Below are 72,089 nucleotides of genomic sequence, written 5' to 3' on the forward strand. Positions count from 1 at the left end.
GCTGCATTTCTTGTGTATCTGCTTAAATTTTCGGTTTACATTATTATATGTTGTTCCACTGTTATTTTATCACTTCTGGGTTATTATATCATTTTCACATATTTGGTTCGAGTTTTTACTGGGGTTTGAGGAATATTGTAGGTTAGTAATGTTACGGTGGTATCAGAGCATAAATCTGGCTTAGCCTGTGGAGCTAGCAATCTATGACACTGGGGGAAAACCTTATATCTGTTACAGAGGTCAGAGATACAGAGACACTGGGCATAGGTTGGAGAATATCTACGAAGAGGGAGATTGTGTTCCTATGGCAGACGTAGAACAAGAGGAACCTGTGGTAGACGCAGAACAGAGAGATCCAGTAGTGGACGCAGAGCAGATGGTAGATGAGGACAGGAAGAGATTTGCGGATATGCTACTCAAATCAGTGCAGGATCTGTCAAGGCACATTGAGGTGATGGGGTAGAGATTCACGATAGTAGAGGCCAGATAGTGGGAGAGCCCACGAGTTTTTTATATCGGTGAGGGATCAGGTGCATCCCATCACTTGCCAGAGCAGTGTGATACTGCGCAGCAGGGGGCCTCACATGCCCCTACACGCTCTACCATGCCCACCTTCTTAAGAGTAGACATGGGGGCCGCAGCCCAGCAGCAAGCAGAGCCCAGGCATATGGGCGATTATTTTGTAGAGTACTAGGCCTATGGGCGAGAGTTTAGGGAAGCCCTCTCATTCAGAGATTTTTTTTAGCTCCAGTGGGATAACAGACCCCGCGATCATCACAGAGGGTAGCGGCATTACCATGATGGTGACACCCACCATGTAGCAAATAGATTCCACTTGCCTATGTTTGATGGCTCATCAAACAGTTCGACAAAGTCTTGGGTGGAGAAGCTAGACATTTATTTCCAGCTTAACCAGATGTCAGAGGCAAAGGCCATCAAGGTGGCAATGTTGCATTTGGATGGCGAGGCCCAGGATTGGTGGTTTCATGGGATGGTTACATTGGGGCACTCCACAAGGACGTCATATGCCGAGTTTACCAGGAGACTGATGGAGCGATTTGATTAGAGGGATCCAGAGCAACATTTCGTTGAGCTAGCGAGGCTCAAATAGACAGGGAGCTCAGAGACCTACACTGCAGATTTCTTGAGGGTCTTCGTGATGGTTCCAGACCTCTCCACGGCACGGAGGGTCTATATGTATGTTGAGGGGCTAACAGAGCCACTTCGGGGTCTAGTCCGATCCACTAGACCAGCTACGCTCCGGGATGCTATCAGTAGGACCCGGGTCTTACAAGATGTCTTACCCAAGACCCGAACACCTTACCCCCAGAGATAGACTTTCCAGTCTAAGGGGAAGGATGTGAGGATTCCACCTCAAAAGGGGAATCCACGACGAGTACAGCTTGACGATGATGCCAGGATGGAGCTGAAGAAGAAGCGGTTGTGCTTCACTTGTCAAGAGCCATGGGCACTAGGACATAGATGTACTGCGAGTAAAGCACATTTTATTGAGGTCTTCTCCGAGAGCAGTGGAGAAGAGGATGGCGAGGAGGATGTGGAGGCAGGAGATAGCCATGCCATACAAGGACCTTTTCCACCTCCACCACCAGCAGCAGGTGGTGCATCTTTTGCACCCACCGGAGGGGCCCTTGCAATGTTGCAGGTAGTTCCCAATTATCTGACGCTACGCGTATGAGGGACAGTATGTGGCCAGCGCGTAACAATTTTGGTTGATAGTGGGGCAACCCACAACTTCATCGATGCCCAGATGGTTGATCGGAGAGGTATACAGACAAAGAGCTTCGATGGGTTTTTAGTCTTGGTCCCAGGAGATCAGACCATGACATGTGCTCGTTATGTTCGAGAGCTTTCAATGACACCTACATATTGACTGACTACTTTTTCGTGGTCGATATTCTGGACACCAACATGATACTGGGTGTTTAGTGGCTTATCAATCTAGGGAAGTCCATGACAGATTGGAAGACCCTGGAGATGGAGTGAGATGATGAGAAGAGATGGAGGCATGCGAAGATATGGGGACAACACACATATCTGCCTCAGACTATCTTGGCTCATTGGATGGAGGCAGTCTTCCGAAAGGGAGACATAGAGCGGGCTATCCAGGAGTTGCTTGCATTGTCAGATTTCACGCAACCATTTGTTTTGGAGTGTGATGCAGAGGGAGAGAGGATCGATGCAGTATTGATGTAGGGAGGTCACCCTATAGCATTTGAGAGCCGGAAGCTCCTTCCGCACGACAGGTTGTATTCCATATACGACAAGGAGATGCTAGTCATCATGCATGCATTGGCTAAGTACTCACAGTATTTGCTAGGCAACAGGTTCAGGGTGAGGACTAATCACAACAGCCTCAAGTTCTTTTTGGAGCAGAAGCAGCTACAGGAGAGGCAACAGAAGTGGATCAGTAAGATCCAAGCATATGACTTTGACATTGAGTATGTCCAAGGTAAGAAGAACGTGGTAGCAGATGCCCTTTCATGTAGACCAGCCACGTTGTCTCTTAGTAGAGTACTCCAAGGACAGATTTGTATGTGAGGTTCTGGATGGGTAGGTGGCAGATGACAGGTACAGGGTGGTCGATGAGATCATCTACTACAGGGACCGGATCTTCTTGACTGAGGGGTCTCAGCTCAAGAAGAAGATACTCCAGGCATCACATGATTCCCCATTGGCAGGACATCAGGGTTTTACCAAAACCTACAGGGCCATTAGGGAGAGGTTCTCATGGAAGGGCCTCAAGGAGGATGTACTCCAACACATCCGGGAGTGCGATGTTTTCCAGAGGAACAAGGGAGAGATGAGCCATCCCGCAGGATTATTGCAGCCTCTTCCCATTCTGGAGGGGAAATGGGAGAGTATTTCGATGGATTTCATCACAGGGTTGCCCATGGTACAGGGCAAGGATTGCATCTTTGTCGTCGTTGATCGACTGCTGAAGTACACACATTTCTTTGCCATATCCGCACACTATAAAATAGCACAGGTGGGCGAGATATTCTTCAGGGAGATCTTCAGGCTACATGGTCTTCTTAAGACCATCGTTAGTGACAGGGACAACCGTTTCATGGGTGGATTTTGGCAGGAGATTTTCTGATTGGTGGGGACGGAGTTGACACTGAGTACTAGCTATCACCCATAGACGGACAGACAAATGGAGATAGTTAACAAGTGGCAGGAGGGCTACTTGCGTAACTATGTCAGTGGGCAGCAGCGAGCATGGTTGAAGTGGCTACGTCTGGGGGAGTACTGCTACAATACTTCACATCACATGTCCATTGGTATGTCACCATTCTATGCCTTATATGGGTATCATCCTTTATCTTTTGCTGACGTGATGTTTCGTGATAGGAAGGGTCCTAGAGCCAAGATTTGGATCCAAGAGAGTCAGGATATCCTCCGAGCTCTCAAGGATAACATGGCTACATCGCAGAACCAACAGAAGTTGTATGCCAACAGGGGTCGGGTGGAGAGAAAGTTTGAGGTAGGGGACATGGTCTACCTACGAATACAACCATACCGACAGTCATTGCTAAAGCAGAAGAGGCCTGAGAAGCTCAAGCCCTGCTTTTATGGGCCATATAGGGTGATACACAGGATTGGACAGGTTGCATATGAGTTGGAGCTACCCCAAGGCAGCAAGATTCATAACATTTTTCATGTATCATGCCTAAAGAAGGCATTGGGGCAGCAGGTGACCGTCACGGATGAGCTACCACCCATGGATGATGAGGGGCATTTGGTATTGCAGCCGAAGGCTATCATTGACTCTAGGGAGAGACAGTTATGGAGCAGGACGGTCCGGGAATTCTTGGTGAGGTGGAAGAATTTGCCGGATGAGGATGCCACTTGGGAGAGTGAGGAGATCTTACATCATCCATCACTTCAGTTGCTTGAGGACAGGCAACATTTTGCTGGGGGAGACTGCAATATTCCTAATTAGCTATGGCTAATTGGAATATTCGATTTTGTTCGATTTTTTCCTTCTATAGTTATTTGTAAATAAAAAGTGAGGAAGGGGGAAAATAACTGACTTTAGAATAAAAAGTAACTTCCTAGGTAGCACAACATTATGACTTAAGGGGGAACCAAGGGGGCCAAAGGGGGACGCAGAAATGGGGCCCACGCAGACACATGGATGGACTGCGCAGGAGGGAGGGAACACATGGCAAGAAGGGGATCACGCAAGAGAAAGTGAGCCAAGGGATTGTGAGAGACAGAGGCTATAAAATAGAGAGGAACCCCCTCATTTGGGGATCATTCTGGTTATGAGCATTTGTGATAGTCATTTCGACTTAGAGCATGTTGGCTGTTTAGCTAGTTTGCAGCATTGTTTAGTGCATTGAGTGTCTCCGTTCGGAGATCACACCCTTAACCCTGGGGACTTTGAGTGCCTGCTCGGGCAAGATATTCCATTTGCATTCTAGCAGTGGATTCATCAGCATTTCAGCAACAGTTTCATCAACATTTCAACAGCAGTTTCATCAGCGTCTTTAAGGAACTGCACAGAACCCCAAGGGGGTGATTTTCGGGGGTCGTCCATTTCAGAAAATATTCCTGGGTTTTTCTGGGTTTTTTGAGTAGAGTCCAATTCCAGAGTTTCAGGATTTTCTAAGGAGGGGATCAGCCCCAAATCCTCATTCGATTTCCAGTAGCAACAATAGCACGACAGTTTCCCAACAGCTAGGACGCAGATCAGTGTAAAGCCATTCTAGGAAAGCTTTCTGGGTTTTTCTTGGTTTCTTGAGTAGAGCCTGGATCCAGAGTTTCAGCTTTTTTCGAGGAGGGGAGTAGCCCAAAATCATCATTTGTTTTCTAGCAGCAGTAATAGCACAACAATAACATCCACGCAGAGAGGCCGTTCTTGTCATTTTGAGAGTATTTCTTCACTTGCCTTATGTAAGTCAAGGTGCCATCTGTCTAATCACCTCTTGTACTCATGTATTTCTTAGTATAATAAAATGGTTTAGCATTTCTCACTGCATTTCTTGTGTATCTGCTTATATTTCCGGTTTACATTATTATATGTTGTTCCACTATTATTTTATCACTTCTGGGTTATTATATCATTTTCACATATTTGGTTGGATTTTTTGCTAGGGTTTCAGGAATATTCTGGGTTAGGAATATTACATCATGAAGTATAAGAAATAAACATAATCATCAGATCCATAGGTCTAAACAAAAGTAAGAGGCATCATAAGTCACGAAATAATTCTCTTCAATGAGAGGTGATCCTCTCCCTTTTGAACCAAACTTCAAGAGCCATGAATGTCCAAGGTCCATATAACAATGATGGCTTAAGTTATTAAACCAAATCTACTAGGAATTATCCCATATAGGGCTTCATCTCCCACAAGTGCTTGATCCTCTTCACATTGACGAACTAGGTTCCATATCTCGTATTGTTTCCATAAACTAGGGTTTTCTTTCCAACCCTATCCTCATAGAATCCATCAAACCCTAATAATCAAATTTCCCAATGTTTTCTTCAAAACTTAGAATAATTTTAGGTATTTACCATCCTCTTCTTTCTTCAATCAAAGCTATCATCACCAGGGTGATATCCATGGATTTTCTTCAGCCCAACTCTGATACCATGTAAATTTTTCAGAGGGAAACATGTTCTTTTCATTGATAGTTGTGTTTCTTCATTAATACATTAAGTTCACCCCATATCATCATTACATTATTTAGATCTACACCATTATTCATCAACATATGAAATTATATAGAAATAACATCATCATCATCATCAATGTAGCGGAACATAAACGAACAATAGAAGAAAATCATGCACACATAGAGACACCAAGATTACTCCAAGAACAGGGAAAAAACCACTATGGGGAAAATCCTTGCAAATATTCTTCTTCTTATACCATCATCAAATGATTCAGAAAAATAGAGTACAATAATCCCTAACTTAATCTATGCAACAAAAAAACTAGGATATCCTTAAAATAGATCTAATCATGCTTATAATCAAAACCTTCATTCTGATGGTTGCAATGTTCTATCGCAAACTGAAGTAAACTACTAGATATTGTTGTGATGATTTGAACACTATTGAACGTTGTTGTCACTGAGCGGAATATTTGGTATATAGAAATCTCATCCATGAGTCCTAGACGTAGGCAAGAGGAGTTGTGTGAGCATCTATAGTAGATCTAGATGCTCTTTGTGAATTGAATGTCAGAATCTATGGAAGCATGGATGCTCCTAGACCATTATGTACATGTGTATGGGGTCAAAATCACCAGATCTACTTCAAAACCATCATAAACTCTCTTCTAGTTACTATGCATGCTCTGTGATGGCTTGGACTCTCTTAGGACCACGTTTTGTGAGCGTTCGCAGATCGATACCTTCATAACTACCTCTAAAACCCTTGACGCTCTCACAAGCTTATGTGTAAGTGTCTATAGGTCTCTAGACACTCTCATAAGATTCTGTGATAGCATCTATGGGTCTCTAGATGCTCTCCTTGTGTACCAACGTCTAGGGACTAAAATACCTAGATATGTGCCAACGTCCGAGACACCGAAAACACTAGATCTGTGTGAGCTTCGCCCCTGCGATTTCAGACCCTTGTGCAAACTTTTCCCTGACAGAATTGTGTGAACCAATATAATAAGAGAAAAGAATATGGCTAATTCAATGTTTCCAAATGAGCTTGAGGTCTCTTATATTTATTTCCTTTCTTGAGGGTCGACTTGGGGTTGCGGATGACCTGAGAAGTTAAACACGTGGTTAGAGCCAACCCATTCTGTAATACATGTATGAATAAAATAATTCAAAACTCAACTTCCACTTGACCAAATAAGGTGATCTTTAGGTCGATTTTGGTCCTCTTGAGAAGAGAAATATAATGAAATCATTATCTCAGTCATTTGAGTTGTCCAAGGTGGAATTTGACTGCAGTTACAAAAATTAACATCAAGTCCTCAAGATGAGTGATGTATCATCTCAGGGGGAGTAATACATGTTTTGTCTTGATGATGATTCCCATTATTGTTTTAATATTCATGTTTCTTATATTACTGACAGTGCATATGGTATAGTAATAGTGAACATGTACAAACATAATAGGCTCATGCAGAGTTGTGGTTACGAAATTTCAAAATTTTACTTTCTGTATGTGGATCTTGTGAATACAAGTCACATATAGTAGGAGTTCTAATACAGACAATCGCGTATGTTTTCTTATGATGAAGAAATAGTGGGAAAGACCCAGAAAAAGGATATGATATGCTTTAGACAATTATTAATTAGTTTTCTTGTTTTGATGATTGATGGTTATAGTCTATTGATGTTATTTAGAAGTGGTTTTGGATTTTTATAAGTTGTTTATTCCTTGATGGATAACTGATTGATGAAGATACTTTGATGTCCTTACTGATATATGAGATGATATGATCAGATCTGACAATGAACAGTTGGCATAAGTTGAGGGGGGGAATTTTCTAAAATGCATTGTTGGCATTATGTTTACTTGAGAATTTCTTGTTACATAATGGTGATTATATTAATGATGCTCATGTTGTTGAAGTTTTTTAATGATGCATCATGCTTTGTTGGAGTTATGGGTTGTCTTCATGAATGATTACTTAAGTTGCATATTGATGAAGTGGTGTTGGTGTGATAATTCTTCTTTCATGAAGAAAATTGGCCAAGAGAATGATGTTACTACAGGTTTTATGAATACATATGCTAAATGATACTTGGAGACATGGAATCCTTAGTCACATATTGATGATGTTAAGGAATGTTGCTACTTTTCCCTATATTGCTTTATGATGATATACTTGGTTCTCACATATGTTGATTGATGAACTAACAAATATGTGGATATGCTTTAATGAACATGGATTGAGGCTCTTCCTACTAAGGGAAAGAGAAAGATGAACTTGATGAGTTCAAGAGGATGAGTTGGTAACAGATCTATATGGAAAATCTTATGATGCATGCTTGGTCGCAAGATTGATGATATATCTTGCAAATTGATGAATCTAAAAATGTGCATGTTGTTGTTCATGTTGTTGCTGATAGATTTTTATGGTGTAGATCCTACATAGTATATGATGGTTGTTTAAGACTATATTGATCTTGTTCCCTTAGTATACAGGTCGTTGGTCATGGTTATAAATGTCATATATGTCTCTTGATGTAAAGGTCATGTAAATACCTATGATGCAATTGTAATATTCAGTCATGGTTGAACTATTGAGGCTAAATCAATTATGAATGTAATCCCATTTTTGGGTGGTTGATGTAATAATGAAGGTAAATATGTAACCCCACTATGATCGGGTGAATGATAGGAAGATTCATATTCAGTTGATTCATAGAGTTATGTACTTCTTTGTATATCTTCAGAGGTTTCATCATGTGCTTAGGGGGAGCATGGTATACAACGCTCATGTCAATAAAGGGAGAGAATTTTTCATTCAGCATTGGTCAACCCTTTTCCATTGATGTCAAAGGGGGAGAATAAATTGGTGTTTGAAAATATTGGTGCTTATCTTGATGTGCTTTATAGGTATTTACAATTTGTGGAGGTTGTGGTGAGAAAACACCAAAGCAGTTGCCATCAAGTCCAAAGAAGGAGATTGCTGGAGGTATGACTAATGTGTTGTCCTTGATGGAAACCTACTCGGTGAGTTGTCTTTTGATGGCAACCTACTTGATGAAGATGTCAACATGATGTGTCTACATGTGATAGACATTTTGGTCAAAGGTATAGCAATTCAGAGGAATGATAAAGATGAATTTTGAAGAAGTATATGCAGCTTATATGAAGCAAAGTCGAGTACATACACATGTTTGGTTAAGAAAAGTTGTGTATACACAGGTTCTATGAAGAAAATCCACGTACACATGCTGGTATGAAGAATAAAAAGAACATACAGTTTCCGCACCATGGTATTCTAAATACCAAGGGTCTTTACCATAGTATTGACCCATGGTATTGAGCCCAACAATGGATATTTGATCCCATTAAAGAATACCATCGACATTAGTGTGGTTTTGAACTGCGGTATTGGATAAGGGCTATGTGATGTAAGGAGATGAAGATCAAAGTATTTGGTGTGAAAGTGATGAATATTTCATGAATAGTTAGATCTAAAGCAAGTGTGCATATAATGGGCTATTAATGATCTGTTTGATTTGAAACTAAGTATGCACCGGTGAATTTGATGATGGATCATATCCAATAGAACTAAAATGACTATGTTGATAGTGGATTGATTAGATATGTAATATTGACACATGTTTGGTTATGTATGCTAACAGATGGGTTTATTATGAATATATAATGTGCAACGAAGCTATAAGTCATAAATTGCAGATCTGTATGCAGATTTGCTAACCTGAAATGCAAGTACATACGTGAGTTTAATGTTGGTAAGTCATGTATCTATTTAGATATATACGCAGGTTTGATTCCTGAAAAACTTGTATACATGCGGAAGTGTTTTGAGTAAAGCACGTATAAAAGCTAAGGTTTTTCTGAATAAGATGTTTGATCAGTCTAATCAGTCTTACTATGTTTATGTTCTTTGTCAATGAAGTCTTACTTGATGATCTAGGATTAATAGTGATGTTTGAAGAAGAATTGATTTAGAATTGGTATGTTGATGCTACTAGTTGTATGTGACTGAAGATCAGTGATGGTTCTGTGATTATTTAGAATTATTTAGTGGTTGTGTGTACGACTCAATGTTTATTTTAGTATGACAGTGATTCAATTTCAAGGTTCAGTGTTTTGAGATCTGTATGTGAGTATGCTTCATGGAAAGCGCGTATATACATGGATATTATTAAGAATAATAATGTATATATTTTGATATATGGTTAATTAGGGTTTGTAGTTGTTAAGTTATTGTATGTTCTATGCTTATAACAATTTACTTCTTTTCCTTATTATATTCCACAGATTAGCAATCACATGTACATAAAGTAAAGTGCAGATAGAACATACCATAACTTAACATGGTATCAGAGCTGGGGTGAAGACAAAGCCCGAGCAAGAGCAAGAGCAATCACCGAAGAGAAGATTGGCAAGGCTATCCTAGAAGAACGATGGGGTCCTCAACACTCTTTCCTGCTGAAGACAAGCTCCGTGAGAAATTTGACTATCACGGATGGAAGATGTCTATCGATCTAACCCTTGAGGATCAAGGAGTGTTGGATCATGTGAGAGGCAATATTATTGAGCCTCCATCAAATGCACCTCCTGCTGCAAGGAACAAATGGAAGAACGGAGAAGTTAAAGTAAAGAATATCATCCAAGTCTCTATCAACAAGCACTTGGTGGCCTACATCTCTGAACTGGACACCTCCAAGGAAATCTATGATAGAATGGTAAGTTTATTTAAAGTTAATGATGCAAATCAAGTTTTGTTTCTTAGAAATAAGTTGAGAGAAATCAAGAAGGGTAAACATGAGAGTATGCAAGCATACTTCTTAAGAATCACCGAGATCAAGAACGATCTCCTATCTATTAGAGACTATTACTGATAGGGAAATGGCACTCACGACTCTTGGAGGATTACCATCCGAATGGTACGTGTTCAGGACTACTCTTTTGAACAATAATATAATTCCCGGTTTAAAGGAATTAATGGCTAGATGCATTCAAGAAGAAACAAGGGTAGAAGAGCAAGAAATGTCCATGCCTAAAGGTCCTCCTACTGCCTTTTCTTCTCATGCTAAGAAAAGAAATAATTCCGAGACTAAATCAAAAGGAAAGGCTGGACATAAGGGTGGAAGAAAAGGACGATGTTACATCTACGATTAAGCAGGTCACTATGCTAGGGAGTGCCCTGATAGAAAGGACTCGCACTGGGACGATGATCAAAATCCCTCTGATGGCAATCAAAGGAATGACAAATTCAATAGCAAAGGTAAGAGGAGAGCTGGGAATCAAGGAAGAGGACAAGCATTCAAGAAGGCTAGAAATTCCAGGATGTATTAAATGCACTTGACCTCTGAAAGAACCTGGTGTCCATCTCGGCAATGAAAGACAAAGGCTACAAGGTAATCTTCAGCGATGGCAAGGTACGTGTATCGAAAAATAATGTTAGAGATGCCTTTACTCTTGGGTTTCGTGTTGATTCATTATATCAGGTCGATGGAAGTCTGCTAGGTGTCATGTCTTATGACACATCTCTTCAGTCCAAAATTTGGCATCAGAGGTTTTCCCCCCTTCATTATAAAGCTCTACTCGGTGTAAGGCAAATGGTGATAGGGATGCCCAAATTCCAAGTAAAGAAAGAAGGTGTATGTCCAGGATGTGCCGAAGGAAAGCTCAAAAGGGGACCATTCCCCTCAAGTCAAAGCAAGACCTCTGATATATTACAACTAGTTCACTTAGACATATCTGGTATGATGCCTATGAACTCCTTGGTAGTATATTCATATTATCTTACTTTTACAAATGACTATTCTCGAAAGACCTGGATATACTTCTTGAAAGAGAAGGATGAAGTGTTGTCCTGGTTTCGACTCCTCAAAGCCCTGATCGAGAGTCAAACCGAAAAGAAGATCAAGATCTTAAGAACTGATAATGGGATTGAATATGAATCTAATGAGTTCCATGATTTTTTTAAAGAAGTTGGCATCAAGAGGGAGACTACTACACCATATACTCCTGAACGGAATGGTGTGGCAGAAAGTAAGAACCACATGATTATGGAAGTTGTCCGGGCCATGCTACATGATCAAAGACTTCCGAAGTTTCTATGGGCTGAAGCTGCAAACACTACCGTATATGTACAAAATCAATGCCCTCATCAAGCATTGGGTTCCAAGACTCCTGAAGAAAAGTTCACCGTCGGTCAAAGGGAAGTCATGACTAGTCATGATGTCACATTTTAAGAAGGTATGGCTCTCAGCAAGGTGGATAATCTTCCAACTTTGAGGAGCTCTCAAGAAGCCGACACCAGGGAACCGAAAGAAAAGGATGATGAATCAATGCCTGATGTAGAAGAACCCATGGATCTGATTGATCCTCCTCCACATGAGCCTTCCTCTTCTAGGAAGAGGCCTTCATGGCTTAGGGGGCTACTTGATGATGCTGAAGGACATTCTACACCCTGAGGAACCTTTTGTGAAAGTAAGAAACCTAATAGGTATCAGGGATACCTGACCATCATGAGCACGTTCATACAAAATGAGCCTTCATCATTCTCAGATGTCGTCAAGCATCAAGTAAGGAAGGATGCTATGACTGAATAATATGAGTCTATTATGAAGAATGATGTCTAGGAAGTAGGTCCTAGACCCCAGGACAAGACAGTTGTTACTTCCAAATGGCTTTACAAGATAAAGCATGCAGCAGATGGAAGTACGGAAAAGTATAAGGCTCATTTTTTTGCTCATGGTTTCTCCCAGAAGGAAGGTATAGACTATGATGAGATATTTGCACCTGTTGCCAGATATAGTACCATCCACTCGATCATAGCCCTTGCCACTTCACAAGGATGGAACCTACATCAGATGGATGTCAAGACCACGTTCTTGCACGGCTTGATCAAAGAAGAGGTCTACGTGGAGCAACCTGAAGGATTTGTGATTTATGATTGAAAATCTCATTTATGCAGGTTGAAGAAGACTCTCTATGGGCTGAAGCAGGCACCCCGAGTGTTATCACTTAAGAATTTTAATGCCAAAATTTCTCATACTAGCTTGATGGTAAAGATTCGGTGCTAGTCTAAGTTTGAGTTTTTGTTTGCCGTAGAGTCTGAGTCTTAGGAGTCCACTAAGAATTCTCATTCACCACTGGTCTCATAATTCACACAATTTCCATGTGTCAGCTCTGTTCAAAGGTTATTATGTGCTACAAAGCTCTTTAGGTGATTTCGTAGTGCATAAGTCAGTTTTAGGTGTTTTCGCAGCGCAACTGTCTAGGTGATTTCGTAGACCCGGTCTAGGTGATTTCGTCCTGATCCATAGAAAATCTCACCCAGCTGTCATATTTATCAGAATCCTCATCATTAGGTCATTAGCTGTCTTGGTATGCACAGGTTGCAAGTTTCAAAAAGAAGCAAAGAAAAGAAATGCATTTATGAACTCCAAGGTTTTACTATGAAAAGGTAGTCAACTTCCAGGAGGTCTCTAAAGCAACGGAAAGCCTATTTTTGGAAATGGAAAGAGGCTTTTATTCCTAACAGACTGAAATAGAAAAACCTCCTTCAGTTTCCTCAAACCCATTACGATCTGAGAGAAATTAGTGACCAAAGTTGCGCTACGAAACTGCTGTAGGTGCAGTTTTTCATCTCCTGTTTTACACCTGTTTTTCAAAGACACATTCTGGGCGGTAGAGAAGGTGTTTCAAAAAACCAAGATAGGTTTTTGTTCAGCATGGATTGGTACACAAACGCCTCCTTCAGTTTTTCCAAATACGTTTTTTGTGAGAAGTTATGAGCTCTGTCCCAAGCCCTATTTTTCAGCCAGAATAGAAGCTTATATCTCATGTCATCTTCACTTACCATTATATTGGCAATGCAAGAAAAAGGAAGCAAGGCATCATGATTTAGTTCCAGAAAGGGGTTGGGAAATCAATCTAGATCAACTTCATACAATTGTAGACAGCAACACAGTGGCAATGGTTGTTATCAATCCAAGCAACCCATGTGGCACCACTTTTACCCATGATCATTTGGCTAAGGTTGCAGAGACAGCTAAAAGGTTAGGTTTGTTAATAATCTCATATGAAGTATATGCTCATATTGTCTTTGGTAAGAAGCCATTCATTCCAATGGGATTCTTTGCATCAACTATACCAGTAATTACTCTTGGGAGCATATCGAAGAAATGGATGGTTCCTGGTTGGCAGATTGGTTGGTTTGTGACATGTGATCCAGATGGTATTCTGAGGAAATCTTAGATAACTGAAGGCATTATTGCAACCCATTTAATTGACTAGGCACTAGATAGGTTTGTTGCTGCAGCTGTCCAGAATCCTATGTGTAATCTCTCATTAATGGTTGGCACAACAGATGATTGGTGTTATGTGGAGGCATATGGAAAGAATGGGGTCCATATATATATTCAGTTTGAAAAGCTCCAAGGCACATGAAAAGAGACATTTCAACATAGCAAAGGGCTCAAAATGGAAAAAATTTGGTCGAAACTGTGTCTTTTGGAATAACACAGCAGTTTCGTAGCGCGCTACGAAACTGCTCTAGGAGCATATTATGAATTAGTGGACCAAGTTTAAGAGACAAATGGAAATATTTTCAAAGGGGAATCTCTGCAAAAGATCAACTACAAAGTGTCAACATTCAGCAAGGGCAAAACAAGTAGAAGGAGGACATTTTTGTTGAATTCTAAACTACATGTTATAAAAGTGGAAATTGTTTCATAGCTAGATGATGCTTCAGGAAACATTAAAGGAGCTATTTGTCTTAATTCAAGTGTGAGATCAGATTTCATGGTTGATTTAATGCATTTCATATGATTAAAGAGACAGCATGGTCAGCAGAAGGATTCGAAGATGAGCATAAGAATGAAACTCTAAAAAGGAGGAGTTTTGTTTCCCTGTTTTTACTAGTCAACTTCTAGAAGCGTTTATGAGAATTTGAAAGCTTATCTCTAAAACGTGAAAGAGGTTTTCATTCATAAGATACTGAAATACAAAAACCTCTTCCACTTTCTTCAAATCCATTATTATTTGAGATAAATGAATGATCAAACTTGCGCTACGAAACTGCTGTAGGTGCAAGTTTTCCACAGGCATATTTCTCTGTTTTACACCTGGTTTTCAAAGAAATATTCTGGATGGTAGGAAAGGTGTTTCAAAAAACCAAGAGAGTTTTTTGTTAAGCATGGATTGGTTCACAAAAACCTCCTTCAATTTTTCTAAATACATTGTTTATGAGAAGTTATGAGCTCTGTCCCAAGACCTATTTTTCAGCCACAACAGAGCAAGGGACAGTTTCCTAGTTTCTAGGAATAACAAAAGGATGAGTCATCAAGGGCCAGCTGGAAGGTTATGGGCTTCTTCAAATTCGACTTCATGGAGTTTTATGTGTCAAAAGGAGTGTTTAATGCTTAGATAAGGTTGTTGTAATCATGATAAGGAGTTACACTCCTAGTTGTATTAGGTCTCTAGGACTGCTGGTTAGGTGTCATTTGAATTTTATAGTTAGTTTTGAGTGTCATTAGGTGTCAGGTCAGGTAGAATTCGAATTTTCCTCTTCCTAGAAGAGGAATCTAAGCATGTAAAGAGCTCTATAAATAGCAGAACATCTGATGTACAATGGGTTGGAAATTTTATGGAAAAGCTGGTATTTGGCCTATGTAAGACTCATTTTCAGTAATACATGCTTGACTTTACTTCTCAGGATTCATGAAGGATTTTTTATGTTCAGAATATGTGATATTGTCATTTTCTTAATTCTTACAGTGGTATGAATGTATAATCACTCAGAATTCACTGAATGTGCTCTGACTTCCTGTATACATTTATAAACTGTGGTCCCATATGAGTTTATGTTCTGAATGTTTAAATGCTGAATGCCCTGACTTCCATGTAAGGTTGAGTTCATTGTTATATTGAGGTGTTGTTGACTCCATAAGCCCAATGGATATTTTTGTTTAATGTGTTTCCACCATTCATACTTTTCACAGTTGTTCTATAAGAGTTAACCATCTTATCTTTAATCAAAATCATTAATCCATCAAGAGAGAGCCCTCTCAGGTTGAGGAGGCTAAGCCTCAGCCTAAAGTAGGTTGAAATAGTTACTTAGAGTCAACCTAACCAGCAGCCTATCAGGATCTGATTTTGAGATAACATTTTGGTGCGTCTGCCGGGAGCCTGAAGTCTATTCATTCCCGAAATTAAGAGGTTGAACTTCTGAAGGTAGCAGGAGCTCAGACATCTATTTGAGGCTGTAAAACTACCTTGGCGACTCCACAAATCGAATAAGAAATTGGAAGGTCACTCAACTGCTAGAAGATCAGTAGCTTGATGAAGTTTCAAGATGAATTCCACTGCAAGAATTAATGCCAGGTATGCTCCTATGAATCGGTCTCATATCCCTGGTTTTCCAAATCCTATGCCAAAGGTTGATTGGTTAGAGGATCTTCCGATATTCAAAGATGAAAAGAAAGACAATGCTGCTCTTCATTTGGTTAGGTTTCATATGCATGTACGCAGTCTTAAGGTTCATTTCCCTGAAGATTGGCTCATGAGGATGTTTATGACCACTTTAGAAGGAAAAGCATGGTCTTGGTATAAAAGTTTGGAAAATGGTTCATTATATTCTCTTGATGATTTCCATGATGTGTTCTATGACATGTATAAAGAGTGTCATCCCTCCTTATTGCTGGTCAAAGATTGTTGTAAACATTCTACGAGTTTTATTCGATATTTGGAGGATTGTTATGATGATGATGAATTTATGGATGAAGAAATTTTAGAGGCTCTTCATAACAATGCATTTCAACACCAAGAAGAAAGTATAACATCTCATGAAACGCAGCATGAAGATCAGCAGGGGTTTATTTGTGAAAACCATGTTTCATCCTTTGATATGAATGAAAAGATGCAACAAATTTGTCAGTCTTTTGATCATAAAGAATATGAAATTGATTGCAAACAACAACAAGAAATACTGGAAGAAATTTTTTATAATCCTCAGGCAGAAGAAAAGGTTGTTCATTTTTGTGATTCCTTGCAACAGCTTACATCAAAGAATGATCACAATAGTGAGGAAAATTACATTGTCTATGGGAATCATGCAGAAAGGCAGTTGGATAGCACATCAAAGGAATTTTGTGTGGCTAAGGATCAGTTGTCTAAAGAGATAGAATGTTATGATGATTATCAAAATAACCATGTTTTCTTTGACCCTATAAATGAATACATGGCAAAGTTTTGCACATCAGTGTTTCAATTTCATTTGCATTATGAAGATCATATACATTATAAGTTGATTTGGTCATCTCACTACCATGGTTATTTTGAGGTTGAATGCAGTCAAGAGCCTCCAATATCAGAGAAGACAAATGATTGGCTACATTGGAAATTTCACATTGATTGAGCTGAAAGAAGTTTGAATTGATAGGGTAGGTAGGTAGGAAAATGCAAATAAGCTCAAGGTCAACTGAGCATTTTTCAGTAGATGTAGATTTCTTTCTCCTACAGTCATCATCAAGCTTAAGCCCGAGGTGAAGGCCCAAGAAGCTTGAAGGGGATGTTTGTCAAACAAATCTATGTTTTTCATAAAATGGACAAAGCACTGGACCTGCGAGTTCTTAGTGTACTACAGGAGCACACTATCCCAAGTGGAGCCACTGTTATCACTTAAGAATTTTAATGCCAAAATTTCTCATACTAGCTTGATGGTAAAGATTCGGTGCTAGTCTAAGTTTGAGTTTTTGTTTGCCTTAGAGTCTGAGTCTTAGGAGTCCACTATGCATTCTCATTCACCACTGGTCTCATAATTCACACAATTTCCATGTGTCAGCTCTGTTCAAAGGTTATTATGTGCTACAAAGCTCTTTAGGTGATTTCGTAGTGCATAAGTCAGTTTTAGGTATTTTCGCAATGCAACTGTCTAGGTGATTTCGTAGACCCGGTCTAGGTGATTTCATGTTGATCCATAGAAAATCTCACCCAGCTGTCATATTTATCAGAATCCTCATCATTAGGTCATTAGCTGTCTTGGTATGCACAGGTTGCAAGTTTCAAAAAGAAGCAAAGAAAAGAAATACATTTATGAACTCCAAAGTTTTATTATGAAAAGGTAGTCAACTTCCAGGAGGTCTCTAAAGCAACTGAAAGACTATTTTGGGAAATGGAAAGAGGTTTCTATTCCTAACAGACTGAACTAGAAACACCTCCTTCAGTTTCCTCAAACCCATTACGATCTGAGAGAAATTAATGACCAAAGTTGCGCTACGAAACTGCTGTAGGTGTAGTTTTTCATCTCCTGTTTTACACCTGTTTTTCAAAGACACATTCTGGGCGGTAGGGAAGGTGTTTCAAAGAACCAAGATAGGTTTTTGTTCAGAATGGATTGTTTCACAAAAGCCTCCTTCCGTTTTTCCAAATACGTTTTTTGTGAGAAGTTATGAGCTCTGTCCCAAGCCCTATTTTTCAGCCAGAATAGAAGCTTATATCTCATGTCATCTTCACTTACCATTATATTGGCAATGCAAGAAAAAGGAAGCAAGGCATCATGATTTAGTTCTAGAAAGGGGTTGGGAAATCAATCTAGATCAACTTCATACAATTGCAGACAGCAACACAGTGGCAATGGTTGTTATCAATCCAAGCAACCCATGTGGCACCACTTTTACCCATGATCATTTGGCTAAGGTTGTAGAGACAGCTAAAAGGTTAGGTTTGTTAATAATCTCAGATGATGTATATGCTCATATTGTCTTTGGTAAGAAGCCATTCATTCCAATGGGATTCTTTGCATCAACTATACCAGTAATTACTCTTGGGAGCATATCGAAGAAATGGATGGTTCCTGGTTGGCAGATTGGTTGGTTTGTGACATGTGATCCAGATGGTATTTTGAGGAAATCTCAGATAACTGAAGGCATTATTGCAACCCATTTAATTGACTAGGCACTAGATAGGTTTGTTGCTGCAGCTGTCCAGAATCCTATGTGTAATCTCTCATTAATGGTTGGCACAACAGATGATTGGTGTTATGTGGAGGCATATGGAAAGAATGGGGTCCATATATATATTCAGTTTGAAAAGCTCCAAGGCACATGAAAAGAGACATTTCAACATAGCAAAGGGCTCAAAATGGAAAAATTTTGGTCGAAACTGTGTCTTTTGGAATAACACAGCAGTTTCGTAGCGCGCTACGAAACTGCTGTAGGAGCATATTATGAATTAGTGGACCAATTTTGAGAGACAAAGGGAAATATTTTCAAAGGGGAATCTCTGCAAAAGATCAGCTACAAAGTGTCAACATTCAGCAAGGGCAAAACAAGTAGAAGGAGGACATTTTTGTTGAATTCTAACCTACATGTTATAAAAGTGGAAATTGTTTCATAGCTAGATGATGCTTCAGGCAGCATTAAAGGAGCTATTTGTCTTAATTCAAGTGTGGGATCAGATTTCATGGTTGATTTAATGCATTTCATATGATTAAAGAGACAGCATGGTCAGCAGAAGGATTCGAAGATGAGCATAAGAATGAAACTCTAAAAAGGAGGAGTTTTGTTTCCCTGTTTTTACTAGTCAACTTCTAGAAGCGTTTCTGAGCATTTGAAAGCTTATCTCTAAAACTTGAAAGATGTTTTCATTCATAAGATACTGAAATACAAAAACCTCTTCCACTTTCTTCAAATCCATTATGATTTGAGAGAAATGAATGATCAAACTTGCGCTACGAAACTGCTGTAGGTGCAAGTTTTCCACAGGCATATTTCTCTGTTTGACACCTGTTTTTCAAAGAAATATTCGAGAAGGTAGGAAAGGTGTTTCAACAAACCAAGAGAGGTTTTTGTTAAGAATCGATTGGTTCACAAAAACCTCCTTCCGTTTTTCTAAATACATTGTTTATGAGAAGTTATGAGCTCTGTCCCAAGACCTATTTTTCAGCCAGAACAGAGCAAGGGACAGTTTCCTAGTTTCTAGGAATAACAAAAGCATGAGTCATCAAGGGCCAGCTGGAAGGTTATGGGCTTCATCAAGTTCGAATTCATGGAGTTTTATGTGTCAAAAGGAGTGTTTAATGCTTAGATAAGGTTGTTGTAATCATGATAAGGAGTTACACTCCTAGTTGTATTAGGTCTCTAGGACTGCTAGTTAGGTGTCATTTGAATTTAATAGTTAGTTTTGAGTGTCATTAGGTGTCAGGTCAGGTAGAATTCGAATTTTCCTCTTCCTAGAAGAGGAATATAAGCATGTAAAGAGCTCTATAAATAGCAGAACATCTGATGTACAAAGGGTTGGAAATTTTATGGAAAAACTGGTATTTGGCCTATGTAAGACTCATTTTCAGTAATACATGCTTGACTTTACTTCTCAGGATTCATGAAGGATTTTTTATGTTCAGAATATGTGATATTGTCCTTTTCTTAATTATTACAGTGGTATGAATGTATAATCACTCAGAATTCACTGAATGTGCTCTGACTTCCTGTATACATTTATAAACTGTGGTCCCATATGAGTTTATGTTCTGAATGTTTAAATGCTGAATGCCCTGACTTCCATGTAAGGTTGAGTTCATTGTTATATTGAGGTGTTGTTGACTCCATAAGCCCAATGGATACTTTTGTTTAATGTGTTTCCACCATTCATACTTTTCACAGTTTTTCTATAAGAGTTAGCCATCTTATCTTTAATCAAAATCATTAATCCATCAAGAGAGAGCCCTCTCAGGTTGAGGAGGCTAAGCCTCAGCCTAAAGTAGGTTGAAATAGTTACTTAGAGTCAACCTGACCAGTAGCCTATCAGGATCTGATTTTGAGATAACACCGAGCATGGTATGAGAGGATCAACAGCTACTTGATGAAGCTGGGATTCACTAGGAGTGAAGTTGATCCTAACCTTTACTTTAAGGTTGAAGATGATAAACCTCTCATACTGGTGTTATATGTGGATGACCTCTTTCTAACAGGTGTAGACCCTCTCATTCTCAAATGTAAGAGGGAGTTGGCTTCTGAATTTGAAATGAAGGACCTAGGACTGATGCACTATTTCCTAGGACTTGAAGTGTGGCAGAAGCCACGGGAAACTTTCCTATCTCAAGGAAAATATGTGGTGCGGATATTGGAAAGATTTGGTATGGTGGAATGCAAGCTTGTAACTACCCCGATGGAGCTTGACTTCAAGAAGTTAAGTAGTAGTGTTGTTGGAACTGTTTTACGAAATGCTACCAAGTATCGACAACTCTTCAGAGCATTAATGTTCTTAGTGAACTCCTGTCTAGATATATGCTTTACAGTCAACATGTTGAGTCAACATATGGTTGAACCCCACCACATACATTGGATTGGTGCCAAGAATCTATTGAGATATCTTCGTGGCACTATCACTTATGGGTTAAGATACACTACCGAAGATGTGAGAGTATTTGGATACATAGATGCTGATTGGGCAGGAAATGTGGAGGACCGTAAGAGAAATTCCAGGTGTTGTTTCTCCTTGGGATCTACTTCGATATCTTGGATGAGTAGGAAGAAGAATTCGGTGGCCTTGAGCACCGCTAAAGCAGAGTGTATTGCTGCTAGCATGGCCTCTCATGAGGCATTCTAGTTGCGAAAGCTCTTTAGTGAGTTGTTTGGATTTACATTGGATATCACCGTGATCCTATGTGACAACTAGAGGTGGGATTCGATTATTCAGGAATCTCATATTCGTCAATTGCTCCAGCAGATAGACATCATCTGAGATATGGTAAGTTGATGAGCAAGGAGGCTCCATCGCATTAAGATGATGTATAGGTCGATACACCTTGTCAAAACCCCGAGGAAAGATCTAATCTGTGATTTTCCCAAACGACTTGGAGTCGTCAAGAAACCCTTGTACAAGGGTCCTGTATATTGCATACATTGAGCTCTGGGAGATATGAGGGCTTGCAGTTCTTACTGGAGCAACATACGACCACAGGGTGACTCACCCTCCCGTGGTGGTGCGTACTGGAACAAGATGATTCACTCTCTTATGGGACAAGATGATTCGATCTCTTTTGGAACATGATGATTCACTCTCCTATGTAGCAGGATGATTAGTTCTCCTGTGAGGCCTGGATTGATGTGTTCTCCATGGCGATTGTAGCAGGATTGATGTGTTCTCCTATGAGGCTTGGATTGATGTGTTCTCCATGGCGATTGTAGCAGGATTGATGTGTTCTCCATGGCAACTGTAGTAGGATTGATGTGTTCTCTTGTGAGGCCTGGATTGATGTGTTCTCCATGGCACCCTGGATTGATGTGTTCTCCATGGCGATTGCATTAGGATTGGTGTGTTCTCCTATGAGGATAGGATTGATTAGTTCTCCTATCGAGGCATCCTACCCATGCAATTTGGGACTCATGGAAAGTACCTCTCATCTGATCAATGAGTAGGGAAATGAAGTTAGGGACCATAGTAGTACTGATGGAAACATCATTGTATCTACCGTACTCCCTACACTAGGATGACCTCCATTGATCTGGGATCAATGATACTGTTCTGGGACCAGTGGTAGGAGTTGTACCATACTATGACACTGACTTCGGGTTGGTTGAGATTGGTCTAGGACCAATGGTACATACTCTGAGACTAACTTCGTGTCAGTATAGTATTGGTCTGAGACTAGTGAGAGTGGTACATACTATGAAACTGACTATGGGTCGGTTGAGATTGGTCTGGGAACAGTGGTACGCACTCTGAGACTGACTTTGAGTCAGTGGAGGATGATACTGGTCTGGGACCAGTGGAGTTGTACTCACTTTGACGCTGACTTCGGGATGGTTGAGATTGGTCTTGGACTAGTGGTAGATACTCTGAGACTGACTTTGAGTCAGTATGATACATCCTTGATCATTTCTTCTTCTTCGTAATTCGGACAAAAGTAGATCAGAACAGAACAAAGCAGAGCAGCGCATAACAGAGCAGAGTCGTACAGATCAGTATAGGCAGAACAAGACAAAGAAGAATAGGCAGAATAGAGTAGAGCAGGGCAAGGGTTAGGCTATACAGGGCAGTGCATTTGATGGATGAATAGTAACGACCGATAAACAAATTGCAATTGAAGTTCTCCCTAGTTGAGAGGGAGTGTTAAAATTGGCAACTAGGGAAAAACTTCATGTGGGTCATCTTATTCATGGCTGATAATATGTTCATTAGATTCCTCTCGTCTAGAAGTGTAGGATTGATATAAAGATCATCCGATTCCAATAAGTATTCATGGAGATATGAATTTATTTTGATTATGGGATTATTATCAAGCCAACCTACAACTCATGTAGGCTCAGAAACCCATCAGTCGCATCTATTCAAACACCAACGTTGTGTATAAATATAGGAGGAATTTTCCTCATTTGGACTCACTCATGTCATCACATTTCTCTCTCTCTCTACTGCGCAGAAAAGAGTCTCTTGTCTACTGCACAGAAAAGGGTCTCTCCCTCACACATGTGAAGCCGGAAGCTGCTGAAACTAAAGCTGCAACTGCAAAAGTAAAATTTGACCTACGTGGACTAAAATATCTCCTCATTTGAACTACACTGTAGGTTCATCTGAACCTCCTCTGAAAGCCACAACTTTTGGTGGTGGAATCAAGTCAATCCGACGGACGGTTTGCAAGATATCGACTGCCCTAGTTTGAATCCGGAAGCTGCCGAAATTGAAGCTGCAATTGCAGAAGTAAAGTTTGACATTCGTGGACTATAATATCTCCTCATCTAAACTGTGATGTAGGTTTATCTGAGCCTCCTCTCAAAGCCGCAACTTTTGGTTGTGGAATCAAGCTGATCCGATGGTCAGTTTGTGAGATATCATCTGCCCTAGTTTGATGATGAAGTCGCTAATGTTGATGTTGTTGATCTAGGGTTTCCTATTGTTGATATAAATCAGATTTATTGTATTATTTATCTCTGCTGAATTATTGAAGATAAAAGAATATTTGATCAAAGGGTTTCCCCACACATTGTGGGGTTTGTCCCTGGCTAGCCACCACATCTTGTGTCTCTTGTGTTGGCTTGTTTTCTGTCGATTGTTTAATGTTATATCTGCACTTTACTTTATGTACATGTGATTGCTAATCTGTTGAATATAATAAGGAAAAGAAGTAAACTATTATAAGCATAGAACATACCAAAACGTAACAGTAGTGATAGAGTCTGATTTTTGTAATGAACAATATGTTGATTGGTATTCTAGTTACAATGATCTAATTGCTTTGGTTGTTTGAGAATAAGTTGATTGATTTGGGTCTCAGTTCAGTGATTGTTTGATTCGGTTGGTTCAATGATCGAGTGACTTTTTGCAGCGATGAGTTTCAATTTTGATATTTGGTATTAAGCTTAAATGATGGTAGTGGGTCCAGTCTTAAAATTTGATGAAAATTGATCTAGTGTGAAAAATTATGAAATGTGGTTGACAAAGGTGTTGAGGGTTGGAGCCTTCAGTAAGGGATTCGAAGCTTCCTTCCAATGGTAGCTAGTAAATCATATTAGAGAGTAGGAACTCCCTTCTGGTGGGTGTCGTTAAATGAGATCAGGGGGTTGGAGCTCACTTCCAGTGGGTGTTGGAAAATGAGAGAAGGTCGTAGGCTTCTGCACGTGGGTGCCTGCATGCTGGTATGAGTCTGTGCTAGTACAAGATTGTAAGAAGTTTCCATTATAATAAAATATAAAGAGAAAGATGACAACATCGGTGGTTTTTTCCCACATTAGGTTTCCACCTAAAAATCTCGGTGTTCATGTGTGTTGATGTTTTGCTTATGTGTGATGGTTTATTCTATTCTTATTAATCTTGGTTACTATTTAATTAATGGCTATTGAAGTACTGATACACTGGTTTAAGTTAAATAGATGGTGCATTAACTAAAACGAAAGCTAACTGAATATACACGAGTTATCTGCATAACAATCACGTACATATGCATGTTTCTTTTAGTAAAGTCACATACATAAATATGGATAAGAAAAGAAAAATTTTAGTTAATTTTAAAATACTAATTCACCCCCCTCCTCTCAGTATTTTTCCCAACAAATATCACATAATAGCCATGGTCTTCCAACACCGCAACAGAAACTAGGTTCTTCTTCAAACCCGGTACAAACATCACATCCGTGAGCATGAGAGGGTAGCCCGACTCCCTCTGAAGTAACTGTACCAATACCGGTTTCACTATACCTTCCATAATCTCCCATCTTGATGTGCATCTGGAGATATTTTTCCTCAAAATCATTGAAAAATTATTTTCTCCCTATCAAGTGGAACGAGGCACCACTATCCAGATACCACATACTACCCATCATAATTCTTGCCATGCACGAAATGAAGGTGAATTCCAACTTGAATTGTGAAGAAAACGCTTCACCTGTCGCTCTTCCTAAGGGATTATTTCCTACTTTATTTTATGGACACATCGTGGCATAGTGTCCCAGTTCATGATAGTGAAAGCACTTGATTTTGGAAAAGTCTCTCTTCTTGATCCTTTCACCATATTTTGCTTTGGATTGGGATTTATTCCCTTTCGCTTTATTTTCCTTTCCAACCAAGGCACAATTCTCCTCATCTAGATCAACTTCATACAATTGCAGACAGCAACACAGTGGCAATGGTTGTTATCAATCCAAGCAACCCATGTGGCACCACTTTTACCCATGATCATTTGGCTAAGGTTGTAGAGACAGCTAAAAGGTTAGGTTTGTTAATAATCTCAGATGAAGTATATGCTCATATTGTCTTTGGTAAGAAGCCACTCATTCCAATGGGATTCTTTGCATCAACTATACCAGTAATTACTCTTGGGAGCATATCGAAGAAATGGATGGTTCCTGGTTGGCAGATTGGTTGGTTTGTGACATGTGATCCAGATGGTATTCTGAGGAAATCTCAGATAGCTGAAGGCATTATTGCAACCCATTTAAATGACTAGGCACTAGATAGGTTTGTTGCTGCAGCTGTCCAGAATCCTATGTGTAATCTCCCATTAATGGTTGGCACAACAGATGATTGGTGTTATGTGGAGGCATATGGAAAGAATGGGGTCCATATATATATTCAGTTTGAAAAGCTCCAAGGCACATGAAAAGAGACATTTCAACATAGCAAAGGGCTCAAAATGGAAAAATTTTGGTCGAAACTGTGTCTTTTGGAATAACACAGCAGTTTCGTAGCGCGCTACGAAACTGCTGTAGGAGCATATTATGAATTAGTGGACCAATTTTGAGAGACAAAGGGAAATATTTTCAAAGGGGAATCTCTGCAAAAGATCAACTACAAAGTGTCAACATTCAGCAAGAGCAAAACAAGTAGAAGGAGGACATTTTTGTTGAATTCTAAACTACATGTTATAAAAGTGGAAATTGTTTCATAGCTAGATGATGCTTCAGGCAGCATTAAAGGAGCTATTTGTCTTAATTCAAGTGTGGGATCAGATTTCATGGTTGATTTAATGCATTTCATATGATTAAAGAGACAACATGGTCAGCAGAAGGATTCGAAGATGAGCATAAGAATGAAACTCTAAAAAGGAGGAGTTTTGTTTCCCTGTTTTTACTAGTCAACTTCTAGAAGCGTTTCTGAGCATTTGAAAGCTTATCTCTAAAACTTGAAAGATTTTTTCATTCATAAGATACTGAAATACAAAAACCTCTTCCACTTTCTTCAAATCCATTATTATTTCAAAGAAATGAATGATCAAACTTGCGCTACGAAACTGTTGTAGGTGCAAGTTTTCCACAGGCATATTTCTCTGTTTGACACCTGTTTTTCAAAGAAATATTCTGGAACGTAGGAAAGGTGTTTCAAACAACCAAGAGAGGTTTTTGTTAAGAATGGATTGGTTCACAAAACCCTCCTTCCGTTTTTCTAAATACATTGTTTATGAGAAGTTATGAGCTCTGTCCCAAGACCTATTTTTCAGCCAGAACAGAGCAAGGGACAATTTCCTAGTTTCTAGGAATAACAAAAGCATGAGTCATCAAGGGCCAGATGGAAGGTTATGGGCTTCATCAAGTTCGACTTCATGGAGTTTTATGTGTCAAAAGGATTTTTTAATGCTTAGATAAGGTTGTTGTAATCATGATAAGGAGTTACACTCCTAGTTGTATTAGGTCTCTAGGACTGCTAGTTAGGTGTCATTTGAATTTAATAGTTAGTTTTGAGTGTCATTAGGTGTCAGGTCAGGTAGAATTCAAATTTTCCTCTTCCTAGAAGAGGAATATAAGCATGTAAAGAGCTCTATAAATAGCAGAACATCTGATGTACAAAGGGTTGGAAATTTTATGGAAAAGCTGGTATTTGGCCTATGTAAGACTCATTTTCAGTAATACATGCTTGACTTTACTTCTCAGGATTCATGAAGGATTTTTTTATGTTCAGAATATGTGATATTTTCCTTTTCTTAATTATTACAGTGGTATGAATGTATAATCACTCAGAATTCACTGAATGTGCTCTGACTTCCTGTATACATTTATAAACTGTGGTCCCATATGAGTTTATGTTCTGAATGTTTAAATGCTGAATGCCCTGACTTCCATGTAAGGTTGAGTTCATTGTTATATTGAGGTGTTGTTGACTCCATAAGCCCAATGGATACTTTTGTTTAATGTGTTTCCACCATTCATACTTTTCACAGTTTTTCTATAAGAGTTAGCCATCTTATCTTTAATCAAAATCATTAATCCATCAAGAGAGAGCCCTCTCAGGTTGAGGAGGCTAAGCCTCAGCCTAAAGTAGGTTGAAATAGTTACTTAGAGTCAACCTGACCAGCAGCCTATCAGGATCTGATTTTGAGATAACACCGAGCATGGTATGAGAGGATCAACAGCTACTTGATGAAGCTGGGATTCACTAGGAGTGAAGTTGATCCTAACCTTTACTTTAAGGTTGAAGATGATAAACCTCTCATACTGGTGTTATATGTGGATGACCTCTTTCTAACAGGTGTAGACCCTCTCATTCTCAAATGTAAGAGGGAGTTGGCTTCTGAATTTGAAATGAAGGACTTAGGACTGATGCACTATTTCCTAGGACTTGAAGTGTGGCAGAAGCCACGGGAAACTTTCCTATCTCAAGGAAAATATGTGGTGCGGGTATTGGAAAGGTTTGGTATGGTGGAATGCAAGCTTGTAACTACCCCGATGGAGCTTGACTTCAAGAAGTTAAGTAGTAGTGTTGTTGGAACTGTTTTACGAAATGCTACCAAGTATCGACAACTCTTCGGAGCATTAATGTTCTTAGTGAACTCCTGTCTAGATATATTCTTTACAGTCAACATGTTGAGTCAACATATGGTTGAACCCCACCACATACATTAGATTGGTGCCAAGAATCTGTTGAGATATCTTCGTGGCACTATCACTTATGGGTTAAGATACACTACCGAAGATGTGAGAGTATTTGGATACATAGATGCTGATTGGGCAGGAAATGTGGAGGACCGTAAGAGAAATTCCAGGTGTTGTTTCTCCTTGGGATCTGCTTCGATATCTTGGATGAGTAGGAAGAAGAATTCGGTGGCCTTGAGCACCGCTAAAGCAGAGTGTACTGCTGCTAGCATGGCCTCTCATGAGGCATTCTAGTTGCAAAAGCTCTTTAGTGAGCTGTTTGGATTTACATTGGATATCACCGTGATCCTATGTGACAACTAGAGGTGGGATTCGATTATTGAGGAATCTCGTATTCGTCAATTGCTCCAGCAGATAGACATCATCTGGGATATGGTAAGTTGATGAGCAAGGAGGCTCCATCGCATTAAGATGATGTATAGGTCGATACACCTTGTCAAAACCCCGAGGAAAGATCTAATCTGTGATTTTCCCAAACGACTTGGAGTCGTCAAGAAACCCTTGTACAAGGGTCCTGTATATTGCATACATTGAGCTCTGGGAGATATGAGGGCTTGCAGTTCTTACTGGAGCAACATACGACCACAGGGTGACTCACCCTCCCGTGGTGGTGCGTACTGGAACAAGATGATTCACTCTCTTATGGGACAAGATGATTCGATCTCTTTTGGAACATGATGATTCACTCTCCTATGTAGCAGGATGATTAGTTCTCCTGTGAGGCCTGGATTGATGTGTTCTCCATGGCGATTGTAGCAGGATTGATGTGTTCTCCTATGAGGCTTGGATTGATGTGTTCTCCATGGCGATTGTAGCAGGATTGATGTGTTCTCCATGGCAACTGTAGTAGGATTGATGTGTTCTCTTGTGAGGCCTGGATTGATGTGTTCTCCATGGCACCCTGGATTGATGTGTTCTCCATGGTGATTGCATTAGGATTGGTGTGTTCTCCTATGAGGATAGGATTGATTAGTTCTCCTATCGAGGCATCCTACCCATGCAATTTGGGACTCATGGAAAGTACCTCTCATCTGATCAATGAGTAGGGAAATGAAGTTAGGGACCATAGTAGTACTGATGGAAACATCATTGTATCTACCGTACTCCCTACACTAGGATGACCTCCATTGATCTGGGATCAATGATACTGTTCTGGGACCAGTGGTAGGAGTTGTACCATACTATGACACTGACTTCGGGTCGGTTGAGATTGGTCTAGGACCAATGGTACATACTCTGAGACTAACTTCGTGTCAGTATAGTATTGGTCTGAGACTAGTGAGAGTGGTACATACTATGAAACTGACTATGGGTCGGTTGAGATTGGTCTGGGACCAGTGGTACGCACTCTGAGACTGACTTTGAGTCAGTGGAGGATGATACTGGTCTGGGACCAGTGGAGTTGTACTCACTTTGACGCTGACTTCGGGATGGTTGAGACTAGTCTTGGACTAGTGGTAGATACTCTGAGACTGACTTTGAGTCAATATGATACATCCTTGATCATTTCTTCTTCTTCGTAATTCGGACAAAAGTAGATTAGAACAGAACAAAGCAGAGCAGCGCATAACACAGCAGAGTCGTACAGATCAGTATAGGCAGAACAAGACAAAGAAGAATAGGCAGAATAGAGTAGAGCAGGGCAAGGGTCAGGCTATACAGGGCAGTGCATTTGATGGATGAATAGTAACGACCGATAAGCAAATTGCAATTGAAGTTCTCCCTAGTTGAGAGGGAGTGTTAAAATTGGCAACTAGGGAAAAACTTCATGTGGGTCATCTTATTCATGGCTGATAATATGTTCATTAGATTCCTCTCGTCTAGAAGTGTAGGATTGATATAAAGATCATCCGATTCCAATAAGTATTCATGGAGATATGAATTTATTTTGATTATGGGATTATGATCAAGCCAACCTACAACTCATGTAGGCTCAGAAACCCATCAGTCGCATCTATTCAAACACCAACGTTGTGTATAAATATAGGAGGAATTTTCCTCATTTGGACTCACTCATGTCATCACATTTCTCTCTCTCTCTACTGCGCAGAAAAGAGTCTCTTGTCTACTGCGCAGAAAAGGGTCTCTCCCTCACACATGTGAAGCCGGAAGCTGCTGAAACTAAAGCTGCAACTGCAGAAGTAAAATTTGACCTACGTGGACTAAAATATCTCCTCATTTGAACTACACTATAGGTTCATCTGAACCTCCTCTGAAAGCCACAACTTTTGGTGGTGGAATCAAGTCAATCCGACGGACGGTTTGCAAGATATCGACTGCCCTAGTTTGAATCCGGAAGCTGCCGAAATTGAAGCTGCAATTGCAGAAGTAAAGTTTGACATTCGTGGACTAGAATATCTCCTCATCTAAACTGTGATGTAGGTTTATCTGAGCCTCCTCTCAAAGCCGCAACTTTTGGTTGTGGAATCAAGCTGATCCGATGGTCGGTTTGTGAGATATCATCTGCCCTAGTTTGATGATGAAGTTGCTAATGTTGATGTTGTTGATCTAGGGTTTGCTATTGTTGATATAAATCAGATTTGTTGTATTATTTATCTCTGCTGAATTATTGAAGATAAAAGAATATTTGATCAAAGGGTTTCCCCACACATTGTGGGGTTTGTCCCTGGCTAGCCACCACATCTTGTGTCTCTTGTCTTGGCTTGTTTTCTGTCGATTGTTTAATGTTATATCTGCACTTTACTTTATGTACATGTGATTGCTAATCTGTTGAATATAATAAGGAAAAGAAGTAAACTATTATAAGCATAGAACATACCAAAACGTAACAGTAGTGATAGAGTCTGATTTCTGTAATGAACAATATGTTGATTGGTATTCTAGTTACAATGATCTAATTGCTTTGGTTGTTTGAGAATAAGTTAATTGATTTGGGTCTCCGTTCAGTGATTGTTTGATTCAGTTGGTTCAATGATCGAGTGACTTTTTGCAGCGATGAGTTTCAATTTTGATATTTGGTATTAAGCTTAAATGATGGTAGTGGGTCTAGTCTTAAAATTTGATGAAAATTGATCTAGTGTGAAAATTTATGAAATGTGGTTGACAAAGGTGTTGAGGGTTGGAGCCTTCAGTAAGGGATTCGAAGCTTCCTTCCAATGGTAGCTGGTAAATCATATTAGAGAGTAGGAACTCCTTTCTGGTGGGTGTCGTTAAATGAGATCAGGGGGTTGGAGCTCACTTCCAGTGGGTGTTGGAAAATGAGAGAAGGTCGTAGGCTTCTGCACGTGGGTGCCTGCATGCTGGTATGAGTCTGTGCTAGTACAAGATTGTAAGAAGTTTCCATTATAATAAAATATAAAGAGAAAGATGACAACATTGGTGGTTTTTTCCCACATTAGGTTTCCACCTAAAAATCTCGGTGTTCATGTGTGTTGATGTTTTGCTTATGTGTGACGGTTTATTCTATTCTTATTAATCTTGGTTACTATTTAATTAATGGCTATTGAAGTACTAATACACTGGTTTAAGTTAAATAGATGGTGCATTAACTAAAAAGAAAGCTAACTGAATATACACGAGTTGTCTGCATAACAATCACGTACATATGCATGTTTCTTTTAGTAAAGTCACATACATAAATATGGATAGGAAAAGAAAATTTTTAGTTAATTTTAAAATACTAATTCACCCCCCTCCTCTCAGTATTTTTCCCAACAAATATCACATAATAGCCATGGTCTTCCAACATCGTGACAGAAACTAGGTTCTTCTTCAAACCCAGTACAAACATCACATCCGTGAGCATGAGAGGGTAGCCCGACTCCCTCTGAAGTAACTGTACCAATACCGGTTTCACTATACCTTCCATAATCTCCCATCTTGATGTGCATCTGGAGATATTTTTCCTCAAAATCATTGAAAAATTATTTTCTCCCTATCAAGTGGAACGAGGCACCACTATCCAGATACCACATACTACCCATCATAATTCTTGCCATGCACGAAATGAGGGTGAATTCCAACTTGAATTGTGAAGAAAACGCTTCACCTGTCGCTCTTCCTAAGGGATTATTTCCTACTTTATTTTATGGACACATCGTGGCATAGTGTCCCAGTTCATGATAGTGAAAGCACTTGATTTTGGAAAAGTCTCTCTTCTTGATCCTTTCACCATATTTTGCTTTGGATTGGGATTTATTCCCTTTCGCTTTATTTTCCTTTCCAACCAAGGCACAATTCTCCTCATCATCACACTTAGATGAGGTTTCATCCTTGGTGTTTTGCCCTATCTCATCCTGTACCAAATCAGACCACAGGCTTTCCCAATTTGGTAGTTTCTCCTTCCCATTTACTGAATCTTGGTAGTTTTTCCAACTCTTGGGAATCCCTAGAAGGGCTAGGCTTACCAAATTATCCTTTGTTATAGTAACACCAAATTGACCAATTTCATCACGACATTGTGTGAACTTACTGAGGTACTATGGTAATGTGTCGTTATTTTTCATCTTGATATTTCGAAGCATGTCCTTGAGCACCAACTTTTTGTGGTCACCACTGTTCAAGAATAGATCTATAAATTCTTCCCACATTTCATCTGGAGTCTCTTTCCCATGGATATTAGAGACAATATTGACTCTTACTCCCTCAATGTGATCCTCCTCAAAGACATTTGTTGAATCACAACATATATCATAAACATAAATAACATAAGTAAAGAGATAAACATAAGGATTCTTCAACAGTCTTCTTTATTGATCTTCAATATGGTATTACAAACTCAAAACTACCCCACACACTTAGCTGCAGGGGTTCGCTCACTCAGCCGTAGGGGTCCACGCACTCAGCTGTGAACACTACTCTAGGCCTCTGCGCAGTCAGCTTTAGAGCCTTTCCCTCCTCTATGACTCACTTCTATGCACTATCCTCTATCGACCCATTACATCCATCATCATCAGATTATGCCTTAGACTTTCTAAGACACACCTATTTATACAATCCCATGGTCCACAGACCATGGGTGGATCTCGAAATCGACTCAACCTTACATAGACAAGGGGCTAAGACCACTTTTACTCTTGATTACCTATGCACTCCACATCCACATACCATGGAGACTTTACATCTTTTCACAAAAATTACATCAAAAGTTGGGTTTTAAAACCTAACACTGACCCATGGGACCCCATCCCAACTCTATATAATCAATTCTTTGGTGATAGTAGATTGCCCCCGAATGTACAAGTGTTAGGAGAAAAATGTAGGACTAAAGTACATTGTAAAGACACAGTCACTAGATAACAAAATGGAGTCTGAGAGAGAGAGAGAGAGAGACCAATAGAGATGAAGTGAAAGAGGATAGGGATAGAGGGGGTGAGACTAATGCAAGTCTCCTTTTATGTTGTGGTACATGATCTCAGTGAGGCATGGGAGGCATACCTATACCCGCCAGGATAACTTAGTACAAACATAATGATGCACCTAGAAACAGAAAATTGAGCAATGAAGTACATGCTGAATGGTACATGAAACATTGACATAATTGAGCTAAAAAATAATAAAATGTGTCTCATATACATAATTCACCTCGAAAAAGAATGATCCAAGACTCAATACATTATCATCTGAGTACATGAGATATAATGGCCCTTCCCTCAAAAAATTGGTGGGAGGGAGGGTAGATGTTGGATTAAGGGGGCCTGACCCAAGTTCAGAGTTGTTCGCGTCAACCAAAAAAACCCTAACTACTGGCCCTTTCAGAAACAACCAGCATAGCGTAGGGCGTTGTCTCAACCGAATCAGTATTGGGGGATCCTAGAACCAGGTTTCTGCATCTAGAGGCAGCGTGATAAGTGGTCTTAAGCCCATGTCGCTCAGATCTGCCTTTGTGCATATCAGTATCCTTTTATGACCCGCCACTATAGCTCTAAGGAAATGGCTTCTAGACCTTCGTGAGGGTCGATGATCAGACTTTAGGGACATAAAATAAGTTTTTTATCAACTTTTGCGCATTAATTAATAACCCTAGATCTACTTTCACGCAGATCTATCCAATTCATCAGAAATCATAACACAATTAACCCTTAACTTCGCGGAAACAGATAATTACTTAAGTCATGCATAAATATGACAGGTTCAGTAGATTCACGTAGTAGTTATACATTATTCCACAGAAAACATATCATTGAGTGACAAACATAACATGGAAAAAATTAAGAATAATACTCAAAGGCAAGGTGTTTCTCCAAAATCAGTCTTGATTAAGTTTCATCATTCATCTTACAAACTTCTCCACCCTACGCACTTAGCTGTAGGGGTCTGCGTACTTAGATGTGAACTTACCAAGACCTCTTATGCACTCAGCTACAGGAGCCTTCCCATTTCACCTAATTATAGGAAGCAGAGCCTTCCTGCCTTAGCACTTTCCCAAAACAATCGCTATCTTGAGTTAGTTACTTCTCTACTACTTCTTAGACTCGCTATGACTCAACTATATATAACATTCTTTCTTACAATATAATGGCCCGCAGCCTATGGGTGAGTCTCAAAACCAACCTATTACTTACCCAAACAAGGGCCTAAAGCCCCTTTGACTCCTATCAAGCTATGCGCTCCGCATCAACATTTTGTGTAGACTTTACATTCTTTACAAAACGTTTACAAAAATTTGTTAAACTAACCCCAAAATTGACCCTAGGGACCCTATCCCAATGGTGAGAGGGGAAGGCTCCTGTAGTTGAGTGCACAAGAGGCCTTGGTAAGTCCACAGCTAAGTGCACAGACCCCTGCAACTGAGTATGCAGGGTGGAGAAGTGTGTAAACTGAATGCTGAAACTTAATAAAGGTTGATTTTTGAGAAACACCTTGCCTTTAAGTACTATTCTTAATTGTGTCCATGTTATGTTCTGTCACTCAATGATATGTCTTCTGTGGAATAATCTATAACTGCTATGTGAATCTACGGAATCTATCATATTTATCCATGACTTAAGTAATTATATGTTTCCGCAAAGTTAAGGGTTAATTCTGTTATGATTTCTGATGAATTGGATAGATTTGCGTGAAGGAAGATCTAGGGTTATTAATTAATGCATGAAAGTGGATAAACAACTTCCTTTAGGTCCCTAAAGTTTGATTGCAAACCTTCATGAAGGTCTAGAAGGCATTTCCTTAGACCTATAGTGGAAGGTCATAGAAGGATATTGATATGCACGAAGGTAGATTTGAGTGACAAAGGCTTAAGACCACCTATCACACTCTCTCTGGATGAAAAAACCTGGTTCTATCATCCCCCAATACTGCTTCGGGTGAGATTACAGCCTAGGCTATGCAGGTTTTTTTCGAAAGGGGCAACAGTTAGGGTTTTTTTGGTTAGCGTGCACAACTCTGAACCTGGGTCAAGCCCCGTTAAGTCAACAAACGGTTATGTTTCTGAGACTAGGATCTATCTAAGAGATGTTTGATAAATGGTTCCCTATGAAGAAAAATATTGACAAGTAGATTGATCAAAACGTGCACATGTTCACTGCTCAAGAGAACAAGAGCACTAAATTATCCAAGGAACAGTGGTTGCAGAGATTTTTGTACACAGACTAGACCGACGCGTTCTTCTATTTCTTCCCTGATGAACTGCACCGGTGGTTGTCAAATTTGACCGATAGTCAAGAGACGTGGAGGCTTGGTGGTCATAATGTCAACCCCTGAACTGGCTTCAGATGAAGAGCTTGAACACTGGCAGAATCAGCTACATGAAGTATCTACGCTCCATTGCAATATGATGACAAAATCACTGAGGTTTGTCTTGACTGAGGTAAGGAATCTTCCGAATTATGATGGTTTGACTAATGTGGAGATGTTTCTAGATGAGTTTGAAAGGGAAGTACAAGAAGAACATCACTTCTAGGAACAAGAATTGGCATTGTGCGCTACGCCTGCTCGTTGGTGGGGTACGCACAAGGAAACATTTGCGGGATGGAAGGAATACTGAAGGATGATGAAGTTGAGGTTTGGATATGCTAATCCTTGGATGACAGAAAAATATAGGGGGGAGGATGATCCGCGCAATCATTTGGCACGATGGACTAAGGCCTGGGGGGAAAATCCACAACCAGAATGGGTGCACATTTTTGTCATACCTTAGATACAATCCCAATGAACTGGTATTTGCAGACGGAGCTTTGCCATGGGCCAACCGAATGAGACATTTTAAGGGAAATTTTTCTACTAACTTTCAACTTTGAGGATGGGTTTGAGAGCATTTATGAATCACTCCAAGAGATAAAAACCACTATATTTAGAACACCAAATGAACCAGTAGAATGGGCTCAAGCGAATTGAAGTACGTAGCTGCACCATGCACTAGAGTGTTACAATGTGATGACCGAAGAAGAAGAAGACGATCCATGAAATATCACCATTCCAGAGATAGAAGGACATCGTGAAGTCAAAGGACCAAAGGTCATGAACCATAATATATCAGAATATTTGAAAACTCGATAGGTCAACATTGGGTCTGAAGAATAAACTAAGCTCGCGAAGATATGCGATTATTGGGATGAAGACACAGTTGATAAGTTAGCTAAGTTGTTGTGTGAGCACCAGGATTTATTCCCAACGAATTTTTCAAATTTGAAAGAGATCATCGGAGATTTAGGTGTTATGAAGATTACGTTGAAACCGGATGCGAAGCCTGTTAAGAAGAGGGCCTATCGGCTAAATACAAAGTATAAAGAGAAGGTGTGCCAAAAAATGGATAAGATGCTAGATGTCAGTATTATTTAACTGGTAGAGGAATCCAATTGGGTAAGCCCAATGGTGGTCCAAGAGAAGAAATAGAAACGCGAGATCTGAATATGTGTAGATTTGAGAAATTTGAATGATGCATGCGTGCATAATCCATTTCCAACACCATTTATTGATTAAGTATTAGAGAATGTTGGCGTACATGAGGCTTATTCATTCACTGATGGATTTTTGGGATATCATCAAATAAATATTGTGCTGGAAGATCGAAGCAAGACAACCTTCACGATAGAGTGGGGTTGCTTTTGATATACGATAATGGCATTCAGATTGAAGAATGCACTTGCAATATTTTCCCGAGTTATGATCGCAGCGTTCAAAGAGTTTATTCATAAATTTATGGAGGTGTATTTTGATGAGCGGACTGTGTTTGGGTTGGTGAAGTGCCATGTTGCAAGTCTACGCCTTATACTAGATACATGTCAAAGGTATCAGAGCACACTAAACTTGAAGAAATGCATATTCTATGTGCCTTTTGGGATTTTTCTCAGATATGTTTTATGTAAGAAGGGTTTGATGGTCGACCCTGTGAAGACCATTGTAATTGTGAATTTGGAAGCTCCTAGGAATGTGAAACAACTGCATGTGACATTGGGGCACATTGGATATTATGAGAATTTTATCAAGGCATTCTCTTAGATAACCATGCCGATCAAGAAATTATTAAAGAAAGATGCAATGTTTTGCTGGGATGAAGACCATTAGCACAATTTGGATGTATTGAAGGAAAATATGGTGACAATGCCTATTTTGGTGTTTTTGGACTGGAAGAAAGAGTTCCATGTGCATGTAGAGTCCTATTGCATTGTGTTGGATGCAGTATTAACATATGCAAGTGAAGGAGAGATTGATAATCTAATAGCCTTCGCGAGCAGAAAGTTATCAAAAGATGAGAAGAATTACTCCACTACAGAGCGCGAAGGGTTGGCGATGGTCTAAGTGCTGCAAACGTTTAGGCATTATTTTTGGGGTGGACACTTCAAAATGTATACAGATCACTCTGCGCTGAAGTACCTAGTTAATAAGCCTATGTTGGGGGAAAATATATGCCGATGGTTACTATTGTTTCAGGAATATGACTTTGAAGTAAGTGTGAAGCCTCAAAGGTTGTATGCAGGACTAGACGATCTGTCAAGAATTGAAATGGGCGAATAACCAAATAATTTGGAGGAAGGATCGCCGAATGAGTAACTCTTTATGGTGCGCACCCCAGAAGATCATTTTACCGATATCATTCAATTTTTAACAATGGGAACAACTCCAAAAGGCTATTATACCCAACAAAAGAAGGAGTTAGTAGTCTGAGCCACATATTTTTCGGTTATTGCAGGTCATTTGTATAAAATTGGAATAGTTGAGATACTATGAAGGTATGTTCCTGATTTTGAACGCGTTACTATCCTAGTTGAAGCACATGGAGGAGTTGCAAGAGGTCACTACGTAGGAAAAGCAACTGCGTAGAATATTTTGCGTGTTGGGTTATGGTGGCCAACATTACACAAGGATTCTAAGGCATACTGCAAGGCGTGTGATGCTTGCCAAATGATGGGGAAGCCTTTGCGAAGGGATGAATTAATCCTCAGTTTTCTTTACATGTATTTGATAAATGGGCCATTGACTTTATAGGTCCAATACAACCACCAAGTAAGAAGACAGGCACACGGTACATCATTACTGCAATTGAGTATTTAACCGGATGGGCAGAAGCACAACCAGTGAAAGATTGTACAACTTACACTGCTATGAAGTTTTTATTTGAATATGTCTTAATGCGCTTTGGATGCCCTAAGACATTGATGAGTGATAGGGGTACACATTTCTTTAATGAAACAATCAGTGCGATGCTTGAAGAATTCCAGGTGTATTATCAAAAGAGCACGCCCTCTCACCCATAGGCGAATGGAATGGTGGAAGCTTTTAACAAAATTTTGGATAATGAATTGGTGAAGGTTCGCAATGCACAGAGGAATGACTGGGCTATGCATGTCCCAATTGTTCTATGGGAATATAGGATGACCTGCAACAATTTGATAGGCCAAACACCATTGAGTTTGGTCTATGGAATTGAACTAGTAATGCATATGGAGTATATCGTGCCAATTTTATGTATTGTAGCTTTGAAAGAGATGGCGGATCGCGAGACCTTGGAGGAGTGGCTCACGCAGATCATAGAGTTAGACGAAGACCACTTTCTTGCAGGATTTCCCCAGCAAGTGCAAAAGGAACACGACAAAGCATGGCACGATAGGCATATTAAGTTGTGCACTTTTAAGAGAGATGATTTAGTGCTGCTTTATGACAGTAAGTTCACCAGATTTCTAGGGAAATTTCAAACGCACTGGTTAGGGCCATATGTTTTTAAGGAGATCAAATATGTTGGCGTAGTTCAGCTCGCGAAGCTAAATGGGGAACCATTCCCTGGCAAACTGAATGGAAGTAGGTTGATGTTGTACATAGGGCACCCTGCCCCTGCGCAATGACTACATGGTAGCATGACAATCTTAGCAATCCAGACGACTGCAAGGGATTGTGGGACTATAAACTATGCTGCCCGACAAGATGAGCAATGTAGTAGGGAGGCTGCGTGACGGATGATAGGAGTGTGACAGGTGAAGCTACGCTGGATGAGTTGCGCCATGGAGGATGGTGCCATGTAGATGGGTCCAAAAGTAGCCATTGAAGCTACTATTCATGATTTGATGGTTAAAATTTCATTAAGAGGAGTGGGTAGGTGCCATTTATGGTGAAAATATTTGAAGATCTACTGCCAAAGATGCATTTATGATCAGAAATTGGAGGGAACCGTCAGATTTGAATCAAACCCTTCTATAAATTGAGCATATTGGTTTGTTAAAGAACACTTTGCATTCTAAAAATTATGTTTGAGCCCTCTTTTTGTTGTTGTATGAATCATGAGGTGTGGGAAGAACTCATGTCATGACCTCCGTTCGCAAATTTGTCTCTAGAAGCCCGTGAACTATTCTTAGAACGAATAACTACCACAATTCTCGTAGAAGCTGTAAGTTTTGAAGCTGCTGTATCTGACCCGACGACCCTTGAGATATCAAGTATGGAAGGTATTCTCACTATTCAGATGGTGTTGAGGTTTCCTAGGACAAAGAAATCGGTTGCCAAGGAGAAGCAGAAGAAACCTATGCCAATGAGACAATCGCCGAGGAAGAATTCTGAGGTTCGGTAGAAGGAAAACAAGGGTAAAAGCCAGAGAAAGTTGTGGACTTGGAGGAAGAGGAATTCTAAGGAGTGGAGGAATTGGATGTTGAGGAGGTTGAGACTATCACAAGGCTCCTGGAGTATATCCATCTGTGGAAAGGGAAGAACAAAGTTATGAAAGACCCTGATTCCTAGAATTTTACATTCTCGACACCCCTGTTACCAGAATAGATGGAGTTTGAAGGAGCAACCTGAGAATGAATTCTATTGTTGAATATGGAGCATTGGGATCTCACATACCTCGAGAGATTCCCTCATTTGTCCACTAGCAAATATATGAAAAAGATCTACTATGAAGAGACCAGGGTTACGTGGTTGGAACCCATGAAATCAATGAGAGCTATTCAATAGGCTGGGTTGCTGCACATGCTATGTGTGTTGCATTTTCACAGATCAATAATCAGCACAGTGTGTGTGCACCAGCTCCTCACACTAGTGCATGATGGGTGTCGATGGCTTGGTGAGCCCATCCCAATCACAAATATGCTAATTCAACAAATAACGAAGCTACCCTACAAGGGAGCGGACCCTGACAAGGATTTTGGAGGGAAAGGTGGAGAAAAGGAGTTAGCAGACAAAATGAAGTTAGAATTTGGTCTCATAAAGAAGTCGCGCTGATACTCTATCCTTGCTATTCAGGACCAAGCAGTGCAGTTCACTGCCCAAATACTTGCAGGTAAAATCATGAGGAAATGTTGCGCGGACAAGGTTGCGGCGCCTGTAGTCTCATTGGTTTCCCAGTGCACGAAAGGATTACAATACAGCTGGGCGAAGTATTTGTGCAAGGAGTTCCTCAAAAACTATCATGAACCCCAGGCGGATAGTAAGCCCTTCCATTATGCATGGGTTCTACTGTCAAAAGTCTTAATAGCATGGAAGTTGCCAAATGATAGCCAGTTTCCTCCACAGGTGGAAGACCTACTGGAGGCAGCGAAGTTCACTTCGCTGTGGGTGAAAAACGATCCGGAGAAGATCAAAGAAAAAAAAAAAATTTGGATATTGATGGAGATGGATCTTAGGGCAGTCATTAGTCAGCAGCCACGGTTGTCCCTGACATTGTACGAGCAACTCAAGGCCTTCACGGAGTTTAAGGCCGATTTCCAGAATGTATCAATTAGGACATGGAAGGACCCTAAGATTACATGGCACAAGCTACCATACTTAGTGTCAATGATGGATGTACAGGTGATCATGGGGATTTGGCCAACAGAGTGGCATGAATCCACTCACCTTGGTGTAGGTACCAGTAAGGGTGAAGAGAGCTTTGCTACACAGTCGACCGCTGTGTAGAAGTGTAAATAAGCAGCACAGAAGGTAGTGCACGCTCTGGCTGAGCAAAAGAAGAAAGAAGTTGCTGAAAAGGTAGTTGCGAAAAAAAGAATGCGCTACAAAGGAGCATGTTGAGAAAGAGCGCGTTGGAAAAGAGAATGCTGAGAAAGAACACTCATATACATAAGAAGTCGAAGAATTGGCTTTGTAGCATACAGATGAGCAGGAAATCTCAAGATAGAATTTCAAATACTTAACTCACAGTCATTTAAAGAGCCTTCGTTCCACTTTGCTATAGCTGATATTTCTGTTGATCGCAAAATTAGTCACAAAATTTGCCAATGTCCGATCAATCCAGTAATCCACAGCCCGTGTGATATATCTTTCTAATGCCTCCAGACGTCACACCAATTCAGGGGTCCACACTATAGGACCGTCAAGCCTCCACGTCCCTTGACTATCGGCCAACTTAGACAACCACCTGTGTAGTTCCTCAGGGAAGAAGCAGAAGAATGCATCAGTCTCATTTGTGTACAAAAATATTTGAAACCATTGTTCCTTTGATAATTTAGGGCTCGTATTCTCTTGAGTTGCGAACGCGTGCACGTTTCGATCAATCCACTTGTCAATCTATTTCTTTGTAGGGAACCATTTATCACACATATCTTAGATAGATCCCAGTCCCAACAATGAAACCATTTGTTGGCTTAACGGGGCCTCACCCAAGTTGAAAGTTGTTCACGCCAACCAACAAAACCCTAACTTCTGGCCCATTCAGCAATAACCTACATAACGTAGGCTGCAGTCTCACCCAAAGTAGTATTGGGGGATGCTAGATCCAGGTTTCCGCATCCAAAGAGAGTGTGATAAGTGGTCTTAATCCTGTGTCGCTCATATCTGCCTTGGCGCAGATCGGTATCCTTCTTTGACCCTCCACTGTACCTCTAAGGAAATGGCTTCTAGACCTTCACAAAGGTTTGTGGTTGGAATTTAGGGACCTAAAAGAAGTTGTTTATCCACTTTCATTCATTAATTAATAACCCTAGATATTCCTTCGCACAAATCTCTCCAATTCATCAGAAATCATAACATAATTAACCCTTAACTTTGCGGAAACAGATAATTACTTAAGTCATGCATAAATATGATAGATTCAGTAGATTTGGGCAGCAGTTATACATTATTCCACAGAAAAAATATCATTGAGCGATAGAACATAACATGGAAAGAATTAAGAACAATACTCAAAGGCAATCCGTTTCTCCAAAATCAATCTTTATTATGTTTCAACATTCAGTTTACAAACTTCTCCACCTTGCGTACTCAGCTACAAGGATCTAAACACTTAGTTGCAGACTTACCAAGGTCTCCTACGCACTCAACTATAGGAGCCTTCCCCTTTCACCATTGGGATAGGGTCCATAGGGTCAGTTTTGGGGTTAGTTTAAGAAATTTTTGTAAGAGTTTTGTAAAGAATGTAAAGTCTCTGCGAAATGTGGATGTGAAGTGCACAACTAGATAGGAGTCAAAGGGGCTTTATCCCCTTATTTGATTAAGTAATAGGTTAGTTTCGAGACTCACCCATAGGCCACAAGCCATGGTATTGAAAGAAATAATGCTATATATAGTTGAGTCATAGCGAACCTAAGAAGTAGTAGAGAAGTAACTAAGTCAAGTTAGAGATTGTTTTGGGGAATTGCTAAGGAAGGAAGGCTCTTCTTCTTGTACTTTGGTGAAAGGGGAAGGGTCCTATAGTTGAGTGCATTGGAGGCCTTGTTAATTCTGCAGCTGAGTGCGCAGACCCCTGCAGCTGAGTGCGCAGGGTGGAGAATTCTGTAAACTGAATGCTAAAACTTAATAAAGATTGAATTTGGAGAAACACCTTGCCTTTGAGTGTTATTATTAATTCTGTCCATGTTATGTTCTGTCACTCAATGATATGCTTTCTATGGAATAATCTATAACGACTACGCGAATCTACTAAATCTATCATATTTATGCTTAACTTAAGTAATTATATATTTCCACAAGGTTAAGAGTTAATTCTGTTATGATTTCTGATGAATCAGATAGATATGTGCAAAGGTAGATTTAGGGTTATTAATTAATGCATGAAAGTGGATAAACAACTTCTTTTAGGTCCCTAAAGTTTGATCGTAGACCTTTGCGAAGGTATAGAACCCATTACCTTAGAGATATAGTGGAAGGTCATAGAAGGATACCAATCTACATGAAGGCAGATCTGAGAAACACAATCTTAAGACCACTTATCACACTATCTCTGGATGAAGAAACCTGGTTCTAGCATCCCCAAATACTGCATCGGGTGAGATTGCACCCTGTGCTATGCAAGTTGTTGCAAAAAGGGCCAAGAGTTAGGGTTTTTTTGGTTGGCGTGAAGAACTTTGAACCTGGGTCAGGCCCCCTTACACCAACAACATAACAACCGAAGAAGCCCTATTGACTAGGGAAGGGCTCTGCAAAACTGAATGGATCATCTGAAGGAGATGTGCATGCTATGAACACTGTGACTGGTAGGGACCAAACCCATCGAATTTGTGGAACTGCATCTAAGGCTATAGCATAATATGAAGGCATCCAGGGATGTGGTGGGCTACCTGAAGGGCCACCCCCTCATGAAGTCTAAAACATCTCACACACACCCAGGAATCACTGGTACAATCTGCTACATCACTAGACCATCAAGTGTATGAATCATGAACATGAAACAACCAAGTCAATGGGAAATGATGAATCCCTCTGCTCAATCTGAGGCACCAACAAGAATGGAAGCTAGAACAAAGATACACCACTATCTAGGCCGTTCTTCTGGAATAAATGCGCTGATGTCAACAGAATAGGGTCCGTGATAAGTGTGGTAATGAGGATCCTCAACTAAGGCATGAGGGAAATTAGTAATGTGACTGATGGTCTGACACCAGGGACAATGGAGAAAATGGGATTGAGGGACAAAGAGATGACTTCCCTTATCAGAACATAAAGTGCATGGTTGACCTCGCAGCGACTAACTTGACTCCAAAGGGGATGGTGGAGAGTATGATTGAAGGCCAAAATGGGCAACACGAGATGAATGATATGCAAAGATGATTGGAATACTTGAACATGATATAATGGGATGTGAAACAAAATCCATGGATGTAAAGGTGACTCACCACAGATGCTCTGAACAAGGGTGACTCGATGACGTTGCCACATAGAATAGACCCGATGGGGACCATGAAATTATGAGTAAATGATGGTTACTCATGATGAAAATTGACAGGTGAGACAAAAAGCTCTAAGGGAAGGTGTTCCCAAAAGGACAAGCATTGCATATGAAGAAATTCGGTTTTGAGAGGCGACGAAGTGACCCTTCTTGAAAAAATGGCTTCCTAGTGAAGTGTCAATTCATCAACTGAAATGATGCAACCTACATAAATGCATGATAGAAATAAATACATGAAAATCAATGGGAGATTCTATGGGTAAAATTTCTTAAGGGAGAATGCATTATGAGGATTAGGAAGGTGTTGGCCTTCGAAATCCTCCAGGAGATATGCCCCCTTGCCTAAGTCCATACGAATGATGTTAGGTCCTAGCCATAATGACTTGAAATTCCCATGTCCCAGGGTATCATGGGTGTTAGGCCCCTATACTACTAGTGTAACCCCCTATTGTTGTTAGTATAACCCACTTATTATATTGATGTACCCATGTAGTGCCCATATTGTTACTATTGTGCCACATAGAAGCCCACTATTGTTATTGTTGTGTCCTTACATTATTATTGTTATGTCGGCCCTGATTATGTTATAACCCCTTAGACTCCTATATATAGAAAGGAGGTCTTTTCATTTGTAACATCCAAGAATTGTTCATTTATGTAATGTAAAGGAGGTTGCCCCCTCGAAGAGGCTGAATTCTAAGGCGTTGATCTATCTTTTCTATCTTTTCTTGAGCTGGTTTCACAACAATGGGCCTGGTCATACACCAGAACAAGATCACCTTCGTGGAAGGCACGAGGGTTGACTTTTCAGTCATACTGAGCTTTGGTGTGCATTTTTGCCACTTCAATGGTTTGCAAAGCAAAATGACAGTCTTCAGAGGTGCATTCAAGCATGAAAAGTCTTTGTTATAATGGTTGGGTGTCAGGGAGAAGTTCGAAAGCTATGTGAAGGGAATGGATCTCACACTCGATTGGAAAGACTTCCTGCTCACCAAAGACAAGGTGGAAAGGAGTAAACCTAGTGGCGGTTTTGACAGAAGTTTTATAGGCCCACAAAGCTGGGAAGAGAATAAGGTGCCAGTTGTTCTTGTGCTTATTCACTATCCACTGAAGCATCATTTTAAGAATCTTTTTGACTACTTCAACCTGTCGATTACCTTGGGGGTAATAAGATGATGAATATTGGTATTGGAAGCCCATGAGTGAGGATAACTCACAACATACCTCATCTTCAAAAGGTCAGCCATGGTCAGAGACCAATTGTTTCGGAACCCTGAATTGAGCGATAACATGGTTAAAAAAGAAAAGGGTGATGGTAGGCGAAGTGTTATTGAACGTTGGCATGGCCTCAACCCATTTGGTAAAATAGTCGACTGCCATAAGAATATACTTATGATATTAACAGATGGTGTTCGACACTCCATAAATTCAATGGCCGATTTATAGAAAGGACCAACAATGATAACAGGATGGAGGGGAGCTAGTGGGGCTCTTAACTTTGGGGAAACTTTTGGGCAATTGGGGTAGTGTTTGACTACCCCAATGAAATCACTCAAGAGAGAAGGCCAAAAGTAACCAACGTGCATGAAATTTTGGGTAGTGGCCATACCATAGAGGTGACCACCACAAGCGCCATTGTGACAAGTGTTTAGCACTTGCTCATCCTCAATATGGGTGAGACAACATTGAAGGATAGAATCCACACCGTGACAATAAAAGTCATCACCGATGCGAAGGTAGTGAGGGTCCTGGTATCAAATTCGTTGTCGATCATCATGAGTAAGATGGGGGGTGAAGTTTTGGGTTTGGAAATATGTGAGAATATCTTTGTACTAAGGTGTTTTACTTTGAGATAACCTAAGGTCAATTAGTTATGCCAAAGAATCTATAATGTTTTGTTGTTTTGAGTGATTGGATGACCATTGAACTATTCAAAAATAGGTGCTTTAAACTTAGATAGATTTTTGATAAAATGAAAGGTTGTTCTTTAACTGCACATGGTTAGTTTGATTTTAATGTGATGGATAAGTAGATTATGGATATGTATAATTGTTTTGATATTCAAACTAAATATTTAACCATTTACAAGAAGAAATTAAGAAAACAGTGCTTTCTTAATTAATAAAATATAATCAAACTATTACAAATATTTAGTGTAATTTATGTTCAAAGAGGAATTTACAATAACAAATAGTTCTGTAAATTAATATCTTATTTAAATTACAACTTCACAGAGGATTCAAAATGAAACTGATATTCAATTAAATTTTAAATTGGATGACTGCAAAATAATTAATCTATATGAAGAAAACATAATGAATATTCAAGAAGAAATACAACTCACTGAGATACTGACCATATGAGGCAAATCCAGAATCTTTCATTATCTAAAAAATGCTCCAACTTATTACAAATCTGCTTGATAACTTGTTCAAGGGTTCAACCCTTAATAACTCAAAGGAGGAGTTATTTATACAAAAAAAATTAAAATATCTACAATCTGTTTGGAATAGAATACCAAAATAGTACAAAATTACAAAAATAGAACAATATAATAGGAACCAAAAAAATGTTGGAGAGGTGGCTCTATCCTTTTAGAATTTGTTGATGATCTAGCCTGAAAACACCAATGAGTTATCCTGTTGTCACAACGAGGAATTACTAATTTTTTTCACACAAATAATCCCATATTTGTTCAATTGAGATTTCTACATTTACCATTTTCCTAAATGTTTCATCCACCTCTGTATATCTTTCGAAATTAGGGTTGGTGAAAAAAGTGCTTGATTTCATGTAAGATGGTTGAATTGTGTTCCAAGGCTTCTAGAAAATTCCTCCCTGTTATCCATCCTTTCACTCCTGCAAATTTGGCTATGTCTACTGCAATAGCGTACAATGTCTTGCAATAATCATCTAATATAATCAACTTATCATTCAAACCTACTAATCCAGGCAATCCTTTCTCATTTAAAACATTAAATTTGGAATGAAATCTCTTGACAGAAATCTCCAAGGTTTGACACTTAGTTTCCAATTGATTGATCAAATTCCTTTTCTATAATAGCTTTTTTATCTCTAAAATGGTGGTTGTTCTGTCAGAGATGTTTATTTCTTCTAATTCCTCTTTTCTCTTTGAATTCATAACCTTGATCATATCTGTGGCTTCTGCTGGCTTGGTCTTCAAGGATACTTTTTTCTCTTCAATCACTATTCTGCACCTAGTGATGAGTTCTTGTTGCTAAAAAATAATATGTATGGATGGCCATACATATGTCATAGATTGACTTATCTTTGTCTAGATAATCTCCTTGGCATGGGCTAAAGTGTCTGCCATTAGTGACTCACTCTCCAACTTCTGGATTTTAAGCTCTAATTTGTGAGTCTTCTGCATTTCTTCTGGAAACTTAGTATCATTTTGCACTTTCCACAATTCCAGATATTGAAATTTCTGTAGTAGCTTTTGGTTTTCCTGCTTCTAGATTGACACTTCCTGTGCTAATCTGGCTGGGTCAACTGTTGTTTATGTAGACTCAATGGTTGTGGATGAGGAACTAGCATATATACCCGCAACTCTTATTGGGACAGCTATAATGGGCACCATGGAAAATTGTGTTGTTTCCTTCTCCTTAAATAGATCTTCAATCTGTTCTTCCATATTCTTTAACTGTATATTATACTCAATGATCAGCTTGAGCATATCCTCCTTTTGTTGTTCACTTTCTGCCATATCCTTGGTTAGGGGATCCTCTGTTAAAGGAAACTTCAATTGTTTCTTCAATGCAACAATGTCTGCATCTTTCTTCTTAAGAAGTAGTTCTGCAGCTTTTACATCCTTGGGATCATATCCCACTCTAATCAAAAAATCCTCTACTAATTTTATCCTATTGCCTTTAGCTAGAGAGGAAATGTTTTCTAACTTTAGTTGGGACTGAAAATTTGATAGAGCTATCCTAAGTTCAGAAAGACACATGGTTGTAGTTGTCATAGTGGAAAATAACATCTCACTAGCTTGTTTGTGCATGTCCATCTGGTCAACTGGATGGATTTGACTAGTTTCAAATGAAAACACAGTCTTCTTGTAATCAGATGGTGATTTAGGAAAACAAATCTGGGCTTGTAAGAAAACCATTTGCATTCTTCTCTTCTCAATTTCAAAAGCAGAAATGAGCCTATGTTGAGAGGTTGAAGTTTACTTCCAAAACTGACTGTATACATTGGAATTCAAAGTCTCATTTTTTTTGCTTACTTTCTAGGAACCTTGAAAATATATTTAAATCATCCAAACTATTGGTTCATGTTGATTGAATAATTTTTGAAGGTTCTCTCATAGTTGAAGGTTTAGGAGGATTAGTTGAAGCACTAATTGTGGGAGTAATGGTTTAAGTACTAACTCCTGTTGATGTAGACACTTTTGGATCTCCAAGATCAATGATCATTAGTGGAGTCTCTTCTGCTGATGTGATCAAGCTGACTTTAGGTTTCTTTAGCTGAAAAATGAATCCTTTTAGAACATCTTTAGTGGATGAAGTTTCTTCTCTCAGACTTTTCTGTTGCTTACTCTGAGCAGCTGGAGTTTGGTCAGTGGGAGTAGATGTTGGGAATAATACTGGGAGGTGGGGTGAATCAGTATTTACAAATCAATAACTTTTTCATTTCCATAGTCAGATTTATATACGCTACTTCATTGAAGGGAACTCGCATGTGCACACAACTATGCTTAAGGAAACCAACGTATATCTAGTGAACTTATGATTCAGTTAATTCATCATATGTTGATCTTTAATTAGTGCATTAGTACTTTATTAAACATTAAACAGTAACCATGTGTAGTGATAACAGAATAACCATCACAAATAAGCAACACACATGAACACCAAGATTTAAAGTGGAAACCCAATGCAGGAGAAAAACCACCTACTGTTGTTATCTCTGTATTCTTTTAATATAAAGAATAATCTATTTACAATCTTTTACTAGTGCAGACTCATACCAATACACAGGCACCTACCTACAGAAGGCTACAACCTTCTCTCTCTCTCCAGCTTCTACTGGAAGGGAGCTACAACCCCCTAGCTCTTGTACTAACCAATATGTTTACTAGTACGTAGGCACAGGCCTACTAAAGGCTCCAACCTTCACTCGTTCTCTAGTTGTTACTGGAAGGGACATCCAACCCCCTGATCAAATCACTGGCCACTACTTGCAGGAAGCTTCGAGTTCCTCACTGAAGTCTCCAATCGTCAGTATCCTCCAGGGACCATGTTTCATAAATTTTCATGTTGGATACTCCTGGTACACAACAACACAATATGTAGGCCACATTTCAACAAATTTTCACACGGGACCCATAAGAAACTTTGAAGCTCAAAATCAATCACCACTATTATACATCCAGCAAATACATCTGCATCAACCAATCAATGAAACCCAATCATCAATCTCTGAATCAACCATAACTAAATCAATCAATCACTAATACCTATGACATACTGAATCAATCAATCACTGAGACCTCTGACATACTGAATCAAACAATCACTGAACCTCTGACACAACTAAATCAACCATTCATTCAAACTTAATCAAATTCAACCAAACAACTGGAATAAACATATCATTATAACCAGTACACAGATCCGAACCTAGAACACTGCATCAACAACCAGAACTAACTGCGACCTCAAAAGTCATGTGTCAGAATGTATATGCTTGTTCAATGAAGCCAACTTGCATGTATACGCTATTTCATTTAGCCCAACCTGCGTATACCTCTAAAGATACTGAATCATAAAACTTCTAAACCACAAACTATACCAATCAGTGACGTTTTGAAGACCTACTATCATATTATAGAGTTTTAAATAGATAGCAACAAGGATCGCCCTTCTTTCTCAATCAATCAATCAATCAGACTCAATTTCCTTATACATTCAGTTCTACTTTTAGATCTACGAAGAAATCATTGACAAACAACAGTAAAACAACAATAGTGATTTGATAGATTAGTCATTCCTAAACATCAAGATTTTCTTTTGCATACGCTACTTGGAAGAGCCAAGCCCGCGTGTCTACACACCTTCACCAAAGCAAACCAGCGTATAGATCTGCAAATACTTACTTATAACTTCGCTGCAATTCCCTACTTCAGACATACCCAGATCATTACATATAAAGGATAAAACATGTGTTAGCAATCAAATCTAGCCTATCCATTATCAAATCACATAATGATAAGTCATTATGATCCCGATCCATCATTAGATCTCACCCATCATCAATCATTCAGGTGCATACTTAGTCTAGATCAAGCAAAGTATCAGAAACCCATAACATGCATATTTTCCTTTGATCAATTCATAAGATATTAATTGCTTATGCACTTAGCCCTTTTATTTCTCCTCCTTATATACTTAGATCCTTTGACAATACCTCAGACCAAAACCTTGAACCAATACCTCAAACCAAAAACCTTGGACCAAAACCTCAAACCAATACCTTTGACCAAAACCTCGGACCAATACCTCAGACCAAAAATGTCAAAACAAAACCTTGGACCAATACCTCGGACCAAAAGCTTCGACCAATACCTTGGACCAAAATCTTGGACCAAAACCTCAGACAAAAACCTCAATTTTCCATCCCATGCGCACTTTTCCTTCTGTGAAAGTGTGTGTATACATATACACTCTTTTTGTTATGTGAACCAACATGTATACGTTGTTTTGACTGAGTGGACCTCCATATACATCTTAAATTGCTTTACGCCATCATTTTCCTTCAACTTCTTTATTCTGATCAGTAGACCTTAGTTCCATCTTCATGTTCTTCTATGCCAATGCCATGTTACCTCTAAATAGACCTATTACACTGAGATTTGCCATATAACGTCTGAAATGAGTCCTTCGAATTTCCCTGCATTTTGTCACTTATGTAAACACAACTTCCATGCATTATATCACACCTGATATCTCTCTTGTAGATTCATCTAGTTACCATATACAAGTGAGTTGTTTTGCTACAAGTGGGTTGCCATCAAGTACAACACATGCATCATAATGCCAACAATCTCCCCCTTTGGACTTCATGGCAACCATGTTGGTATGGATTATTGTAAGCTATTGAACCTATTAGAGGTATCAAGCAACACCGAAATACTCTCCCCCTTTAACATCAAGGGAAAAGGGAGGACCAAGATATTCTCCCTTTTTTAGATCAAGGGAAAAGGGCTGACAAAAATGAAGACTTCCATATCCTGAATAGGTGAATATGAACATTGACCATTCTCCCCCTAGGCACATGTTGAATTCTCTAATTAAACTCCCCCTTTGTACATGCTGAGATGGACTAAACTGTCCATGCGCCCCCTGAGCACGTGTAGAGTTTGCAAAAATATTTTCCAAAAGAATAACATGACTATAACTCAACTATGTGAGTATGATCTTCCTATCACTAATGACTCATACATACATCAATCTCCAAACTAAGTGGGGATATACCAAATTTGACTAATCTACCCAACCAAGTGGAGATATACCAAATTTGACTCATCTACCCAACCAAGTGGGGATATACCAAATTTGACTCATCTACCCAACCAAGTGGGGATACACCAAATTTGACTCATCTACCCAACCAAGTGGGAATATACCAATTGTTTATACATGACTGAGATATAGCAATTACTACATCATCCTTCCCATGCATAGTGGGGGTACAAATTACATCATATGACCAAAAAGGACTCATTAAAATACTATGACAAACAAAGACATATTATGGGCCTTTATATGACCTTTACATTGAATTATATACATGACATTTATAACAAATACCAAGGATATAAACAAGACCATGATAGTCATGATCAACTCTCATACACCATATATGAAACGTACCATAACCATCTGTCAACAACATCCAGACCAGCAACTTGTATATGTCCATCATCAGTTCCCAAGATATGACAAGGTAAATATCATCAACCTGTGACAAAGTATTCCTCATATAGATATCAGCTCATCCTCTTGATCTCATCAAGATCAACCTGCTCCGTTTCCTTAGTAGAAAGAGACTTATGATAACATTCCATGAATCAATTAAGCATATGTCATATCTCCAAGTAGTAAAACATAATCATTCATATCATATCATATGTATGTGAAAAAACTATCTTCATCATCTCCGATCATAACATCATCATCAAGAACTACAAGACCTTTCCACAAGAACCCTCAATATATCAACAATGTATCATCATTAGGGAACATCCCACATCTGATAATCATCAACCATGATAATCAATATATGTGAGTATCAAACCTATCATCATAAAGTAAGAAGTCGTCATCATTATGTGACTAAGTAAGCCATGTCTCCAAATATCCATGTCTTCAAATAGCTATGTCTTCATGAGACCTGCAACAACACCACTCTCTTGGCCAACCAACAACATTTATCAATATTAAACTTAAGTAATCATCCATGTATCTAGCATAATGTGTATCCATCAAAGAGATAGCAATATATATCTAGCAAACCATGAGCTCATATTAATTTTTCAATATTTCTTGATACCATCAATAACAACAATCCTCAACCACGTGAGAGCCAAGAACTATAGGAATCCTACATCATTACTACACCATATGAACTTTATGCATATTTGAAGGCATGATGACAGTAGCATAAAAGAAATGAGTGGCTCATCATTAAATAATGAAGTTTTGTACTCAAGTTTTGTACTTCTCCTTGTCCTTATGAAAATCACCATGTAAGAAACATATATGTACTATATGCATCATCAAAAAGTCATCCACAATCATCCATAAATCTGATCTGAATAACAACTATGTAACCCCAAGAAATACAAGTATCATTTGAGACTTCATCATAGGAAACTCATAATTGCAACATAACATGATGTATCATTTAAATATTTTAGACACATAAGCATCATTACCATTGATAAGAATCATTAGGTACCAAATACTTATAAACATAATGCCAACAATGCATTATTATAAGCACATCATATTCTCCCCCTGAACCTGTGCTACCTGTTAACTGTTAGCTCTGATCATTGCATATATCAATAAGGATCATCAAGGCATCATCATCAACTAGTTATACATCAAGTCATCAACAACTTATGAGGGTCAAAATCACTTTTACATATCATCAACTAACTGTAATCATCATCAATAAAAATAGAAAATATAATTGATAATTGACTAAACTATATCAGACCCCTTTTCCTGAGTGTGTCCCACTGCTTCTTCATGAAACCAACATATACATGACTCTGCAGATTCTAACTCACGTATATACAAGACTTGTCTTCATGATAACTGCATATAAGAATTAGGACACTGAAATTTCATACTTTTAGTTCCTTCTAAGTCTGTTCTGTATGTATACTGAGCTATGCCACATCTTTCTAACTGTAATTCCTTCTTCTTCCATACCTTGGAGTGTGATGATGTTTGTGCCTTTTGGTATGTTGGCCGAAATTTCCTCCTCCATTCTTTTGTTATATGCCCAAACTTGTTATAAGCATAACACCTTATATGTTTCATATTCCTTTTATAGCCATCAATGGCTTTGTGACCAAACATATTTCAAGAAAAAAAATATCCCTTGAAGTACCTGGAAGCTGATGATCTTTCTATGTGACAGTTATTGGCTTGAACCATTCTACTTTTGCATCTTGCTGCAACATGTCCAAAGTTATGACATATAAACCATTCAAAATTATTCATTAGAGGAAATAATCGATTAGAAATTCCATGGTTAGGAGTAAATGATTTTCTTTGAAGAATTTCTTTCCTTGGTTGTTGATGGGGTTGACCTCTTATATTATTGTTGAGAATTTCTGATTTTGCACTAGAGTTCCTTGCTTCAGTTTGTGAGCTAGATTCACCTCTAATAGTTTCATGAAAACTAAGACCAAATTTTGATGGAAAGTGACCTTTGACTACTAAGAATATCATCCAAAATCTTAGTACTATCTTGAAATTGTAAAATTTTATCTGTTTCTTCTAATTTACCTTTTAGGATATTTACCTCAACCTGGTATTTCTTTTCCTTTTGAAGATACTTCTTCATGATTTATTCATATTTTCTTCCTTCTTCCACTTTTTTCCTTAATTCAAGAACTTCATTCTCTTGTTCTTCAAATAATTGGAGTAGTTCTTCATTTTGCTTATTTGAATTTTTGAGATCTTCTTTGAGAGAAACGATCACACCTTCAAGACCTTCACAGTAGCTGGTTCTTTCTAAAAGTTCCTTGGTTGTTGTTCCCTTTTCATTCACTTCAATTCTAAATGATGTCACTTCATCCTGCAGCCTTTGACATTGGTCTTCCTTTTCCTTGTACTTCTTCCTTACTTTGTTTCCTTCCTCCAACCGAGCTTTTAATCTGGTAACTTCTTCTTTGTAGGCACATTCCCTTTTATCAATTAGTTCCTTTTGATATTTAATTGTGTCTGTGAGATTTTTAAATTCTTCCTCTATTTTATTTCTTTCTCTTTCACCCATAAGAGAAAATTAAGTTGTTTCACTGTCACATTCATTATCTTCAAATGAACAAAGAAATGTATCACCAGAGGACAACAAATTCATACCTGATAATTACTTTTCTTGTGCATATTCATTATGAGGTGATTCTAAGTCTGAGGAGTTTCCTCCACATAATTTCCAATCATATCTTCCACTCTCATAGTTTCCTTAAGATGTCTTCTTCTTTTGAGGTGATTTCTTCTTTAGCTTCTTTCCCATTGTTTCTACGGATCTCCCTCAAGCGATCAAGCTTCTGCCAAAGGACATGCTCTCATACCAATTGTTGGGAATAATACTGAGAGGGGGGGTGAATTAGTATTTACAATACAATAACTTTTTCATTTCGATAATCAGATTTACATATGATACTTCATTGAAGGGAACTCGCATGTGCATGCAACTGTTCTTAAGGAAACCAATGTATATCTAGTGAACTTATGACCCAGTTAACTCATCATATGTTGATCTTTTTTATCAGTGCATCAGTACTTTATTAAACATTAAACAATAACCATGTGCAGTAATAACAAAATAACCATCACACATAAGCAACACACATGAACACCAAGATTTAAGGTGGAAACCCAATGCGGGAGAAAAACCACCTACTGTTGTTGTCTCTGTCTTCTTTTAATATAAAGAATAATCTTTTTACAATCTTGTACTAGTGCAGACTCATACCAGTATGCAAGCACCCACCTTCAAAAGGCTACAACCTTCTCTCTCTCTCCAGCTTCTACTGGAAGGGAGCTGTAACCCCATAGCTCTTGTACTAGTTGATATGTTTACTAGTACGTAGGCGCTGACCTACTAAAGGCTCCAACCTTCACTCGTTCTCCAACTACTACTGGAAGGGAGCTCTAACCCCTGATCAAATCACCATCCACTACTGGCAGGAAGCTTCAACTTCCTCACTGAAGGCTCCAACCTTCAGTATCATCCAGGGACCACATTTCATAAATTTTCATGCTGGATACTCCTGGTACACAAAAACACAATATGTAGGCCACATTTCATCAAATTTTCACACTGGACCCATCAGAAACTTTGAAGCTCAAAATCAATCACTACTGCTATACATCCAGCAAATACATCTGCATCAACCAATCACTGAAACCCAATCATCAATCTTTCATATAACTGAAACCCAATCATCAATCTTTGAATCAACCATAACTGAATCAATCAATCACTGAAACCTCTAACATACTGAATCAAAAAATCACTGAAACCTCTAACATACTAAATCATACAATCACTGAAACCTCTGACATACTGAATCAAACAATCACTAAACCTCTGACATAACTAAATCAACCATTCATTCAAACTTAATCAAATTCAACCAAACAACTGGAACAGACAGATCGTTGTAATCAATACACATATCTAAACCCATAACACTACATCAACAACCAAACCAATTTTAACCTCAAAATTCACGTGTCAGAATGTATACAGTCCTTCAATAAAGCCAACCTGCATGTATACGCTACTTCCTTTAGCCCAACCTGCGTATACCTCTAAATATACTGAATCATAAAACTTCTGAACCACAAGCTATACCAATCAATGACATTCTAGATATCTACTGTCATATTATAGAGTTCTTAACAGATAGAAACAAGGATCACCCTTCTTTCTCAATCAATCAATCAATCAGACTCGATTTACTTATACATTCATTTCTACTTTGATATCTAAGATGACATCATTGACAAATAGTACTAAAACAACAACAATCATCTGATAGATCAGTCATCCCTAAACATCAAGATTTTCTTTTGCATACTCTACTTGGAAGATCCAAACTAGCGTGTATACACACCTTCACCAAAGCGAACTAGCGTATAGATCTACAAATACTTACTTATAACTTCGTTGCAATTCCCGACTTCAGACATACCTAGATCATTACATATAAAGGATAGAATGTGTGTTAGCAATCGAATCTAACCTATCCATTATCAGATCACATAATGATAAGTCATTATGATCCTGATCCCTCATTAGATCTCATCCATCATCAAACACTTAGGTTCATATTTAGTCTAGATCAAGCAAAGCATCAGAAACGCATAACATGCATATTTTCCTTTGATATAACACTTCATAATATATTCATTTCTTGTGAACTTAGCCCTTTGATATTCTCCTCCTTATGTACTTAGATCCTTTGACAATACCTCGAACCAAAACCTTGGACCAATACCTCGGACCAAAAACCAAACCAAAACCTCGGACTAATACCTTAGACCAAAAACTCGGATCAATACTTCGGACCAAAACCTCGGACTAATACCTCAGACCAAAACCTTGGACCAAAACCTCAGACCAATACCTCGGACCGAAACCCCGTTCAATACCTCAGACCAAAACCTTGATTTTCCATCCCATACACACTTTTCCTTCTGTGAAAGTGTGTGTTTACGTATACGCTCTTTTTTTTCTGTGAACCAGCGTGTATATGCTGTTTTGACTAAGTGGACGTGTGTATACATCTTAAACTTCTTTACACCATACATTTCCTTCAACTTCTTTATTATGATCAGTAGACCTTAGTTCCATATTCCTGTTCGTTTGTGCCAATGCCATGTTACCTCTGAATAGACCTATTACACTGAGATTTGCCATATAACTTCTAAAATGATTCCTTTGAACTGCCCTGCATTTTGTCATTTCTGTAAGAAAAACTGCGAGCATTGTGTCACATATGATATCTCTCCTGTAGATTCATCTAGTTATGTAGATTCATATACTTACCATATACAAGTGAGTTGTTCTGCTACAATTTGATTTCCATAAACTACAACACATGCATCATAATTCCAATAGTAGACACAACCTTCTCATCTGCTTCTTGAAGGGTCCCATCAACCCATGTTTCTTGATTCATAAATTTCTCAATTTCTGGCCTTGGAGTATGGTTGTACGGAGTCATTTTGAAACTAACCCTTAAGGAAGAAATGATGCCAAAAGGATCATAGGGCCAAGTGAAACTTGGCTGGAAATTCATCTTGTTCAATAATGCATCTACCCTAATACCAGCTGATCTGGTGTTGCAAATAAATGACCCAATTTGTGCTTCGAGCTTGAACTGAGACTTTCTTTTACCTGATACAAAATGTAGTTCATCCATGTGAATCATCTGCCTGATATATTCTAGAGAAAATTTTCTCAAAGGAACATATTTAGGCAGCTGGTATGGTGCAATCTCACAACCTACATATACTCTTATTTCAGTGTAGTTCTGTTATAAATACCAGTCACCAATCTTGGTTTGTTCACTTAGGCGTATGATCCTTTTAACCTCATTCCCAATTATGGGATATTTCTGAATATTAAGGAGTTGTACCACTGGATGTATGAATGCATCCACAAATTCTACAAATGATGAGGTGCTAGAAGCTTCCCTGACCATTTCTGTCCATTGAATCACTGATTGATTCACTGATTTTTCATCTTGTTTGTTGAGTTTAATTGGTAACTGATCTCCTTGTTGAAAAATAAGCATGTGAACAATTACAGATCTCTAATTGAACACTCCCTGCACAGTGAAGTTCATGAATTGATCACGTATATTGTCAGCCAAGAATTGGCTATAATTATACATGAAAGCTGGTTGTTGGTCTTTATTGAAAATGGATAGGAAACCAAGGATTACCTCATCAATAGATTGGTCATCAAGGTATCCTAATAGATAGGAAACAAGGGAAATGCAATGTCTAGAGGCTTCATGAAACATGGCATATGAATAAGGTGGATTTATTTTTGGCAATTTTGCATCCTCAAGAAAAAATATTTCGAATATTTGGGCTCTCTATGGGAAAGTTAACTTATGGTACAGATCCACAACTGTTGCTGGTGAGAATTGAGTCAAGGATTCAATTTGAGGAACTAAGAGCATTTCATTTATAGTTTGAGCAGAGATAGTTGTCTGAATGTCTTCATTATGAGCTATGACTGCCCTTTTCACAAGGTCATACTTGGCTTGACACCAAGTAATAAGCCCAGGGAATTCATGTGTCTTTGGGAAACTATAAAAAGGAAATAGGGAATCCCAAAACCTAATTTGATCTTGCTAGTCCAAATAATTATGCTTAAGCCACAAGTGTAGTTCATGAAAATCAAACTCACACTTGGCTTCTACAACTTTTAACAATGAGTTGACAATTAGGATATGGTCAATGTCAGGCAGGGTCAAGGTAACAGAACTCTCCTTTGTGGTCTACTTCTTAGATTTTTATTTTGGGGCCATGGTATCAGATAGGAAACAAAATGATTATAAATGATAACTAAGAAAAAGGAAAGAAGTTCTGCAACACTAAAAACCTGCAAACAATTTGAGAATAATTAGAAGAAAATGACAAAAGGGGTAGTTTTGTTTTATTTATAAGGTGTGGGAAGGAGTAACGGTTTTATTGATAACCGTAGCAACTTTAAATGCAAGGGATTGGGACTGCAATGGATGGATACAATGGTATGATGAATGGGGGGACAAGAATGTAAAGAGGTAACGGACGAGAGGAATAATCAATGGATAGGTGAGGTGTTAAGCCGATATTAATGGAGGGATAATGACTTTTTAGTGGGGTGAAAGAGCCATTGGTGGAGAAAACCATGAGTGCTTTGTGGTGGGGGGGGGGGGGGGGGGGGTGGGGGGGAGGGTGTAGAGAGATTTGAGGGTGACACGTAAGGTCGGGGAGTCTGCCATGAAACCACTTTGCGGACCCCCCCATTTTGTTAGTGTGAAACAGTCAACAGGGGTGCAAAATCTCTCCCCACCGTTGATCTGGGTGGGGAGTAGGCCATCTGTCAGATCATGTGCATTTGTTAATTGAATGCAACAATACCTTTTTTCTTTTATTCTCGGGTCAAATCAAACTTGCACATTACAATATAATTGAAATGCCACTATTTATAATAAAAAAAGAAAATCCTGATTAAGGAACTAATTATATACTAACATAATTTGACATTTTCTAATGTGGCACATTTGACTAGCAGCCTTTGCATTTATAAAAATATAAAATGAATCATTTCTTTTCTTTTTTCTTCCCTCACATTTTATTTGTATTTTGCCTTCTTTGTTAAGGGAATATAACACCTATCATTTTATTGATATGGATGCCTATAAAACATTAAATTGGCCTAACATTTTAACCTTTCTTTCTTTTGCATCCATATCCTAACCTAAAATTTCAAAATTATTTTTGACTAATATACTAACTTATGAAAACCAAATTATGTTACAACATTGGCTCTAGTTGGGGACTGCTTCCCCCTGTGGGATGAAGAGAACAAGTAGGTCCAAGTGCCTTCTCCTCGGGCTATGGAGTCTTTGTGTAACAGATACTCACTTGCAAATTTTTCAAAAATAAAATGAACTCTCCGGATATTTATAGATGATGAATGAAGGGATGAAAAATTAATATTGAATGTAATGTTTCAAGTATTTCCCATTGTCTGACAATGAGGAATACTCTCCTTCCAAATTTTGTAGGATGAATGTATTATTCACTTTGACTTCTGCAATGTTAAATGGACCAAACCAGAGATTTTCAAATTTTGCATGCTTTTCTTTATCTTCTCTCTTTGTATCCCATCTAAGAACTAAGTCACCTTTCTGCCAAACAATTCTTTCATCTTATTTTGGTATTTCCTTAGTTTGTACTGAATTTCGTCCGTGTCTTCATTCAACTAAATAATTTGATTAATCCTTCTTGAGAAATCATTCTTTTCTTCATAGGATTCCTGAAGGAATCTGATAACATGTAAAGCTAAATGAGTATGAAAAACTACTTCCTTGCCATAAACTAATTGGAAAGGAGACTTGTGTGTTAACCTCTGAGGAGAAACTCTGTTTTCCCAAATTGCATGGATTAGGTGGTTGTCCCAACTCTTTTTATGGTCTTCAAGAGTCTTCTTAATCACCTTAACTAAACTCTCGTTTGAGGACTCTGCTAGCCCATTACCCCGTGGATAGTATGGTGTAGAATGATGTAATAGGATTGAATACCTTTGACAGAACTCAATCATTTTAACACTGTTGAAAGCTGTTGCATTATCTATAACAATCTATTGAGGACATCCAAATATTGATAGGATGCTTTCTTCAAGTAATTTAATCACAACAGTATCAGTTGTATTTTTAACAGGTATGGCTTCTACCCATTTGATAAAATAGTTTGTAGCAGTTAAAATCCATTTGTGTTGATTACTTGATTTTGGATGAATTTCCCCTATAAATTCCAATTTCCATTGTATAAAAGGAGCATGAACCAATACTAGAACGAAAGGAAGTGCTGACAGTTTTTATTTCCCTACAAATAATTGGCATGGTATGCAACCTCTTACTCTTGCTCTAACTTCTTTAAAAAGTGTGGGATAGTAGAAACCTGCTTTTAAATTTTTTTAGGTTGTTGCTCTCTAGGCATAGTGTCCACCACAAAATCTTGCATGGAACTGATCTATATTTCCCTCTATTCCATTTTCAGTTAAACAAAGAAGAAAGATATTAAGAGGGTCTTTCCAGTATATATTAACATTGATAATGCAATATTTTACTTCTTTAAGCTTCATGGCTTTGCACTGCTTCAATTTAAGATTAGTTGGACTTTGAAATTCCCTAAGAAACTGCACAATATCAGAGTACCAATTAGAGAGTAGATATTTCTGATCAATGTGAACAAGAATGGATTGATCTGAAGAAGGAGGTTCTTGTGGGTTCTCCCCTTCTATAAGATGAGGAGGTTCTTGTGGATTCTCCCCTTATGAAATTAAGGAATGTTCTTGTGGATTATACCCAGATGAAATTAAGGAAAGTTCTTGTGGATTCTCCCCAGATGAAGTTGAGGAATGTTCTTATGGATTCTCCCCAGATGAAATTACAGAAACCAGATTTATCCCCAATACTTTGCAGTTGGATTCAGCTAACAATTTGGCTAGACCTTGGCATTTCATTAGCTTTGTGGTCTTAATTTCAAGGTCAAATTCAAGGATTTTAGCAATCCATCTCCCTCTTCCTCCATCAGTATCAGGCTAGGTCAAAATAGTTTTAACAACATGATTAGGGAAATAAGATGTAATGTGTGAATGAAGGACATAGGTTCTAAAGGTTTTGAGGGCCTGAATTAAGGCATAAGTTTGTTTTTTAATAATATCATACCTAATTTCAGCATCCCTCATAAATTTGGAAAAGAAGGTTATAGGCTGGTCATCAGCATTTGTGTTCTTCTGTAAAAGTACAACATCTAATGTTATCTCATATGCAAAAGAAAATATGCTAAAAGGTGAAGAATAATCAGGACTGGGTAATGTAGGAGCTTCAGATATAACCTTTTTTATCTGATCAAAAGCATATCTAGCAGGGAAAAATCCATTTCACTTCATTGTTTTTCTTTAGCATATCAGTTATATCCTTAACTATCTCTGCATAATTAGGGATGAACCTTTTGAGAAAATTAATCTTTCCAAGGAAGGCTTGTACCTCTTTATTTATTCTTTGGTAGAGATAGGGTCTCAATAACCAAAACTCTCTTTGGGTGAATTATAAATCCCTCCTTGGAGATTAGATTCCCTAGTAATTTCCCTTCCTTTACAACAAAAAAATATTTCTTCGGATTGATGGATATGCCAAATTTCCTGCACCTATCAAAAACCTTGCTCACGTGTTTTAAATGATTTTCATCAGAATCAGAGAAAACAGTTAAATCATCTAAATAAATGACAGTAAATTCATATGTTTTACCTACAAATGCTAGATCCATGGCTCTCTGGAAAGTGGCTCTAGCATTGGTCAACCCAAATGGAATTCTAACATACATAAATGTACCCCAAGAAGTGGTGAAAGCAGTTTTGTCTTGGTCATCTTAACTTACCATGATCTGGTTGTAACCAGAAAATCCATCTACCATAGAAATCCTATTTGCACCTGAAACTTTCTAAAGTAGATGATCCATTTTGGGCAATGGATAGTTATCCTTTAAAGATGATTTTTTCAGATTTCGGAAGTCTACACATAGCCTAATCTCACCAATTTTCTTTCTGACAGGAACTAGGTTGGCTACCCAATTAGAATACATTAGAGGTACTACGATATGAGCATCAATCAGCTTTTTAAGCTCTTTCTCAATGGTTGGAAGTAGTATGGGATTGATTCTTCTTAGTTTTTGCTGAAATGGTTTTTCTTCTGGTTTCAAAGGAATCTTATGCTCAATCAAAGATGTATCATAAGTTTTTAACTCATTATAAGACCAGGAAAAAACATCTTTGTAATTTTTAAGAAGATTCAAGTATTTGATTTTTACATCCAAAGGCAAGGTTGATGACAATTTAACATTTCTCACATCATTCAAAGTCCCAATATTTCATTCTTCGATTTCTTCTTCGGGTGAGTTAAAAAAGGGGGTTTTAGAGACATCATTATTATCAAATAGTTTTTCAATGGAACTAATCCTTTAGAAATAAAATTATTAGATAATTGGATGATATTATGATCAATAATTTTAAGACTGAATGAAGTTTCTCGATTTTGGTGATTTGATTCTTGAACATATTTTTGATCTTCTTCAATTTGCATATTTGAGAATTCATCAATGCCTTGAAGGAAATATTTTAATTGTTCATCATCTTTAAAAATTTGGCAGTGTTTAAGGTTATCAGGAATTGATGGTCTATACTTGACTTGAATTTGGTACTCTAACGATACTGGCTCAGGGATTTTGAAAGAGCTTACCTATGGAAGTTAGGTTTTGTGAAAAATCATGAATAAATTTTAAACACATCAACTTGGTATTTTTTCTATATATTCTTGTATGGAAATTTTTTTACTGTGAAATATTCAAGAATTTCAGGAGAAAAATAGAAGTACCTAAAGTATAGTTTTCATAATTATATTTCAATAATTGGAGATGTGACACATTATAAAAGTTTTCTTGTGGGAAGAGTCCAAAAAAATTGCAAGTTTTGGTAAAGTTACTATAACATTCAATTGGTACATTAGGTTTGGCTCACAACTATGGAATTATAGATCTAAATATCATAGTATTGCAGAACAATTTTTTATGTCCATGAGGCCTCATATCTCATATATATGTCAATACATATTCAACCAATATGATATTCTCCAAATTAAAGTACGTGACTTACTAGTGACCTAACTATTCATTAGAAGGGCCCATTTTTTTCTAATTGTAACAAGGAGGAAGGTTATTATTATTTTCCAACATGCTTGCAAAGAAAGCTACTACACCAATTAAATCTATCAAAGGTCCACCGTTGGGCCATGATGAAAGTGAAGGCATAGAATTTGGGTTATCTCAGTTAGAGAAGAAATTTAATGAAATGGATGGAAGTATGTTGAAAAAGGTGGCTTTCTGAGGTTCTCAATAAAATCTTAAATAATAAATGGAAAATAAGATGGGTGAAAATAAGGAAGGAATAGAAAATAATATAGAAGGAATATAAATGAAGATGGATGAAAATAAGGAAGGAATATAAATGAAGATGAATGAAATAAAGAAAGGAATATAAATGAAGATGAGTGAAAATAAGGAAGAAATACAAAAATCCATGATTACTATCTTAGAAAGGATTCCTAAAAGGGATTTGCAGATCCAAGGAAATTTGGAAAATAAGGAGAAACATGTTGTTGACAATAAATCTCATATGGGGAGTATGTTATCACAATTGGGGAGTAGAAATCTTGAACCACATAACCATACTATGAATTTTCAATCCAAGATCCACATCACTAGGGCTTCAGGTCAACACCAAGGAACTAGTAAATTTTGAATATTTATATGAGGAAATTTGATGGTAATGATCCTGTAATATGGATATTTTAGATGGAGCAATACTTTTATCTACACCAAGTGGCATTCTTACAAAACGTCAATATTACATCCATGTTTTTAGAACAAGACCAACATGTATGGTATCAATGGCTTTGTGAAAGACAAAAGGATTTTGTTTCATATTCATCCATTTTTATAGAGGAATTGATAACCCATTATGGGAATATTAAGAGCAACACAATCTTTAGACAATTTCTAAATCTTGGACAAAAAGGTTGACTCCCTAGCAAATGGTTGAAATAAGAGAAAAGGGACTATGTTTGAATTGTGACATAAAGTATAGCAAAGGGAATAAATTAGAGAGAATGAATTATTCTATACAGAGTGTGAAGATGAAGCACATCAAGAAGTGGAAACTTCAGAAGGTCTAGAGCTTAAAGAAATCACTCCAACAATAACTTGCCATGCGTTGTCCAACAACAATACTCCAAAAACCCTCAAAATAGAAGATTATATTAAAAGGAAAAGGGTAACATTATTGATTCATACATCTAGTGCTCATAACTTCATCAATTTCAAGTTGGAATTTTTCTTAAATTTCTTTGTATATCTGGCACCATAATTTCAAGTAATGATTGTAGATTGTGGTACCATAAATATTTTAAGGATGTGCAATAAAATTAAATTGAATATGAGGGAGAACATATTGGTTATTCCCATCATTGCAATCCAAATTGGTGGTTTTGATGTTGCGTTAAGGGTGGTCCAATGGTTACAGTCATTGGGAAAAATTTCCCTTAATTTCCAAGATCTTTACATACTATTTTTCTTGGAGGAAAGGAAATTGAGCTTAGACTTATCCAAGGGAAAAATATTAAAGTGATAAGCTCTAATAGCAAGACAAAATTTCTTAAAAAGGGACACCAAGGTGTAGTTGCACAAATGTTTTCATTATATGTTCAAACATCTCTATCGTCTCCTCCAGTGGATCTTAAGAAGTTATAAAAAATTATTCTTAGGTACTTGAAAAAATGCCTAAGGGTATTCCACATATACAACAACATGAAATTATATTAATTTTCAACCTTGAAGTGTACCACCTAACATTATGCCTTACAAATATCCACTTGCAAAAGAGAGTGGGATTGAACATATGATTCAAGAAATGTTAGAGGCGAGCATCATTCATCCTAGCTAAAGTTCTTTCTCTTCACTATTGGTGATGGTTATAAAAAAGATGGTTCATGGTGAATTTGTCTAGAATACAGACAACTCAAAAAAATGAAAATCAAATATAATTTTCCTATTCCTATCATTGATTGATATATGAAGTACATGGAGAAATTTTATTTACTAATTTGGATGTTCATTATGGATATCATCAAATCATAATGAGACAAGAAGACATTCCCATAAAAATTGTTTAAAACATATGAAGGTCATTATAGGTTTTCGGTTATGCGATATGGAATTACAAATTCACCTTCAACATTCAAAAGCATGATGAATTATATTTTCAAACCATCCATTATAATATTTGTGCTAATATTTTTTGATGACATACTAATTTACAACAAATTCTCGAAAGATCATGTACAACATGTTTACAAGGTCTTGGCACTATTGGAGAGAAAAACTATATGCAAAACCTTTCAAGTGTCCCTTTGTGTTCAAGAAGTGGAATATTTGGGTCATATTATATCACACAATGTTTAAAGATGGATCCAAAGAAAATAAAGGATATGAGGGAATGTCTAATCCCAAATACCTTGAAGAAGTTGAGAGGATTCTTAGGGTTAATAGGATATTATCACAATTTTTTTTAAGAATTATGGTTAAATAGTAGCACCTCTAAAGACTTTATTGAATAAAGAAGCCTTTTCTTGAACTAAAGAAGCACTTTTGGTGAAACTTTACTTCACAAAATATTTATTATGGAAAGTGATGCCTGAGGCCATGGAATTGGTGCAGATCCTGTTGAAGAATGTAACTAGTGCCAGTCTTCATAATTGTATTTGATTCATGATATTATGTATTTGTCAAAAATAAATAAAAAGGAATTTTATTATAAAGAAAATTATTTACTAGCACGGGTTTCATGCTTTGTTTATTTTATTTCTAGGTCAAAGACTCCATTGTATATTTCTAGTTTTTATGTCAAGAGACATTTCCAATGCCATCATGTAATCGACCGTTCTTAGGCTTTGTGTATCAATAAATAAAAAATATTGGGATGTTAATTGAGCCAAATAGACCTCCTCCGCCAAGTCGGCCTCACAGAAGACAAGTCGTCCTGATGAAGGAAAGGTCGACCTCAAAGGTTGATAGAAACTACTATATATAGGAGACACTTGTCAAGCCAAAAGAAGTCGAAAAACTCTATTTTTTGTCACGTGTGTGAATTTATGGGTAGTTGTAGGAGGGATGAAACTTTAGATCTGCAATAAGTCAAAAATTTTAGGAGTTGGGGGGATGAAATTTTATGTTGTAGCAAGGATGAAGTTGTTTGACTAGAAGAGACAACTGAAGTTTGGATAATAATTCTGGAAGGCTAACTTGGTAGAGTGAGGAAGGTGTTTTGGCCTGGTCTAAGGTATTGTATTGTCTCAAATTTTATCTGAATCTACTAATGAAAGAGTTTGACCGGGTTTTCCCCTTCATATGGGTTTTATCCCTAACTGAGTACCTATATCTAGTGTCTTTGATATTCATGTTTTTGATTTGATGATTGGTTCAAGAGAAGAAGATAAAAGAACAACATAAATAAATTTAATAAGAATACAAGAATGTCACAAGTAATTGTCAACATAAGAAACTATTTATGGCTTTATGATTTTCTAACATGATATCATAGCTAAGGTAAAAGAAGAGAAAAAGGAAGCTTGAATATTTATTAAAAGAAGGAAGGATTAAAGAAAGGTTTCAAGACAATATCATAAGAAGAATGATTATTAAATGGAAGAATCTACATTTAGAAAAATCTATGGAAACAACTTCAATGAAGATAAAAAATAAGCTAGAAGGAGTCACCAACTATAGAGCATGGAAGAAGAGGATGGATCTCTTCCTTGAAAAATGCAATGTAGTGGATGTAGTTCAAGGAAAGGTGAAAGAAACCACGGATGATGCAGGAAAGGAAAAATATGAGGAGACAAACATCTTAGCTATGAATCTAATTGCCAATGGAGTAAAAGATAACCGAATCCCCTATATATCCAAAATATAAAGTACAAAAGGGAAGTATGAATATCTCTCCAAAGTATTCGCTATCAAGAACATTGGACAAGTTGTTAGTCTCAAGAATGAACTAAGAACAATGAAGATGACAAAAGATGACACTGCACCTTCATAGTTTGTGAGGATATCTCGAATAAGGGATGAGCTCCAAGTTATTAATGAAATCATACCAGATAAAGAACTTGTGATTATTTCTATACTAGGTTTACCAAAATCATGGAGATCCTTTGCATCAGGCATTAGAATTTGGAAAGATACACCATCATTTGAAGAAATGTGGAATGTATGCAATCAAGAAGAAGAATGAATATCATTAGCAAGTAATTAGAAGGAAGAAGATGAGGACAACACTTCAAATTCATATTCTTCTCTCTACAAGAAAAAGGGAGGAAAAAATAAGTTTAAAGTACTAAAGAAGAAAGTTGACCTATCTAAATTAGAATGTTATCATTGTCATAAGATGGAACATTATAAGAATCAATGTATAGAAAATCCTAGGAACAAGAATAAGAAAAGAGAAAGAGAACATGTAACAGTTGCAGATGAACCTCCACCTAAGAAGAACAAGGCTAAAGAATCTGAATTCAAAGACTATACTATTAAGTATTTTAGGGATATGATCCCTTGCATATCAGTCTACTTATAACATAGATTATTGTTTAAGCTTTTGTAATATTTATTTTTATATTTTGATTTATAGAATGTATTGAGTTGTTTTGATAAGGTATAGGCATCACTGATAAAGATTTAATTAATGAAAGGATTAAGAGGGAGCCTTCACCATTTTACCAAAAGATAAGCATATTTTTCTTTGTTTACTCTTTCATGTTTGATTTCCTACACATATTGAGATTTTTTTGTATTACATACTCATAATCCTTTCTTTGTATTTTCCTTGGTACGAAACCTTGCAAAATACACAAGGATTGTGGAGGAAACTTCAAATAAGGACTTGATCATAAAATGATATGTTTCAAAGGAAGCCCTTTAGAGAAGCTGATATCCTACAAGGTTTTTTAAAGAAAAAATCAAGGTATTTCCTAGACTACAATATTTGTTGCAAGATTTCTTTCATACAAAAAGGCATGATCATTCTTCATTTCAAAATTGCTTTATATTACTAACTCTCTTATGTCTAGGGTTTTTAATCATAAAGATTCTTGTTAACTAGATCAAATCTATCATTTTCATATTATTTATTACTATTTTGTTCATTTTAGCGAAGCTGTAACCTTTAGGGTTCACCGTAAAACGCTAACCATTCAATGTTTAGGGCGTATGATGAAACCCTAGCCTTCCCAGGGTTTCTTGATAAAGTTTATATCTCATGATAAATTATACTCTCTTGATGTTTATGGTTTCAGTTATGCTATGGTAAAAACCTATTATTTTTATGGTTTGTTGTTGTTGTTGTTGTTGTTTAAAAACCCTATATTTTTAGGGTTTTTTTAATTAGGGTTTATGTCGGGGAAAATTTTAAGGATCGAAAATTCTCTTAAAGTTTAAAAACATTGGCGAATCTCACTAGTCCCGAATATGCAAACTATAAAATGTTTATTGATATATTTGTAAAATAATTCAAATTTATAATGATTTTATATAGAGTATATATATAATGTTGGTGGTTTTTAAGGTAATATAGTTTTATATTTTAAAATTTGGGCGAATCTTTTTTAGAAAAAATGGAAATTGGTGAATCTTTTTTTTGGAAAAATCATGGAAAATTAGCCCACCTATGAATATGATCCCTTAAAATTTTCCATGGTTTATGGAAAAACATCTGTAATAACTAAATTTAGGTCTTAGGAATGAAAACCTAGGTGTATGTACCTTTGTACGATTGAAAACCTAGACTGGTAAAAAAAATTGTATATCTAATTTTGGAGTTTTATGTTTGTATCTATGGCTTTTCATAAAACCTTAGTAAAATACTGATATAAGGAAATAATAATGAAACCCTTGATATCAAATGTTAGAATGGTAAATTGATTATTGATACTAATGAAATCTAGGACCCTAGTAATTCAAGGGCATAATATTGAATATGTAAAGTACTATGATTGGATTTCTAACTTGATTTAGTTGTTGATATCTAAGGATTTAATTATCGATGATGGAAGCTAGGGTTTGAGACAAAAACTCTAGCGAGTTATTGAAATCAAGAATATAAAACCTTGTTGACTATGAACCTAACCAAGTTTAGGTATTTAAGGTCTAAAGCTTTATTTTTTTAATTCTTCCACGATAATGACATGATTTTTATATTGTTGACTTCATTCTTATGTATATTTTTACCTAGTTGTACTTACTATTGAATATTTGCAGCTACATAATCTTCAAGATGTTGAAGATGTTCATAATTGAAGATGACTTGATAATAATGATGAGCATGATGGATAAAGGGAGCCGTAAGAATGCTGATGACATTAAATATGGATAGATGATATTGTTGTCATGAAAGAATGATTCTCCTAAAGGAATGAATCCTTGAAATGTTCAAGAATCTCCATTGATATAATGAAACAAAAGAAACAAGTTGAGTAAAAATGGTATTCCATTAGTCTTGAACTTTGGTAAAAGAAAGTATATATATCCCTGGTTGAGAGGGAGGGCACATTGCAACATATACAATAAATACCTTGAAGAAATAATAACTATTGGATAAATGGTTAAAATCATTGCAAGATGATTATTCGTAAAGTTGAAAACAAGACATGGAAGAAGTGTTAAGGCTATGTTTTGTGTTGTTGTAAAATTTAAAGAAGAAAGCTCGTGACGAAGAAGTGTTCAGATAATATGATGATGACCTAAGAAACATCATTATATTTGAGAACCTCAGAGGTTTGATCTAACTTATATATATTGAAATTTTATTACTAATTGGGTTTGTGATTGTGCACAATCTCTCCATAACAAGGTTAAACATTATGGAAGCATGCTTGGACTGGTGGATATATTTGACAGAGTATAGGGAGAGATGAAGCATCTTGGGGTGACAATATGCTTGGGAGGACATTTATTCAACCTGTGATGATGTATAGATCTTGAAGTAGGGAGGGTATCGTTGGGCTTATGGAGCTCCGATCTTGGATACGATACCTAGATCCCTAGGTTAGTGTTAGAGATAAATCCTCATGGTACCTATAGAGACTGAAGTTTGTAACACACCTTAGTCACACCCGATTAGATACTCTAGTCAAGTACCTAATTTGTAGTATTGCATGTGTTGTAACTCTTCATAGAAAAATATACTTTTGATTTCATCCATGTACCTATATATATGTAATTTTGAATACCTCCCTAGTTAAGAGGGAGCATTGAAGAATGTAACTAGTGGAGGTCTTCATAATTGTATTTTAGTTATGATATAATGTATTTGTCAAAAATAAAGAAAAGGGAATTTTTATTATAAAAGAAAAATATTTGTTAGCATGGGTTTCATTCTTTTTTTATTTCATTTCTAGGTCAAAGCCTCCATTGTAGCCTTCTAGGGTATATTTCAAGAGTCCTTTCCCATGTCATCATGTAATAGACCCTTCTTGGGTTTTGTATATCAAGAAAGAAAATTTATTGTGATCTAAATTGAGTCAAATAGACCTCCTCCACCAAGTTGGACTCAAATAAGACAAGTAGACCTCATGAAGGACAAGTCAGTCTCAAACAATGAAAAAAACCACAACATATAGTCAACAACTCGACCTCATTTGGAGCACAAGATAAGAAAGTTTGATCTACAATTGTTAAAGAAGAAAAAGGAGAGAAAAATACCTAAGATGAAGGATACAACCCTAGTGAAGAAGAAGGAGACACTTCTCAAGATAGAAGAAGCTGAAAATCTCTCTTTTCTATGTCACATGTGAATTTTTGGGTAGTTGTAGGAGAGCTGAAATTTCAGATCTGCAGTCAGGCCAAAATTCTAGGAGATGGAAGGCCAAAATTTTGTGTTGTAGCTGGGTTGAGGTTGTTTGACTAGAAGAGACTACTAAAGTTTG

The sequence above is a fragment of the Pinus tabuliformis genome, chromosome 1_2 (genome assembly GCF_031772625.1).
Source record: "Pinus tabuliformis cultivar Carrire ecotype Pingquan chromosome 1_2, CPIR1, whole genome shotgun sequence".
Lineage (NCBI taxonomy): Eukaryota > Viridiplantae > Streptophyta > Pinopsida > Pinales > Pinaceae > Pinus > Pinus tabuliformis.